This window comes from Benincasa hispida, chromosome 10 (assembly GCF_027475165.1).
Source record: "Benincasa hispida cultivar pf3 chromosome 10, pf3_genome.v1.1, whole genome shotgun sequence".
Classification (NCBI taxonomy): domain Eukaryota; kingdom Viridiplantae; phylum Streptophyta; class Magnoliopsida; order Cucurbitales; family Cucurbitaceae; genus Benincasa; species Benincasa hispida.
This window is the reverse complement of record NC_143487.1, coordinates 13,677,141-13,749,229: the sequence shown is the minus strand read 5'-3', so window position 1 is coordinate 13,749,229 and position 72,089 is coordinate 13,677,141. Positions and strand designations below refer to the sequence as shown.

The following is a 72,089-nucleotide window of genomic DNA, read 5'->3' as shown; positions in this document are numbered from 1 at the left end:
GATGTCCGCATGACACACGTGTGCAAGCCAAAATGAAGGCAAGGCACTTGGATCAGCACAAGGTCAGAAAAAAAAAATAATGTCAAGAAGTATGCAAGGATCAAAAAAATAATTTGACACCCCGGTGGAAAAGTTTTCTTTTTGAAATAAATCATGCGATGTCCCGAAATTTAGTAAAGTCCTTTTGAAGGTTACACTTGCGGTCCTTAGGTCTTAGAAATATTTTAAGAGGAGACTTGAATAAGAATTAAGGAAAGTTTGGCGTATAGGATTTGAATGAAGTATCTTTGAGAAATCTAGGAAAAGAGATTTGCGGTCGACTTTCTAAAGGAAATCTTTAGCTTATTCTTGAGGATAAACATTGTTTAAATTTGAGGGTGTGATAATGGGCAGAAATGCACGTTATTACAGTGCTAAGTTCTTAAACAATGTTGGCTTGCATTGATAAAATACGTTAGATTGCGTCCAAAAAGCATTAAGTTCATAACATTCCGGTCGCATACATTCATCGCATAGAAACAGTTAACTTTTGTGTTTTTATGTAGAAAATACGTTGACACAAGGCGAAAAGCACGATCACAAGAAATCAACGGTCGAGCGCAGCATTACTGCAAGGCTTTGCGATGATTTTTGTTCGCAAACATCTGCTCAAGAAGGATTGCCGCACAGAGCCAGCACAACTTGGTGGACGCATCTGTGTGAAAGACATAATTAATCACGATGGGACAAAAAGTTGATGACGAACGAATCCGAATTAAGTTGACAAGCCGAAAACGATAACAAAGTACACTCAGCTTTTCAGTGACAAATATTCGGCGAATCAGTCAGAGAATTAAAGCCATCCCATCTGTGCAATCATAAAAGATAAACCACCTTTCACCCTGAAGTTCTATAAATACCAAAGGCATCCTTCAGAAAAGAGGTTCACAAGTTCAACCAGTTCAGTAGTTCATAGCTTTAGCCATGTCCATAGTTTTCCTTTTTATTTTAAGGCAGAGCAAGAGAAGAGAAGAGACGTTGGAAGATCGCTCAGGGAAACTCGAGAGATAACCCAGAGGCGTAGAAAGCAGAGAGTGGACCAACTCTCGCGAGAGCGAGACTATCTTTTGAACATGAGTAGAAAAGACAGTGTAAAAGCCATCGAAGAAAGAGATTGCTACCAGGCTCTTTATTCTCTTCTTGTATTGTTATTTTTACTTCAACTTTATATTTATACAATGGAAGTTCTTATTCTACATCTGTTCACTCTCTTAGCATGAATGAGTAGCTAAACTTATCGAATGGGTTGAGAAGAACTAAGCTAACATGACCTACGGTCTCCATCGCATGCATTATCTTGTATTATGTTGTGCCTAACACCCCTTTAGAGCTACCCGAGAGATAGTCTAAAGAAAGAACCTGAGACTTGAGAGAGCTAGGTTATAATATAGAGTCGAGAGAGCAAGAATAGATCTGCATAAACAAAAGATAAGGTTTGTTTTTCAACCTGCATCGCATGCACCCTATGATATTATGTGGTCGCCTTATTTGTGTGTATGTCATTTTGTCATCGCATAAATAAGAATAGAGGTTTATGTATAGGTCCTATAGACTTATCGCATATATTGCATGTGTTCTAGCATTAGAAGTCATAGCATTCGCATCGAGAGATGCTTTACTATTGTATGTGTGTTTCATGATTGCATAGCATGAACGCATCCTAGGAAGTGTTAGCCGAAACCCTTCTCAACCCATTCACCGCATACTCATCGCATCTTTTGTTTTATCAACTCTTTTCGAAACTCCGCCGCATTTGTTTATTTTTATTACCGCAACAACATTTCCAACAACTACTTGATTTATTTGGTTACCGCAAAGTCTTCTAAGAAATTACTACCTCATATATTTTTTCCAAGTCCTTGAGTTCGACCCTGGACTTACCAGGAAACTCAGTGGGATTTACACTTGGATTTCACTGAGAAAACTTGAGTGTTCAACACATTTCATCACCGCATTTCATTCCATATTTTCACCTCATAAAATAATGCATCATCGGCTTTATGGAACGGTCATAAGTGTTGTGACTTGTCATAGATGGTCTAATCCTGATTATTCGTGTAGGGGAGATGTGAGCGGGGGCATCCTATACAAAGAGTTTGTATAAGACCTGGCCACGAAGTGTTAATATCTCGTTATATAACGCCGTTCATGATAGAGACTTCACTTCACTAGGATGATCATAGGTAACATGACCTCAATCCTGAGTCAGTTGGGATCTCCTACCATTAAAGGTGGTCCTTTAATTTGTATGGGTGTGAGTGGCCAGGTCGTCGATTCAAATCTACTATTTTGGGGATTCGTCTGATTTGGGAGTTGGGAACTCAGCTACACAAAATGGAAATACATAGGATGAAAGCATATAATGTATATATAAACCTAACTACCTAGAAAAAGGAAATACATAAGATGAAAGCATAGTAAAAAGAGGTGGAGGCGGTCATGCGGCCATGGGCAACACACCCTGGATAAGCATAACCGTGACATTCTCCCCCACTCAATTGGTTGATGTCCCCATCAATCGACTTTACTCGAACTTAGCATATTGTTGAGCAGCTGCCTTTGAGGCCTTCCATGCGCTCCCAACAAACTTCTCTATTTTGAAGGCTTCTCCACTTCTCCAGGACCTCTTCCCAGCTTGGTCCTAGTCCTTCCGCTCTGTCGCTCCTTTTCACAAGTCTCTCATTGGCTTCTTCTCCTGCCATTCTCTTCGTTATGGCCTGCGGACGGGTCACCACCTTACATCTCTCCTCGGCATGGTTGGGATGATAGGGTTTCAGTCTACTTAAGTGGATGACAGGATGAATCTCCATCCACGATGATAACTGCACCTGATAAGAGGTTTTCCCAACTCTTTTGATGATTTCCACCGGTCCTCTAAATTTGCTCACGAGGCGATGTTCTCTTTGCCCTTGACTTCGAAACTGTCCTAGGCATAAATTTACTCAATCCCAGTCTCCTGGTAGGAACTCTCTGTGTCTAGGCTTCCTTCTTCTCCTTCTTCTCCTCTTTGGAGTCGAGGACTTGTGTAAACTATCCGGCTCAACAACACGACACTGCTTCAAGATACACAGAATCTCTTGGGGGGCCTTCTCTTCGACGATTTCGACTAACTAGTGGGTAAAGTCCTTCTTCAACTAGAGGGCCGAGATCTTCCTTATCCCCTTTGGCCGTCTGATTTCAGTATGCACAATGGTGGGCATAGACCCAGTGATCACTAAACACTTGGTGAGGGGTATCAGTAATACCTTGTGCTCAAACAAGAACTCCATTCCCAATACCACATCAAAGTCATCCATCTTAACGATCACGAAATCGGCAGGGCCACTCCAGTCCCCCAACTTTACGACTGTCCTCTTTGTCATTTGATAACTTGTAAAAAATACAAGTTATTGTGGCTCAAAAGTTGGAATAATTATGGTCTTTAATGATAAAATCTCATCATTTTTAGAGAAAACGCATGGAATTACTCGAACACTATCAAACTCATACAAAAAAATGTTTATTGCTAAAATGCTGCAGCACTAACGCATGATATTGCAGGATCTCAACAAAGTCTAACGCATGATTAAGAAAAGTGTCGCAAGCAAAGTCTAATGCATGGGGCATGCGTCGGAGGGATTCAACGCAAGGAAGATTCATTGATTCAGGCTGTTTGTATCAAATCACCACTTGCAAGTATAGGCATCTACAGCAGGCGACGTCTGGAAAGCATCTAAGTGTCAGGCGGCCGACTAGGGTATGGAATTTAATGCTGCCCATCATCAAGTTGAAGAAGACCGTCGCCTATAAATACAAGAAATCCCACAAGTTTAAAGAAGCTTAATCTTAGATCTTTTAGCACTGCATTCTGAAATTTTAAGACCGTAGAGCTGTGCTGTGGTGACGAGAAGAACAAGAGGGAAGAGAACCACCACCATCGCCAACAAGAAGCGAAGGAAACTGAGCTCGAGAGAGACATTTCTTCCAATTCTTCCACAAGTGGTTGTACACGAACTAGAATTGAGCCAAAGAGGACAAGAGATTGTACTCTGAGGCTTGACTCCTTTCATTTCATCTTACTCATCGTTTTCATCTTCTCAATTGATTAAGTTTTGGTTTTGCAAAGACATTCAGTTTCTTTATAAATTCACATATTTGATCTATCATACTTCGCCACTGTTTATTTCTTGTTTATATTGGATGCATGTATAACTTCATGTAAAATTCCATTTCGAACACTTAAGCTAACTAAATCAATTGGTGAAAGCAGCTTTAGCTTAAATTATTTGAGAGAATAAATAGGCCAGCATCAAGTTAGAAACGCTTAGTGCATCTAAAGATAGACGCATTGGTGTTTTATTGCATCCACTGATTGACGCATACGTCCTAGATATGGATATTGTATGATATTCGCATTGAGAAGTGTCGAATAGAGTCTAACGCATAAACGGAGATAAACAAGTCATCTCATTTGCATCATATTCTTGTTCGTGTACATCTAACTTAGATCGACGCATATCACTTGCATCAAACTCCATTTTCCACACGACCCCTCATCTTCTACTTTACCCTTTTGCATCTTCTTGCACACACACACAACAGCTTAGTGTAAATAACTCATTTCTACATACGCTTAGGATATTTCTACAACAGTTACAACGCAAGGCATGCGTTAGCTTTAATCTGAATCCCTGAGTTCGACCCTAGACTTACCAGGAACCTGAGTTGGATTTATACTTGGATCCGAGTCAGAAAAACTTGAATGTCTATAGAGGAATGTCATGCATCCTGTTGCACATCACTAATGCATCAACGCGTCACTAACGCATCGACGCATCATTCACATTTGCACTCATTTTTCCAATTACTTTATACAATACACTCCTAAGCTCAAATAACGAAATCAACGAACACCATTCCCGTAATCGACAGTTCACAGCTTTCATTTTACCTGCATCTCCTTCCCAACGGAGATTAAGTCGTCTGGCTTCTGTTTCGGATATAAAATTATGGGTGGCCCCAGAATCGACCATGGTACTTTGGGCCGATTTATGGTTGACCCAATCATCAACATACATCAGTTCTCCTCCATGGAATCCCTTTTCTTCTCCTACATCCTTTTGGAGGGCAGATAAATATCTCAGGGCCTCAACCCGTGGGGTTCTATCTTCCTCTACTTGCACATTCTCGTCTTCTACCTGAATAGCTTTGCCTTTCCAGTCTGAAGCTAATAAGGCTTGGAAAGCATTAAAGGCGACTCGTTCTGGACATTCACTTGCCTTATATGGACCTTTGCATATATAACAGGATAAAGGTCGATAAAAAATTTTCTAATTCTACCACCACCACGTATTTTTAGTCGTCTGCTTAAGAGATCTACTATCCCCATGTTATCTTTATCTCCCCCCCCCCCCCTGTTTCTCGATGGGCTCGAACTGTTTCTCTTTCTCCCCCTATTAGGGGATCTCGAGTGTTGCCTTATCTCTTGATATTCATTAATCAAGTCAAATAATTGTTCGGCCGTTGCATATGCGACTGGGAGATCTGGTATTCTTTGCTCATACAGTTTTGTTTTTACCCACGGTTTCAGACCTTCCATAAAATAAAAAACTTTGTCTTTTTCGAACAAGTTTCTTATGTCAAATTGTTTCACGTAGTCCCTAATAGTATTAGTATGTTTCAATTCCCGTAGGTTGCATCTTGCCAAAATCTCAACATTTTCGGGGAAGAACTGAGAACAAACTTTGTTTTAGTCTCTCCCACGTGTCGATGGTACACAATCCCTCTTGGACATCCATGAAATGGGACCTCCACCATAACTTGGGATCCTCTGCTAGGTGCATTATCGCTCAGGTGATCTTCGATTCTTCAGTCGCCGTGTTCGTAGCTCTAAAGTACTGTTCGATGTCAAAGATAAAATTTTCTAGCGCCTTTGCATCACGAGACCTATAAAAGGGCTTAGGCTCGAATACTTTTACCCTGTTGAATTAGGCTGCATCCTCAACTGGGGCTTGATTTCCCACTACTCTCATGGTGAGGTTAATTTTTGCACCAATATCTGCAATCTCTGCCCGGATGACATCGATGGTGGCTCGAAGGTCCTCGAATATTTTGATCACCATTTGAATGATCGCTCTCTGCGAGCTGTCTAGTTCTTTGACAAGCTCTTCTATCGGGGCAACAGATCTTGACAAACCATCCCCATGCTCGAGAGGCCTATCCATTGTGGTTTTTGCCTTTAGAGTCTCAACCCTTGTCAATAATTCCCTGACGGGCATCTCGTCTAAGCGGCCAGCCACCACATCAATTTCATCAGCTTTATCGGCGACTTCCTGTAACCAAGTCTCTAGGAACCGAACCTGATCAGGGACTTCTATTAAGTAGAGAATTTTCTCTTCAATCTCTACCAATCGGTTAACATGGAACTTGCCCAACTGCTTCATAGCAGACATAATCACAGCTGCTCAACTCTATGAGCCGACTTGGCTCTGTTACCAACTGTTACAATCACACTTTTCGAAACTTCACTAAGCGATTGTGCGACACTTGTTCCCGCTCACGAACAAGTCAGCCAATTCGAATACGAACAGCCAATGGCACACCGGGTGCCTCTCGCAACCTCCACCCCTGTTTTAGAGAAAACGATTTTAGAAAACAGGTTTGGAGAAAAGGTTTTTGCAAATAGTTTGATTGTAAGAATAGAGAAGAGAAAGATTGTAGTAGGCTAGAAAGCAATAAGCAATAACAACAGCTTTATAACATACTACTCCGGGTATGGGGAAGTGATCGTTAGTCTTATCCCCATATAGTGCATTATGAACAAAAACACATCCACTATCCTTGCATATGGAAATGGGCGAGCAGTCACTGACTAAGAAAAGTACATATAAACCTAACTACTTAGCAAAAGGAAATACATAGGATGAAAGCATAGTAAAAAGAAGTGGAGGCGGTCATGTGGCCAGGGGCAACACACCTTGAACAAGCATGACCGTGACACCTGGCAGTTAACAGATGGTGGATCTCGTGGCTAAAGAGTTTACTCAGCTATTCACGTACCATTGAAGCTTCAAGCCACAGGTCCATAAGGTCCCCTAGGTAGCTTGGATAAAGTTGAGAATTAATTTTTGGGTCAGCTTGAAATGTTCAAATTGACAAGAGGGAGTTCGATTATATATGATATAATTAAACTGATTAATTATATAAGATATAATTGACTAAATGTATGAGATACATTATTTTGGAAGAAATTAGATATAAATATGATGTATATCAAGTCGAGAAGAAATTACAATAGTAGATATATGATATCAAACTATAGGATAAAAATATAATATGATTATATTCATTTATTAATAAATTGGTTAATTATGTGATAATTGACCGAAAACTTCTCCTCAATCGTGCATTAGTGGGAAATTCAGTATTTGGTTATTGTAACTGAAGAATAAAATGAAAATTTGTTTCATTTTGCAAGGAGTTCAAAAATCGTAAAAGGTGTGAAAATGTTTTGATTGCTTAGCTGAGAGCTTATACGATAGAGCCTTATCACTTAAAGAACCGCACACCTCGCGTCTAAATGATTATACGCTTTTCTCTAAATGATCGCTTAGCTTTTCTAAACGATCACCTAGCGTGCCGTGTTTTCTAAACGATCATTTACCTATTACTAGAAAATCGCTTAATAAAACCTACACGATCATGTAGCTTTCTCTAAACAATAAACATCCGCTATATGATAGCCTTCTCCCACTTGCTTATCGTTCTACATGATCAGCCCATTCTTCCTTCCTCTACCAAATTCAACAAAGACCACTCTTTGGATTCTAACTCTGACAATACCAAGGGCTCTAAGTGGTGGTGTCGTCCCCGCTTCTGCATCCTCATGCTTGTTTGTTTGTAGCCATTCGTGTAGACGATCATGCTGCCATAGCCGACTGTTTTGCTGGGCGATAAAGAATGTAGAGGTTTCTTCCGTTGCATTGAGTTTGAAGTGAAGAGAGTCTTCAACTAGTATGTGAACTCAATCCCTTATATTTTATTTATCAAAGCATGTCATTAATTAGTGTCAAATTGCATACCTATTTGCTAGAATGTATGTGTGGTATTTCAGTCACAATGAAATCGGAAAGATCTGAACGCGCTCATGGATGCTCTTCGTTAAGAGTTCTTTCAATTGGTATCAGAGCCAGGTTCTGATATTATAAATTCATTGTTGCAACGAATTGTATATACATTCTTGGTGGTCTGCATATCTACTCTGTTTAATTGTTAAATTGTTGTGGATGTGCAGATTAATGGAACTTTCTGGGATGTTAGGCTCAGTTTGATTTAATTCTTTTGCATTTTCGGTTGATTGTAAAGGCCCCTGCATTTTTGGGCATTATTAATGTTATCAAGTCTGTAATTCAAAGTTAGTTTGAGTCTTGAGTTGTTCGTGAAGAAGATCAGAGTAAGGGTTGTTGTTCTTCGAGGAAGAAGACGATCAAGGGTTGATCGGGTCGTGTAAACGATGCTTGTGCATAGTTTAACGAGCGTGCACTAGATGATCGTTCAACTCAACAAGCTTCATCGCTTAGTAACTGACTAAACAATCGGTTAGCAACACACGGTAAATCATTTACCTTTCGCCACGTTAAGCGATCGCCTAGACGATCAGACTTCGTAGCCTCGTTGTTGTCTAAGCAATCGTTTAGCTTTTGTGCCTATCGTCTAGTGTGCGTTGAGCGATCATTTACCTTCGGCGTTTACTAAACAATGGAGTTCTTCTGGCGGTTCAAGACCCGGTTTACCTATGAACCGGTTTGCTCAATGGAAAATTAATAGATAGGGTTATTTCATTCCGGTTTTTTTGTAAAGGCTCATCCCGGTCCATTGATTCTTAGTTTATTACATGTGATGTATGGTTTTTATATGTCATATGGTATGCACATATAGTAAATCCCACCTTAGGTTATGCACGGTCATGGATCATCTCTTTATTGTAAGTGTTATAATTTAGAGAAGCATGATTTAATTATGTAAGAGCATGCTTATGCATCATATAATTTAAAAGTTATATTTATGCATTCATTAAAAGTATTGACATGCATCATCTTTATATTATAATTGTTATAGTATAAGGGTGAATAGAAAGCATGTTTGCTTAGTTATTACGCGTATATAAAAGTTAGTATTGTAATGACCGGACATTGCATGAAGCATGAGACTTAGGTTACTTTATAAGTGTTATAAACACCTAGTTGTGCACGATGTATTTTAGTTGTTTCTTTTTAAAAGTTAAAGAGAAATTAGAACTAAAAGTAATAAGGAAGACATGCATGCCCACTTAGGTTTAATTCATGTTTTAAAATGTTTAAAACTTGGATCACATAGACCTAAGATCACGGTTCTTATATGATTAGTAACCCTAAGGCTTTAATCTTTTAATCAGTTTAATAGGATTAAATTGACTAAAAAGGTTAAAGTGTAGCAAATCTATCTATAAGGGACCTTTTGTCTAAAGCGGGTTCTATCTAAGCTGGGGTATTTAAGTTGATGGAAACGTAACACCCTGTTGGGTTTTATGTCCTAAAACTTGTGGTTTGTAAACATTAGAACTTATTCTGAGGATTCAATAAAGTTTTTGTTGAATATATTGTTTTTTAGAAATCTAATAAACCTAAGTCCCTTGACTATTATATGTGTACTTGAACTTTATGTGAAGACATATAAGTAGATCAGGTTCGAGTAAATAGTCAAAATGATCTATAGTATATGAATAAGGTTAGGTACCTTATTCTGGTAACACTATTGGATGCGGCCTACTCTGTGGTTGTTACAAAGAGTTGTAAAGTGCTACATATGAAGCGATCCTAATTTGTGCATGTTGAGATATGAAGAGTGGTGGTGTCCTGTGCAAATGAGTTTTGTGCAAGATCGGACCACGAAACCTATCACTCTTACTTGATAACATTATTTACTGTTTAAGACTGACTATTTCAAAGCGATGACCTAGGTAACTTAACCTTAATCCTGAGCTAACTATGAACTTCTGTTTGTTCGGGATTATCCTTTGATCTGCAAACGGTGAGAGTAGACCAATTGCCTCTGCTCAATAAGCTTACCAATTTGGGGATAAGACCAGATGAATAGCTAGAAACATAGGGTGCATGAGGGAATTCACTCCTACCCGATTAGGGTTAGTAGAGAGGTTGTTCCTTTTAAATGTTAATTCTGGGTCTTGAATAAAAGGCATCACCCTCTCATTGGCCTGAGAGGAATTCGATTTGTTGATTGGATCACAAATCAATTGTTCATAGGGGATTAGTGGAATTTAAGGAACAAGAGGTAATTTTGGGGGTAAAACAGAGATTCGACCTACCCTTATTACGAGTAATCTGTGAAGGGTTAACTTACTAATCATTGTTATATCGAGCAGACAAAATATATCTATAGTGAGAGGGGTTCAGTTGTGGGCTTTAGTGGAATCACCCATTAGTTAACGAATGGGGGTTAGATCGGTCTAATGAGTTTAGTCGATTAATCTTGGATCGTTGGAGCCCATGATCGGTAGGCCCGCGAGGTCCTCCTACTAGCTCGTAAATGGATAAGCTCTAGAAAGCGTGAAATATATAATATTTTCAGTTTTAAATATGATTTAAATATTTGATATTAAATTAATTAGAATTATTTAAATTGTTTAAATAATTATTTATTAATTTTATTAAAGAAAATTAATTTATGAAATTAATTTTGTAAAATATATAATATTTTCAGTTTTATTAAATAAAATTGATTTTTTGAATCAATTTTGATAAAATTGAAAAAGATAAGAAAAACAAAGTTGGAAAAATTGATTTTCCATTTACTTCATGAACTAGCTCACCAACAACCCATTTTAACTCTTCATTAACTCTAAGCATGAGGTGCATCTCATGCAGCAAACTTCTTTGCATGAATGTTTGCAATATATAGAAGATTTTGGAGTGTTTTGAAGATAGAGCAACCGAACAAAAATTTTGAGAAAAATTTTACAGAAGAAGGGTGTTCTTCTACATGGTTGCTGTTGTGAGCTTCTCCAAATTCCCTTAATTCCAACTTATTTTGAGTCTCATTACTCAATCTTGAGCTCCAAGAGAATAGTAGGGAAGTTCTTGGGGTGGTCTACAACAAGATCCTGTGGAGATTTGCAGCTGAATCGAAGCTTAGAGGAAGTTCTTCAAAGGTATGTCATGAAACCCATTTTTTTTCTATTGAAGCATGTTTTCTTTTCTGCCAAAATTAATGAATTTGAGTGCTTATGGATCTTGGTTTCTTCCGCTGCACATTGGTACCTTCCAACACACCCCTACCTGGGAACTTACCTGGAAAGGTGAATTAGATAGATTTGATGCATGCATGCAAGTTAAGGACAGTCCATTAAAGTGTTTAATTGAGACTACTTGAACTTGTTCATAATTCATAGACAAAAGTTGTTTATGAACGGACTTTAAAAAGATGACTTAGACTAAAATCAGGAGTCGGATTGTCTAAGTTAATGAACCCTTAGGTAAAACATTCAGTGGGAGGTACTTGGGGCATATGATGCTTCACTTAAACCTTTCACATTTCTCCTAAATAGTCCACACTGTGAGATCTACCCTCGGCCTCGAGACACCTTTGGCGTGTCCCCTTAACGGATGGTGTTTGGGTAGGTCAATATGAAGGTAGATGGAGAGAGTGTTCATGGTAAGTGGGAGCGAAAGTGTGACAACATATTTCTCGGTCTCCCTCGTTGGATTGAATAAAGTTACTGCACATCGCCTTGAGGCACCCTGGGAGTGTCCCCCTAAAGGATGGCAGTTTTGCGCATTTCTTTATTTGATCTCCTGTAAGAGGATAAGGTTACTTAGTCTCTTGTCCTAATCTGCTTCTTCCCTACGGTGGGCTCATTAGGGCGATACCCTGGTACCGAAAGCGAGAGGTCACACTTACGCGGAATTGTTAAAGGTTAACAGTTCTTGACCAAATAAATGGTGGCTATTAGGTTCAATTACAAGAGTTGGTTCTGCCTAATGGTTGAGAATGTCTCATCCCAGTGAAAGGCCATCTGATCACCTTACTGGTGACATTTGTCCTGCCTCACTGGGGCATCATTTCAAAATAAAAGTCTTTCACTTAGAGTACTTGAAACTATTTTCCAAAACTAATTGGTTAAAACGTGGTTTAGCAAAATCTAATAAAGTTTTGTTCGTATTTTCGACAACAATCTTTTCAAAATGGCCACAACCATGTTAGTTTTGCTTAGCGCCAAAAAATTAACTGGCGATAACTTTTCGACATGGAAACACATGATCACGACGATTCTTATCATCGAGGATCTCATATTCGCCCTTACGGAGGTCTATCCTCCTATTCCAGCTCCAAATGTCGCTTGAAATGTTCAGGAGGCATACGAGCGACGGAAACGGGTGAATGAGAAGGCTCGAGCCTACATCTTAGCAAACTTTTCTAACGTCTTGGCCAAGAAACATGAGCCCATGGTCTTAGTGCGTGAGATCATGGAGTCCCTGCGGAAGATGTTTGGACAACCGTCTGAACAGCTTATGCAGGAGGCTCTTAAGTATATATTCAACTCCAAAATGGAAGAAGGCACTTCTGTTCGTGAACATGTGTTTAATATGATGGTCCACTTCAATGTGGCGGAGTTGAATGGGTCTACCATCGATGAGGATAGCCAGGTTAGCATAATCATGCATTCTTTACCGGAGAGCTTCCTGCACTTTCTTAATAATGTGATTCTTAACAAAGTAAAATATAACCTTACAACTCTCCTTAACGAGTTGCAGACCTACCAATCTTTACTGAAAAGTAAGGAGAGGAAGAAGGGTGAGGCAAATGTTGCTTCATCCTCCAAGATGTTTCATAGGGGTTCAACCTCAGGAACGAAGTCTGCACCTTCTACTTCTAACTCTACAAAGGAGAAGAAGAAGAAGGGTGGTAAGGGAAAAGGGAAGGCACTTGCTAACCCACCGCCTGTCGCCCCAAGAAGGCGTCCACCACCGATTGAAAAAGGAAAATGTTTCTACTGCAACTAGAATGGACACTGGAAGAGGAGCTGTTCTCGCTGGCTGAAGGAAATGAAGGCCGCCAAGGCTAAGGCCAAGGTAGATAAAGGTAAATATGATTTACTTATACTTGAAATTTGTTTAGTGGAGAATGATGATTCTGCCTAGATAATTGATTCAGGCACTACTAATCATGTTTGTTCTTCTTTTCAGAGGATTAGATCCTAGCTACAGCTAGAGATTGGTGAGATGACGATGCGAGTAGGCACCAAGCACGTCGTCTCAACTATGGCAGTGGGAGGGCTTTAGTTAGCTTTACATAATAGGTTTCTAGTTTTAAATGATGTATATATTGTTCCCGAACTTAAGAGGAACCTCATTTCTGTAAAGTGCTTGTTACAATGTAAATACATTGTTAGTTTTAATGTGGATAAAGCGTTTATTCATAAAGAAGGTGTTACTATTTGTACAGCATATTTGGAAAGTAATTTATATGTGCTAAGGTTGTTAGCTATTAATTCCCTCCATAACACAGAATTGTTTAAAACTGTCGTAACTCAAACAAAAAGTCGACGTATTTCTCCAAAATAAAATGCCCATCTTTGGCATCTTTGCTTAGGGCACATCAATCTCAATAGGATTAAGAGATTGGTGAAGAATGGACTTCTAAGTGAGTTAGAAGAAAATTCTTTACCGGTGTGGGAGTCTTGCCTTGAGGGTAAGTGACTAAATGACCTTTTACTAGAAAAGGTTATTGAACCAAAGAGCCTCTTGAGTTAGTACATTCTGACCTTTGTGGTCACATGAATGTGCGAGCCCAAGGTGGCTATGAGTATTTTATCAGTTTTACTGATGATTACTCTAGGGATGGGTATGTTTATCTTATGCAACAGAAGTCTGAATCCTTTGAAAAGTTCAAAGAGTTCAAGGCTGAAGTTGAAAACGCATTGGATAGATGGATTAAAACACTTTGATTGGATCGAGGTGGAGAGATTTTGGACTCGGGATTCCAGGACTATTTGATAGAACATGGAATCGTTTTCCAACTCCCAGCGCTGGGTACACTTCAGCAGAATGGTGTAGCAGAGAGGAGAAATAGAACCTTGTTGGACATGGTTTGTTCGATGATGAGTTACGCTTCCTTACCAGACTCATTTTAGGATTTTGCAGTGGAGACTGCGGTATACATACTCAACTGTGTTCCCTCCAAGATTATTGTGAGAACACCTCTAGAGTTGTAGAACGGGCGTAAAGCTAGTTTACATCATTTCTGCATTTGAGGTTGCCCTGCATACGTGCTTGAGGCAAATCTCAAGAAGTTAGAACCACAGTCGAGGTTATGCCTCTTTGTAGGCTACCCCAAAGGTACACGAGGGGGTTATTTTTATCTTCCATTAGAAAATAGGGTGTTTGTTTTAATGAACGCTACTTTCTTGAGGAGGATCATATAAGGGAGCACAATCCACAAAATAAAGTCGTGTTGCGTGAGCTTTCCAATGAAATTACTGAAACTTCAACAGGAGTTGTTGAAGAGCCTGCTACATCAGCAAGAGTTATTGATGAGAGTTCATCTAATAGGTCGGTTCCACCTCATTAGTTGAGGGAACCTTGACATAGTGGGAGGGTTGCGAACCCGCCCGTTTGTTATCTGGGTTTCACGAAAATCCTTGCTATGGTAGCAGATGGCGACGTTGAGAATCTGTTGTCTTATCAGAAGGCAATGGAGGATGTTGAACGAGATGAATGGGTCAAGGTCATGGATCTCAAGATGGAGTCGATGTACTTCAACTCAGTATTGGATCTTGTAGATCAGCCTGATGGGGTAATACTTATAGGTTGTAAATGGATTTATAAGCGCAAACAAGATGTTAATGGGAAGGTACAGACCTTCAAGGCTCGACTTGTGGTAAAGGGTTATACCCAGGTAGAGGGAGTCGACTATGAGGAGACTTTCTCGCCTGTTACCATGCTAAAGTCGATCCGCATCCTCTTGTCTATTGCAGCTTATTATAATTATGAGATCTGGAAAATGGACGTCAAGACGGCCTTTCTGAATGGCAATCTTGAGGAGACCATTTATATGGTGCAACCCGAGGGATTCATAGCCCAAGGTCAAAAGCAAAAGGTTTGCAAGCTGAATCGGTCCATTTACGGGCTGAAATAGGCGTCTTGATCATGGAACATATGGTTTGATACTGCAATTAAGTCATATGGCTTTGACCAGAACGTTGATGAATCTTGTGTCTACAAGAAGATCATCAACTCTTCAGTAGTCTTCTTAGTGTTATACGTAGACGATATACTACTTATTGGGAATGATGTAGGTCTACTAACTGCAGTTAAGAACTGGCTAGTGACCTAATTCCAAATGAAAGATTTGGGAGAGACTCAGTTTGTTTTGGGTATACAGATCAGGCATCATACATTAACAAGATGTTGCTCAAGTACTCGATGTAGGTCTCCAAGAGGGGCCTACTGCCTTTCAGGCATGGAGTCACTTTGTCTAAGGACATGTGTTTTAAGACGCCTCAAGAGGTTGAGAAGATGAGATGGGTCCCATATGCATCTGCCGTTGGCAGTTTGATGTATGTGATGCTTTGTATTCGTCCAGACATCTGCTACGCTGTGGGCATAGTCAGTAGGTATCAGTCTAACCTAGGCCAGGGTCACTGGACTGCCGTGAAGAACATCCTTAAGTATCTTTGGAGAACGAGGGACTACATGCTCATGTATGGATCTAGGGATTTGATCCTTACTGGATACACAGATTTTGATTTTCAGACTAATAAGGACTCTCGCAAGTCCACACCAGGGTCAGTCTTTACTCTTAATGGAGGATTTGTAGTATGGTGAAGCACTAAGCAGGGGTGCATCGCCGACTCCACTATGGAGGCAGAGTACATAATGGCTTGCAAATCTGCTAAAGAGGTCGTCTAGCTCAGGAAGTTCTTGATAGAACTGAAAGTTGTTCCAGATATGTCTAGGCCCATTACCCTCTATTATGATAATAGTGAGGCAGTGGCGAACTCCAAGGAGCCTAGGAGTTACAGGCGCGGCAAACACATAGAGCGACAGTATCATCTGATCTGCGAGATAGTGGATCGAGGGGATGTCATCGTCACGAAGATTGCTTCGGAGCACAATGTTGTTGACCTATATACGAAGGCTCTCAAGGCTACAGTGTTTGAGGATCACATTCAGAGCATGGGTCTACAGGATTGCCCACAGTTGGACTGGGGCAAGTGGGAGATTTTCTTGTATTGGGCTTTTATGCCCTAGTTTATTGTTTTGTACACCCCACTTCGCTTTAGGACAAGTGGGAGATTATTGGGGTTGATGCCCTAAAGTCTCGTGTCCTATAGTTTGTAAACAGTTTGTATGAATGCTTCTTTTGTATAATATATGATATTTACTTCACATCTTGATCTTGCTCAATTTTATGTTTTATTTGCTTTACCACAAACCAATAAACATAAAATCTCTGGTTATCTATATGTAAATTAAGCATGTATGTGGTGACATACAAGTGGATCATGTTTTAAGTGATAACCAAAATGGTCTATAGTATATAGATATAGGAGGGAAACCTTATCCTGGTAACGCTACGGATGCGACCCACTTTGTGGAATGGTCACAAATGTTGTGAATTGTCACAAATGGTCTGATCCCGATCATTCGTGTAAGGGACATGCGAGCGGGGGCGTCCTATATAAAGAGTTTGTATAAGATCGGACCACGAATTGTTGACGTCTCGTTATTTAACACCGTTCATGACAGAGACTTCACTTCACTAGGATGACTATTGTATAAGTACTTGAACTTTATGTGGAGATATAAGAGTTGATCAAGTTCAAGTAAATAGTTAAAATGATCTATGGTACATGAATGAGGTTGGGTACCTTATTCTGGTAACACCATTGGATGCGGCCTACTCTGTAGTTGTTACAAAGAGTTGTAAAGTGTTACATACAATGTAATCCTAATTCGTACATATTATGACATGAGGAGTGGGGGTGTCCTATGCATTGAGTTTGCATAAGATCAGGACCAAGAAATAAGTCACTCTTACTTTATAAAGTTGTTTACTGTTTAAGATTGACTATTTCACCTAGATGACCTAGGTAACTCAATCTTAATCCTGAGCTAACTATGAACTTCTATTTATTCGGGTTTGCCCTTAGATTTGCATAGGTGAAGGTTGGCTCAACAGCGCCGACTCAATAAGACTCTCATTTCAAGGGTAAGACCGGATAGATAGTTGGAGACATAGAGTGCAAGACGGAGTTCACGTCTACCCGATTTAGGGATAGGAGAAAGGTTGATCTCTCAAGTACTGAATCCAAGTCTTGAATAGGGGGCTCCACCCTCTCATTGGGCTAAAACCAACTGTTCATTAGAGGATCAGTAGAGACTTGAGGAATAAGACGTAATCTCGGGGGTAAAACAGATATTTGACCCAGCCGTTATTACGAACAACCTGTGAAGGGTCGACTTGCTGATTATGGTTAAATCATGTGGACATAATATATCTAAAGTGAGGGAAGTGCAACTATGGGCTTTAGTGAAGTGACCCATTAGTTAACGAATGAGGATTAATCTAGTCTAATGAGTTTAGCCAATTAATCTTGGATCGTTGGAGCCCATGATCTGTAGGTTCGCAAGGTCCCCCTACTAGCTCGTAACGGACTAGCTCTAGAATAGCGTGATAAGTTAATTTGAATCGTTCAAATTAGAATTAAGGGAATTAGTAATTATATGAAATATAATTACATATTTAATTTGAGAACTAAACGAAATAGGAGAATTTATATATTTAAATATGATTTAAATATATAAAGATGGATATGAGTTAAAATTAATTTAATATTTGATATTAAATTAATTAAGTTTTATTTAATAATTAATTTATGAAATTAATTAATTTTTTATTTTTTAAAATAAAAATAGATTTTATAAAATCAAATTTTGATTTTTGAGATAAAATTGAAAAGAAAAAAACAAAACATACAAAATGGAAAAACAAGATTTTCCATTATTTATCTCCTTAGTTGCTCACTCAAAATGCATCCTCTTTACCTTGTCTTCTCCAAGCATGAGCTGCAACTCGTGCAAGTCTCTCCTTTGCATGTTGATCTGCAATATAATGAAGAGATTGGAGTGAAAATCAAGCATGTAATCTATAGAGAATTTGAGAGAAAATTCGGTTTGAAGAAAGAGTTCTTCAACTAGATTTTTGCAGTGAGCATTTCTCCTTCATCCCTTAATTCAAGCTTGTTTTGAATCCCACAACTCAATCTAGAGCACCAAGAGAATAGTGGGGAAGATCTTGAGGTGGTCTACAACAAGATTTGGAGAAGATAGCAATTGAGAAAGAGCTTTGAAGAAGTTCTACAAGAGGTATGTCTTGAAACTCACTTGTTTTCTACAAGAGCATACTTTATATTTTGCCAAAATTAGTGAATTTGAGTGCTTAGATGATCCTTGTGCTTCCGTTGTTGCTGATAAAATCCTACATATATATATTACAAAATTGATGTTATATCAACAATTACTTATTTTTTTACCTTTCATCTCAACTTTTTCATGCTTTAATATATTTTTAAGATATATATCTTTCATGACCTTGAATGTTATAATGTTTAAGTTGAAGGTTAGACTTGTAATATTTAAAATTTAGTAATTATGAGATTAATTTTTTACTTTTATGTATATTTTTGCACATAAAATATTATTGTCTTTATTAATTTTTATTTGAAAAGAATGCATTGGAATGACCTATTTGACTAAAAGTTTTCATTAAGGTTGAGCATAAATAGTTTAAAGTTGTTAAAAAATAATAAATAATAAAAATAAAAGAAATGGGGAATTTTTTCCCACGGGAACCCGATGCTAATTAAACTTATGTACTAAATTCGTAGTTTAACTGACACATCAAATGAAGTTTAAATCAAGAGTAACTAACTCGTATTTTTTTTCCAACTTCATCTTTTTTGAGATTCATCTACTCACGTATGTGTCTAAATTTCAAAAAAGGTATTTGTTGAAGGAGAAATTGTGGACCAATCACAAATTGTCACGTCATTCACTAAATTAATGACGAAATTCCAAGAAATTGAATTTGGGACCAATTAAATGTTGACATGTGTCCCAAATTGAATTGTCAAAATTAATTTGGCCCAATTTGATATTGTAATTTCGGTTAAAGTCCCATTGAGCCTAAAAATAGACTTAATTTGCCCAATACCGATCCAAGTCTAACTAATTGGGTCCAAAGGCCAAACCCAAGAATCAACTAATCTCAAGTCCAAGCCCACAAAACTCACTAAATAACTCTATAAATAGAAGAGCTCCCTTCATTTATGAGGTCAACAATTCTACATAGAGCCTAGAGAGAATTCTTATAAGTCTTTAACTCCATGAAACAAGTTAAAACTTTTTTTTCAATTTTTTTAATAAAAAACTTAAAGATAAAAAATCCTTCCCGAAAGAAAATGTAATAAGGCATGCATTGAGAAGTTGAATCACCATGAACTGGATACTGAAAAATAACAAAGAGAGATTAGAATTAATTAAAACATGTTAATTATATATAATCAAGATTATGAAAAAAATCAAATTAATTAAGAAATAAATGAATATATATATCATATACATTTTTAAATCGCATGAAAAGCCACATTTGACACGGTAAAGGCATATAGAAAATTCAAGATGATCGTTATCTTCAATTCTTGGACAGCCACTTTCCACCAAATTAACACTAAAATTTCAACAAGAAAACAAATAAATAAAATTCAAAATTAGCCTGAAAAAAGCAATAAAAGATTAATTAGTTTAAATAGGAAGAATTAATATGGTCTTACGCAGAAGAGAAGTACATTCCATTCTTACGAGGATGAGGAGGATTCTGGAAAAAAAAAATGGCGGCCATTGTTAGGGTTTAAAAGAAATTAAATATATATGATATGAAGAAAAGTAAGAGATGATGGGGGACTGTGTGCACGCATGCGTGCATGTGTGCGAGATTAAAAAAAGAGTGAAAATTTGAAAAAAAAAAATATTCAGTAACGTTGAGTGGCGGTTGAACGACTACAACATATGATAGAAAAGAAGTAGAGGATGAAGATTGAAAAATGAAGTTTGAGGAATGAAAGAGAGTATGAATCATGATTTAGATAGTGAGTAAGAAGAGAAAAATGAAGAATTAATTACGTTTTAGTTTTTTCTTTTAACTTTCATGTTTTTATCATTTTAATTTATTTTGTTTTGAATTTGTCGATTTAAGTGGACTTTTATATTTGAGAGTGATTTTAAAACGGTTAAAATCACTTTGGTCATTTTCAAAATCACCGTGAAATATGTTTAATCCTTCAAAATTAATTTTGATGATATGAAAATTGTATTTAAAAATGTAAAATTGAAAATTAAATTAATTTTGAGAAATTAAAAGTGTACTTTTTAGTGATTTTAAAAATAAAAAAAGTGATTTTGATGATTTTAAAATCAATCCGAAACAAGCACTAAAATGGGTTGTGGGTTGGACTTTATAGGTGGTTGGACTTAAATTTGGAAAAAAAAAAAATGACCCAACGTATCCCTTCATGTATCGAGAAGCAGATACGCATATCTAGAAATTTAAAAAATCAAATACTTCAAATCACATATCAAACATATATCTCTCACATATCTAGACGTATTCGTATCTAATACGTATGTAATATCGATTGTCTGCACAATTAAAAATATATGTGCTTCCTAAGTGGCAGAGGATTAAGTTTGTACTGAAGCATTCTTAAGAAGAAATAATCTTCCCAATTCTATTAGGATTATTTTTCAAATCTGATTACTGTTTCCATCACGTTTAATATATATATATATATATATAAATACTTATTTAAAACAAAATTAACTTAGAAGGTTTTTTTATAATGAAATATTATATTTTAACATTGAATATAGTTACAGTTGGTTTGGCGTGAGTAACATGGAACAAGAATTTGAAACAAAAGAGTCAATGAAAACAATAATTATATTTTCTATTTTATATATATGTTTGGTAATAAATTCATAAGTAAAATTTAAATATTCAAATAATTATTCAAAATGTGTTTGACAATATATAGAGACGGGCATTCTAACAATATGAGAATTCTCTGATTAAATGGAGAGTGGGAGAAAACTTTCCATTTGGCTAAATAAAGGATTTCTCCATCCCCACCCTGTTAGTCTTTTTAAAAAAAATAATAATAATTTTATGTTATGATATTACTATTGTTATACATATATATCATATTTAGATTTTAAACTTTATTTTCAAATGATGAAGATAATGAATATATTTAAATTGAATATTTAAATTTAGATTATATATATGAATAATTTGATTGGTAGTTGTTTGCTATACAAAATTAGACTATTTAGTTTTATACATGTAAAGTCCTGAATTTGTTTTACTAGTTAATTAAGTTCTAAGTTCTCTTAATTATGAGTTAAAGATGTGTATTAACATCAATGTAATAAGTAAATTAAGTATGTATGGTGAATGATGCATCTGAAATGTAAGAGAAGGAAAATTTTCTAAATATTATGATTATATGTGTTCAGGTTGTGACATGGTCGACGCGTAGAGAGTTGGAGAAATATACTAATGGTAAGCAGGAAAAGGGCAGGAAAATATGTTAAGTATGGAACACTAGATTCTTGGGTGAAGAAGGAACAAGTTAACACCTAGAGAGAGTAAAGAGTTCCATGCGTTAGAACTAGAAGGCGCAATATGGCCAACTAGATTGAATGATGTGACCAGAGGTCCAAGAAGGGGACATTATAGCTAAGTATAACAAGTGGTATGGAGGGTTTATGCGACCAACCTTGTATGTCATTGTTGGGGGCTAAGCTAACGAAGGATGCGGCAAACAATCATGCGTTGAAGGGAGATGTTTTGGATGGATGCAAGATTGTGCGATCAAGTTTAAGCTTAGGAATTCAACTTAAGTAATAAGTAAGTAAGCCAGGTGGCAGCCTAGCAGACATTAATAAAGGGATAAGCTTGCCAGGTGGCAATTAATTAAGCAAATTCTTCATGCAAATCAAGTATAACTAGGCTTAACCAAGAAGGAGATTGTTTTGCCAAAATTTTCTTATGCCTAAGCGAGGGAGTGTTTCCATCTGAAGATTTTGAAAGTTGAAGAACTCTGGGCCATCTAAAGGAGAATCTAAGGGATTTCTGATTGATTCTGGAGGAAATAATGCTCAAATTCTAAGGTAAGCAAAAGTTAAGATGTTTATGAGCATTTTCTTTGAAATGAGTTTAGTTAAATGAAGGTTGGAATTAAAGTTATGGAATCTGGAAGTTTGAATTTGGAATGGTGTTGCAGATGAATAAGCAGGCAGCTGTATATGAAGAACAAGCAAGCAACTGACTCAGTGATGTTATGCGTTAATGTATACAACATAGTCAATCCACAATGAAGGCAATCTGAGTACATCGGATAGTGGATGTATGTCGAGACTGAGAAGTGTTTCAACGCTTCACCAAGCATCTTGAGAAAAGATTCCTAATTATCCCCTAAGTTATCAGGTAAGATGGCCAAGGATAGTCGATGCGTTAAGGATAGTTTTAATGCATCAAACTTAGCTATGATGCAATGACTATTGGTTTGCGGTAAAGATAAGCTATGTGTGATGCTCAAAAGGGAGCTAAGTATACTGACCAAAGAACCTTTCTTTTCAGGGCAAACGCAAATAGCAGAGGCGTACAACCCCTTGGATGAGTAGCTTAAGACAGTGAATGATAAGTTTTTAACAAGTGTTTTCTAACGCAAGTTTTATGAATAATTCCCAACGCATAGGCATTTCATATGAAGTTATTATATCATGATTTCCCCAACGCATGTCTTATAATGAATGTTGATCGCATGATCCATGTTTTTAAATGATGAAGTTATTTAAGAGTTTAGCATACATTTTCCATTAAGCCTATGCCATGTTTTATTGCATGATGAAATTGATTGAGTATATTCCATGTTTTATAAGGCACCATGCATTGACATGAAACTATGAGGTATGATTATTTCAAATACGCATATTTTGTATATATTCTTAATTGTTCAAATGTTTGTGCCTTGAACAAACCCTACTCCAATGTTGGTACCGAAAGTATGGTAAGGTACCCAAGTTACAATGGTGTTAAGGATCCTTAACACCAAAGGTATGGTAAGGAGGTCAGGACCTAATCCAGCTCTATGTGCACATATGACTATGTTATCGATGTTGATGAGATTGAGCAAAATGACTCTCTCTCAACTAAGGTTATTAGGGTTTGAGCAAAAGGCTCTCCCATAGGTTCAGACAGTGGAGTAGTGGAGTTTATCAGAATTATGCTAATGAGCTTTATTTTAGGGTTTCACATGATGTAATTCACAGTTTTAGTTTCTTTTTCAAAACCCTGAGTATGGTTTATTAAATGTTTTATTGATAGACATGTTTATGTTTTATTTAAGATTGTCAGTCTCTGGGCTTTCCAACTCACTTTTTAAAAATATTTTTCTTCCCAGGTAGTGGTCGACGTCTGAGGCCTAGCAATTCTACCGGTCAGTCGCTTCTCAAACCTTCAGAAAATTTGCAATTTAGGTGGCTTATAATGTTCTACTATTAATTTTATGTCCATGCCAAAATAGGGGGAAAGTGTGGAGTTTGTATTGTAAACTGATGAGAAGGCCCTATGGAGTAAAGGGAAGCGTGTGTAGGGGCGTAGCGATCATCAATCTGTACCAGAACCAAAACAAGGTCTTTCTGTGAAAGCTTGCCTAACCTAGGTTGAAAGGGGCGCGCTATAGAGTAAGGTTGCTGGGCAGGCATAATAAGACATCATAGCACCTAGAGATACAGGTACTAAGTGTGGTTTTTGAATTTGTTATGTATTGATATTTTCTAGTTAACAATAAATTATATGTTTAAAGTTGTTGCTGGAATTATGTGTTAAGTTCTAGAGAATTATAAACTGCTAAATAGATTTAGTAGGTGCTAAGAATACAGGTTTTTAGGAGTATCTTGGACAGTGGTTGCCATAAAAGATTTGGTAGTTGTTGTCTTCACATCTTTTCTCGAATTAAGAGGGTAATCTGGGAAGGGGTGTGACAAAACATGGTATGAAAAGTTGAACCTCTAATTATAGAAAGAATTAGAGTAGAAGTTTAGGGTGGGTGGATTCTTATCATTCCATGCCTTTGATGCCTCTTCCTTCCTACCCTCTGCGTTGGTCCTCGTCGAGTCCAGGTGGCTGGAAGTTAAATGTTAATGTGACTCAGTTGAAGGAGTGTGGTTTTAGTGGTCTTGGGTGGATTAATACGTGATCATGATGGAAGAGGGATCCTAAGTGGTTTTACTTTTATTAGGAAGAGGTGAGACATTAGCTTATTGGAACTGAAGACACTTTGGAATGTTTGATCATTGTGCAGACATAAATGGGTTGGAACCAATCGAACATAGTGGAGTCTAATACATTATAGGTGATTAACTTGTTGTATAGGAAGGATTCCTCTTTTATTGAGTTAAGCTTCCTTATTGAGGATATTCTGTATGTTAGGAACTTTGTTAATACCTTTATTTTCCGTCTCATCTCTAAAGAGGAGAAAAAATGTGTCCATGTCTTAACAGCTTTGGCTTCCTCTCATGGTGATTCTTTGATCTGGAAAGATGGTTTTTCAGATAGAATTCTTCCTCTCATTTATAATGAGATAATTAAAGAGTAGTTGGTATGTGGTGTTGTTTGTTGGTTAAAAAAAATTACTTAACCATTTAACTGTATTCATATTAATACATTTGAAATATGTTTAAAAAAAGTAGGGAATAAACAAGTAATTACACTAGTATTATATACATATATATATATATATATAAATTGTAAAAGGACACTAGTATTATTTTATTTGGTATTAGTACAAGAATATTCAAACATATGACAATGGCCGCCGTCGCCAATTTGCTGAGGTGGCCAGCGCATTGACAACCATTTCGATGTCAATAATGCTATTGACAAGGAATCTATTCTAGCTATTAAATTCTCAATACATTTATGTCGGCCACGAGATAGATTAGCAACTGCAAATCATTTTATTCGAATTTAAAATAAGTACACTCCACGATATAAATCATTTGAAAAATAAACCAATTCATTGATTTCTTATAAGATCAATTAAGATGGACTCTTAAATTTATTAAAGAAATTACGTATAGAGCAATTAAACATTATTATTCACAATATTCCATCCATTCATAATTTGACATGTTATTGAGTTATATTGTTTTACTCTTAAAAAGATCATATGGTTATTATTAACTTTGAGGTCAAATGTTCGATCTCTTCATCCAATATATTGTCAAAAAAAATCATATTTCCCCAAACAAATTTTCCAAAATATAAAACAGTCATAAATTTATTGAAACTTTTCTAGTATTATATTAGTTTAAGGGAGGAGGATTGTAGCGAAACAACTTTCCGTCTTGGCTTGGACCTGTTATCTATCATGATACCCAATTTTATTACCCAGAATGATTTGGTTTAATAAACGTTTATGATATATATTTTAAAAATATATATATATACTTCTTAAACTATGTTGATGCTATAGTATTAGAAATTAATAAAAGTAAATCTAGTTTAATGTTAATTAACATGATTAGTCACATAATCGAGCGTAATTAAATTGATATTCGAGTGTTCTGGTAACTATAAAGTACGTGGCTTGAATCATTCTATCTCCAATTGTACTTAAAGAAATTAACACCACCAATCATTTCCAGTAGAAATTTGATTTGTCACCTCACCCTTTTTAACTTAAATTTTTTTATAAAATAATAATAATTTAAAAAAAAATCCCCTAACCCTACTATTACACGTGGCATAAAAGGCTACAGGTTAAGACAGCTGTCAGTAGATAATTGGTGAAAATTGAGGGTCTGGTTCGTCATTTCATTTCCATCGGCTTAAGAAAGGAAATAAAGTCCGAAAAAAAAGCTCTCTTTACAGGTGATGAGCCGCTCAGAATTTTCTTCCCTTTTTTGGCTGAAATCGCTAAGCTGACCAGCGAATCACTGTCGATCTCTTTCTAAACTCCCACGCGCCACCGCACGCGCATACTGGAGACTGGGTTGTGGTTATTCTCCTGTTTTCTGTATTGGAATCGGTACATTTCTCTAGCATTTAGGATTTTTCTGCCTTTCTATCTTTTGTTCGTAAATATTGGAGTTTGTTGAGTTTGCGTGTCTTTTCTTCATTTGGGGTTGTTTTGATGATGGTTTAGGTTATTTCTGAGAGCGTTTTGTTTCCTGAATCGGTTTGATTGCAATTGTCATGGCTGCTCCACCTGCAAGAGCTCGGGCGGATTATGATTATCTCATAAAGCTTCTTTTAATCGGCGATAGCGGTGCGTAATTTTCTTTTCGGTTTCAAATATAGCCTCATTTTCTAATCTTTTTTTTTTTTTTTGAGGTTATCTCCATATCGTTTGTTGATTGGGAAAAACGCGGGAGGAAATCAATTGGGAATGTTTGTTTTTCTTGGATCTGGGATCTGTTTTTTTTAGTTTTTCGTTTGGATGATAATGTCGATTACGCTGAGATTGATTTGGTGATTGAGGACATTTGTTGCTGATTCGATGTATTTTACATTATGTAAATTTGAATATTTCTATTTCAAGATGTACGGCATTCTTTCTGTTCAATTGCTGATTCGGTTCACATTGTAATGCCACCTAATGCTAATGATGTTCTCTGTTTCTGTTCATTTTTGTTGCTTTTTTGTGTGCAGGTGTTGGTAAGAGTTGCCTTCTCTTACGTTTCTCTGATGGTTCCTTCACCACAAGTTTTATTACTACCATTGGGTGTGTGAACTTCAATTTTCTATATGAATGTAAATGCCCATGTCTTGTGGGATTATGAAAGTCGCATGGATTAATGTACTTAAAAAGATTTCTTCTGAACTAACTATATCATTTTTTCCCCTCCTGCAGTATTGATTTTAAAATCAGGACCATTGAACTTGATGGAAAACGGATCAAGCTTCAAATTTGGGATACAGCTGGTCAAGAGCGCTTCCGTACAATCACCACAGGTATTCTTTTCCATCCTTCATGATTATGGACTTGTCTGTTGCTAAGAGGTGAAACCGTGATAGATATCAACATTGTATTGAATGAAATTGACTAGTGGTTCGTCTTTAGGATCTCTTCCTAAATTGTAAATCTTTTGTGGATTCGGATTATTAATGGTGATGTTGGACAGGATAGGTTGCAGTTTCTTCTTTGCTGCATATGGAGATTAATTCTCTTTTCTTCATTTAACAAGATGTTCTCGGTGTTGTTTCATGTACTAGATAGAGTGTATCATAAGGATTAATGGTCATAATAAATATTTAGATTAGCAGAGTTTCTCAACTGTTCTGTTTGTTGTTTTCAGCTTACTACCGTGGAGCAATGGGCATATTGCTGGTCTATGATGTAACTGATGAATCATCTTTCAACAGTATGTACCATTTTTACCATTTCTTCTTCAGAATTTTCTTTTGGTGAATTACATTTAATCTTCGTATACAATTTGCATTGAATCCAACATATCCTTCATTCATTATGCTTTTTCCTATGAGGTGGATGGTCAACGACATTTCATAGCATCCATTTTCGTTATCATTTTATTTGGCCTACTCGTTTCTTATTCTTTTCTAACCATTTTCAGATATTAGAAATTGGATTCGCAATATCGAACAACATGCTTCTGATAATGTCAACAAGATATTGGTTGGAAACAAGGCCGACATGGATGAAAGCAAAAGAGTATGTTATATTCTACTGTAAGGAAATGAAAAGAAAGGCTTCAGCTCTAAATGGTTGTCCTACTCACCTCGCAGCTTGTGAATGAACTGTAGTCGATACATGCTTTGGACTTCTTATGTATAGTCGTTACATTATATTCAAGAAGAAAATAGTTACCAAACAGATTTTAGGGGACAAAAATGTTGAAAATTCTATCTTCCAAGCCTCAACTAAGATTACTTTATCTCTGAAGCCCTCCACGTTACCCCATCTTTTAATATCCTTCTCTTACAGGCTGTGCCTACATCCAAAGGACAGGCGCTTGCTGATGAGTATGGGATCAAATTCTTTGAAACTGTGAGTTGCTAGCTCTTCCACCTGTGTAATTTTTCCACAAGAGTGTAAAGTTGTAGGCTGAAAGATATTTGCATTACAGAGTGCAAAGACAAATCTTAATGTGGAAGAAGTTTTCTTCTCAATAGCAAGGGATATCAAGCAACGTCTCGCTGATACTGATTCAAAAGCCGAGGTATTGAATCGTTTTTCTGCTTTAATTTCACCCAAACAATAAGAATAACATAACCTATAACTTCTTGTTTTCCCATTATATATACCTATGCTACAACTTTCATAAATTCATGAACTTAAAAGTCTGGTGTTTGTTACGTTTTGCAGCCTTTGACGATCAAGATTAATCAACAGGACCAGGGAGCCAATGCTGGTCAGGCTGCGCAAAAATCAGCTTGCTGTGGTTCTTAAGATGATCAAAACCCTTTGAAGTAGTCATATATTGAAGTCATACTTTATTGATGGGAAAATCAAGTTATTTTGTAATTCTTTTGAACTTCATTTAGTGTGTAATAGATAGATAGGTACTTTCGTGTTTTTGAATTTCATTTGTGATCATGTCTATATTATTAAGAGATTTAATTTTTTTTTTCAACATTTTCTTTTTGGCTTTTTAGAAACGATGATGTCCCAATTATTTGTTTGCTTTAACTTATAAGATGGTTTGTATATAAAGCAACTATTTTTTTCTTTAGAATGGTAAAACTTATTTTGGTAATGTTACTATTTTTCACCGAAGTGGATGGTGCAAGAAAGCTGTGTCAAGCTTATTGTGTAAATTGAATATTTAAATATACTTATAAGGGATCATTAAAATATTGATATAGTTAAATTTACCTAAATAAACTTAAACCATCTGTTTAAGCAAATTTATAACATGGCATTTGATGGAAGTCTTTAATTCAACCTATTGTAATGTTTTTTACTCCCTAATTAATATTTGATTTGTTGGCCTACCTACAAATTTTCAAACCTACAAGTAAAGAGAAATGTAAACATATTGGTATAATATCAAAGTCTAACAAAATCTAGATTTAACGACTTTATTTAACAATTAAATGTTGTTTCCTTTTAATTGCAAGTAATGTTTTATTCTATGTTGCAATGAAGTTTTGACCTGTTTTTAATACACTTGCGATATCTATTACTGTGCAGCAATAAATTGTAGGCCTTTATCTTACAATCGAGCAAAATCTATTCAACTTTCAACAAATGAATGTGCAAAAAAATAGAAGCAACTTCAACAAAAAGGTTAAAATTTCCATGTGTTCAAATATCAACCCCCAATAATACATACACTCTACAGCTACACAATTTAACAGTTGACAGAAAGTTGAGTCAGGCTTTCATGTAATAAGAGATTTACAATGTGGGTGTTGTTTCCAACACAAAATGGTGACGAACGCTCCAAACAAGGTGCAAAATCCAAATCCTAACCCCCCATTGTTCAAGGTACTTGATACATGGTTTCCTTTTCTAATACGAAACTGAATTCTAACCACCATCCTGATGCATCTAGGCGAGTAGGACAGAAATACTTATTTTCAACTTCGAAATCGTACAGACCATGAATCAGTTAGCATGAAAAAATTTTATTCTCTTGAACACTATCCACCTAAGCTTGTCTTGCATTTATAGAACTCGCAATGAATTCTAGTCTACTAAAGGTTAAGTTCATCCTTGCCATATATGCGCTGAAGCTCGCGGGTAGCTGCTTGAAATGATTCTGAAAAAATTCAGTGGAAAATATATATTTTGAGTGAAGAGCACAGTTGCAGACTCTGCAGCAATCTTAACTCTCAAACACGGTGTTGGTGGTGTGTGTGTGTGGTGAGTTGAGTGTGATTGAGGGAGCAAGAGTTGTTTGTGGTTGTATTTCCAAAGCAAAAAAAAAAAACTAGCCTTTACCTTTCCAAATCTGAAAAGATTTCTGATTGATAGGTGCACCAAATATAGTTTGAATTGTATCAAACAACAAGCTCTCCGGAGTGCTTCTTAACTCTTGTACAATCTGGTAAATAGTCTTCCCATTCTCAAAGTATATATGATTATTTGGGTGTTTTGTTTTGCAGCCAGCATGCCGCTCGAACTCATACGCATTAAGCATCTTCCAAGGAAACACAGAAAGAGTAAGTTAGGTATGATCTGACTGAATTAATCTTTAACTGTAGCATGAGGGGCGAATTTTGGTGACTTACTTTGGAAAAGTTGCAAGATTGGCATCCACAAAGATAGCCAGATCCCCTAATTATTCCACGAAGCTCCTAATAAAATCAGTGAAGGGTATGAGCAAACCACATGGCAAGCACACTTTATTGTGCAAATGAAGCGAAGAAAAAAAAGTTACCTCTCTGGTTACAGAAACATACTTAACAGGAACACCATCGAGCATACCGGTCGATATTAAACTTCTAACATTTGAAGGAAAGCTGTTTGGAGCTTCTTTCCTCGTTTTGTATTCTGGTCTACTCTTCAGCGTCATATCAAGCTTTTGCTTAGCTATCTGAGAACTGCTTACAGGTACATCTAAACTTGATGATTCCAACTCTGTGACACCATCAGCTTCAGATGCTTGGAAGGAAGGTTCGTAGAATGTTGAGTCATGGTTACCAAGAGACCTGCCTAAGGATATAATATCTTGCTCATCAGGAAATCCATCAAATGAGATTATATTTGCATCTCTCTTACCATAATCATCACCAATGGAGACAACATTATCATCTACCTTCCCACTATGACCTAAAAACCTAATATGGTGATCCCCATCATTAGAGGTTTGGTTCATCAAACTGAAACTGTCATCCTCCTTAATATAGGCTGATCCCACAGATACAAGACCTGTTTCAATTTCTTTATAATAACTTTCTATGGTGAGTTGACCACCATCTTCCCTATTAGAATTACTTCTTAGACAAGGTTGTAGATCATGTATATTATCTTCAACCTGATTGACTTTCGCTTTTCTAATTCCTCCATATCTAGGAGAGGTTTCAGGGTCCTCCATACCATTAGAAATAGACAACCCAACAGATGCATCCTCTCCATAATGGTCTTCAACTTCAATACCTTTTCTCCTGAGGTCCAAATTATCCGAAATTACAGAAGATGCTTTAGTTAGATCAAAGTCAGCAGACCTTAATGATTCAGGCCCAAATAAGCGACCAATAAGTTGATGTGAAACAGACTGATAATTAGCAGTATGATGCTCCCACGGAAAAACGTTCATATTAGACAGTGCTCCAGTCATTTTACTGCTTGGAGCTTGAATGGCTTGCTTCTTGTTGGGGAAAACCTGTGCTTCACAACCATCTATAAACCAGTGATGTGCTCGCTTTGTGTCTAATAATGATGGGCTGTCAAAAGTTGAATTTGCATCATTTTCATGCCCAGGACCCTTTGTCATCCACAAACCTTTATTCTGGACAGAAAATCACAAATAATCAGAGCAAAGTGGATTCTCTGTCTTTTCCAAAATCATAGTCCGCCAAGAAATAATTATTCAGGGGAGAAATCAGTAAAGAATCAATGGGAAAAGATGATTTACTGTCACACTTTCGGTTTAATCTCTTTCTGAGTCTAAGACCACTCTTCCCAATGGTTTTTCAAAAGGATTCTTTATCCAAAAGGTCTTTTTTTTTTTTTTTTTTTTTGCAAGGTGGTACACAATGAGTTTGTGCTCCAGTAAGTTGTATACAGGAAAAATTGAGCTAGTCTCAAATCCTAAAAATATTGATTTCGTTTTGCAATCTTAAACACTCATGATTTGAGTGATGAAACAAGGAAGCCAATCAAATATTCAGGACATCAAAATCACTAAAGCCTACCATACAAAACCATAACACCGAATTAAACCCTAAAATATGCCCTAGTTTTAACTTTGAATATGGGTAAATCTAACTATATACAAATTAAAAGAGGGGAACTGTTTCAGTTCAAAAATTCAATCGGATTATTCCATGAGATGTTGCTCAAACACTTAGAACATAGCCATTACTCAAATCTAGTAATCTTTCAAGCTCAGACACGAACGGCTTTTAAGCAACAAACCTAGAAATTCATACTTCGAGAGTTTTAAAGCATACCATTCTGATTCTTCTTCTAATCCGAAGTAGTATTGTCTCATTCACTGAACACAGCATGTACCACGCGGAGAAGCATGAATCTTCATAGAAACTTTTCCAAAGACGGAGGTTCCTTGTTAAACGAACTATTACCCAAATTTCTTCGAGCCCACCATTTCACTGCACCAGAATTAATGAGAAAAGAACTGTACTTATACCACAAACCAAACTCATGGTTTTAATAAAAGAAGACATCATTATCATCTTGCACATAAGACGAATCAACGACGATCGTGGAAATTTTCGAGCAGGAGAAGACCTAGAAATGGACTCAGAAACACAAATTCTAACTTGTTTTTACCATTCAAGTGTACAGGAAAAACGTACCGTCTGTTGATAACTAGGTTGCGAAATAGTGGAGTTCCGGCGAGGCTGCTCCGGCGACGAATTTCGACGAAAATGATGGGTTTTATGAGGGAAGGACTGATAGGGTAATTGGGAAAAGTGCAGTGCTTGAGAGTGGAAACTATGTTTAATAAAATAATCTGCTTCCTATATGTATATATACCTTTAATGATTTTAAAAATACCTTTCGAAATTTGGATATCAATAAAAAGCAAAGAATATGTGACAGTGACCAGAAATAAATATTAAAAATTAAGCGTAACTATTTCGTCTTTTATTTTTTATTTTTTTAAATACAATGACCGAATTCTTTAATCAAATTTTAAAAATAAAAATAAGTTTTTTAAAACTATTTTTGTCGGTTTTTAAAATTTGACTTGTTTTTTAAATTATTAGTAAAAAGAAAATAAAAAAGAATAAATTTGGAGGTGGAAGTATTGTTTATAACCTTAATTTTTTTTAAAAAAAAAAAACCAAATAGTTACTAAACGTAGGGGTGATCATTCAAACTGCAAAAACCAAACCGTTTCTAAAAATCGAACCGAATCGAACTAAAAACTTAGTGAAACTGAAAAATTCGGTTCGATCTGGTTTGAAGATAATTTGAAACCGAACCGAACCGTTTTTAACTAATATATATATATTTGTTTATATATTTAAAACAAGAGTAAAACCGAATTTAACCGAACCGCTTTTAATTTAAAGAACAAAACCGAATTTAAAACCGAACTGAACTGTTTTTAATTAAAAAAGAATATAACATGGATTTTTTTAAAAATGTCAAAACTGAATTTGAAGCCGAACCGAACCGCATATTGAACCAATAAATTGGTTCTCGGTTTCACATTTTAAAAAAATCGGTTCGGTTTAGTTTGACCACCAAATCGAATCGAACCGAACCGTTTTCACCCTAACTAAACGAGATTTTCATTTTTCATTTTTCATTTTTTTAAAAAAAAAATAAACCTACAAACATCCATTCCATATTTAAATTCATTGTTCTCTTATTTTCTTTTTACTCATGTTTTCAAAAACCAAGTCAAACTTTAGGGAAAAAAATAATTTGGTTAAGAATACATGTAAGAAAATGTGGAGAAGAAAAAAAAACTAAAACTAAAATCAACGAAACGAAATGCTTATAAAAGGGCCTAAAATTTCATACAAGTTTTAAATATTCAAATTTTTTTTTAGATAAAATCAAATTTTAATTTGCTTAGTGTATCACTGTTCGTTAAATTTCATATGGGACCTTTTTAAATATAAAAAATATTTAAAAATATTTACACTTTATAATAAAAAGTTTTAAAAAGACAAAGTATTTTTAGGACTTTTTATTATAAGGTGTAAATATTTTTTGAATTTTTGTATTTATAAGAATTTCTCTTTCATTGTCATATGATTGAAGTTTGAAATTTGTCTAAATCATCAACGGACTTAAAAATTAATGGATGTAGATAAATGTAATACTATAACATCTAATAAAATCTAATAATTTTCACTTGGCTAGGTGTTGCAATATTTACCTTTGCACCAAACTTATTTTTTTACTAAATAATAAAAATTGAAAAATTATCAATATTTAGAAGGTGTTTGGGTATTAACGTGGTTGAGTTGAGTTAGGTTTATTTGATTTGGTTGATGTTAAATAACTTAACTCCACCAAGTTCAACCATGTTTACTATTGAAAGAGAAACTTCATCTTCCCTCTTACTCCCTCTCTCTCTCCAAGATGGTCAACTTTAGCAACTCCCAACCCTGAAGACATCCATAGTTGGCGACCAGACTTTGACACCTTACTCTGGAGACATACTTCGATAACCATCTCCGTAGAAAATCGCCTCCAATATTACATTTAACTTTAACTCCACAAGACTACCACCTATGAGTCTATGACGACCAATTTGTGGAGGACATTACGTCATTTGCCCAAGAGGCTTTATAAAATTGATGTCTTTTCAGGGGAAAAAAAAAAACTCATTTGAAAATTATATTTGGTCTAAAAATAATATCTTTTAACGAGTACCCATAGTTTTTATAATAAAAGAATAAATAAATATAAGATACGGAGGATTAGCAAGCAGTTTGAAAAGGATTTCGAGGACCAAGACGGACTACGGCGGCAGCTGCTTCTGAAAGAGGCAAAACTCCACCGTATGCTCAGCCTCCAGTTGCTGCAACAACACTTCTTGCCACCGCCTTTTTCTGCCCTAACTTCATTTTTTGAAGTCGATCACTCTTTTTTTCCGATCACTCCTTTTTTCAACCAGATTCATTCTTCACCATTGATTAGGCTAATTATTATTTTAATTCAATTATTTCCGAAATATTCATTAATTTCTTTAAAAAAATTATATTTGATTTTTTATTTTTTTACAGGCATTGTACACCAGTAAAAGCGGCAAGGAGGTTGGGATTTGAATGACCAAATTTTGTAGAATCACTGGATCCAACATGAATATTATTATTATGTAGGCTTATTATTATTTTTTTTAATAAAAATGTATACCTATCCTTAGGTAAAAAAGATAAATAATAATAAAAAGATTTGAATGAATAATATTGTTTTATTTATTTATTATTATTCAAAAGGAATGGATATTGAGTTAGAGCGGGTTCATACACGTGATTTTTTTTTAATCTTATTGTATAAGTAATAATTAGTTTAGAAAATCTTTAACTGAACATATTAATTTTTTTTATTTATTAGAATTGATTTTAACGTATAAAAAATTCCAATAATTGAGAAATTATAGAAAGTAGAGGTAAATTATCAGCGCCTAAAATGTTCTTAGATATTATTTAATATATCCAAATATGATGGTATCTTATAAAACTTTTATGGATTGAATTCACATGAACATAACTTTTATGAAATAAGAATTTTGTCATCGGTCTCGACCGTTCTTTAACGTGATTAACATTATTTTGGAGATGTCCTTCTTGTCCACTATCTAATGTCATATTTATTATTTGGTTAGATTACAAAATTTTCGATATCTAAATGGTTTGAAGACGATAGATTTTAAAATTTTGAATTTAATCTCCATATTAGCAACAAACATGATGGAGCCACGTAGGAACCAGAGACACATGCTTATATATAAAAATTCAACTTAAATAATAAGATTTAGTGGCAAGGGTTCAAATTCATCAGATTTTTTCATCTCTAATGGGTTTTTAAAGCCCAACTAATGTAAATCCTAATAAAAAGAAAGTTGGTCAAATAATGTGTTCTTTAAAATATAATGTGTTTTTTTAATAAATAAATAGTCAAACAATACTTTTTTTTTAACAATAGAACTGGACATATTATAAACTTTTTTCTTCTTTTCGAAATTCACTTTTCAATCTCAACTCAGAACATTCTATTAAAAAGGTTTCATTCATTTTTTTACATAATTTTTATATTTACATTACACTATATATATTTGTTTGTTTCCATGTTATTTTTGTTGGGATTCATGCCTAAATCTCGTAGGGTCTTATAATTTGTAAACATTGTTGGACAAACTCATTTTGTATTTAATAAAATATATGATATTTTATTCATTGTCTAAAAAATATACGATATTTTAGTTGCATTAACTACAAACCAATAAATTAACATCCAAGGTTATCTTTGTAACTTACACATGTATGTAAAGACATACGGGTGGATCATGTTTAAGTGATAACCTGAATGGTCTATAGTAGATGGATAAGGTTGGGTGTCTTATCCTTGTGACACTACAAGTATGGCCCGCTTTGTAGGTGTTACAATTGTTGTAAAGTGCTACAAATGATCTGATCGTAATCATTTATGTATAGATATGCGAGTGAGGATATTCTATACAAAGGAGTTTGTATAAGACCAGACCACAAAATGTTTAGCCCCATTATATAACGTTGTTCATAAAGGGACTAACATTTCACCAGGATGATCGTAGGTGACTTGACCTGAATCCTAAGTGAGTTGTGAACTCCTGCCTATGAGGGCGGTCCTTTGATTTGTATGAGTGAGAGAGTGGCCAGATCGCCGACTCAACAAGTCTACCATTTTGAGGATTCGTCTGATTAGGGAGCTAGGAACACAGCTACATAAGATGGAATTCACTCCTTCCTTGAGGCAAGGGTAAGTAGATAAATTGCTCCCTTAAGGGCTAATTCTGGGTCTTGAACAATGTGGCACCACATCCTCTCCTAACCCGAGAGGGGTTTAGTCATAGTTAGACTATGATCTATTGTTCATTAGAGTGATCAGTGGTACTTAAGGAGTTAGATATAACTACAGGGGCAAAGCAGTAATTTGGCATAGTTGTACTTACGAGCAATTTGTGAAAGATCATTGTACTGTTGATTGGTTATATCCAATGGACACAGAAATATATCTGTCGTGCAAAAAGTGCAGTTGTCGGTCTTTAATAGAGTGCCCGATAGTTAACGGATGGTGAATAATATAATTAAAGAGTTTAATTAATTATTCATGTACCGTTAGAGCTTCAAGCTACAGGTCCATGAGGTCCCCTTAGTAGCTCAATAGGATTGGTTGAGAATCAATTTTTGGATTAATTTAAATTGTTCAAATTAATAGAGGGATTGAATTATATATGATATAAATAAGTTGATTCAATTATATGTGATATAATTGTCATAATGTATTGATACATTATAGCTTAATGAAAGGAAATAAATATTTGAATAAGATTCAAATATAGTTTCTATGAATTGAATTCATAGTTGTTAAATTTAATATAAATAAGATCTATATTAAATGTCATATAAAAGAGAAAATAAACTATAGCTTATATTGTATGTGATACAATATTAAAACTATAGGTTATATGTTATTTATCATTTTTATAATTTAATATATATGATAAGTTAGTTATCATTTTTATATTATTATTATTATTATTTATAAGAAAGGGAGTTACAACTACCTTCCCCTTCTTTTCTCTCTACCCATGTAAGTGGCTGGTAGTTATATTTGGCATATAAAAAAGAAATCTTTCTTCTTCTTCTTGAAAAAGGATAATCGAGATTGAAAAAAAATGACATAAAAGTTTTGTGATTTTGAGTCTTTGAGAGAGTTCGCTAGCCTTCCTCATAAACATTAAGTTTTCCCTTAAAATTCAAAATAGCCAAATCCCACCACTCCTAGGTTCTCACCCTAAGAATACTAAGGTAACATTTGTGGTAGTGTTCGGTTTTGTTCGAGGTTAATCTTGAAGAAAGTCTTCAAGTTGTTCATGATCTGTTCGTGGGAAAACGTGAAGAAAGGTCTTCAAATGTAAGGTTTTTTGAAACCCTTGTTGGGATTGATATCATAAATCTCATAGAGTCCTGTAGTTTGTAAACACGTGTATGAACAAACTTTTGTGATGTAATGATATGAGATATTTTCTTCACTATTTTCTATAAAATATGAGATATTTTAGTTGCATTAACTACAAACCAATAAATTAAGACCCCTAGTTATCGTTGTAACTTAAGCACGTTTGTGGAGACATACAAGTGGATCATGCCTTAAGTGATAACCTAAATGGTCTGTAGTATATGGATAAATGAGTGAAATCTTATCCTGGTGACACTACGGATATGACCCGCTTTGTAGATATTACAAGTGTTATAAAATGCTACAGATGGTCTGATCCTGATCATTCATGTGGAGACATGCGAGCGGGGGTATCCTATATAAAGGAGTCTGTATAAGACTAGACCACGAAATGTTTAGTCTCGTTATATAACGTTGTTCATAACAGAGACTTTCATTTCACTATGATGACCATAGGTAACATGACCTTAATCCTGAGTGAGTTAAGAACTCCTACCTATGAGGGCGGTCCTTTGATTTGTATGGGTGTGAGTGGCCAGATTGCTGACTCAAACTTATCACTTTGGGGATTCGTCTGATTAGGGAGCTGAGAACTCAGCTACACAAAATGGAATTCACTCATTCCCTGAAGCAGGGGTAAGTAGATAGATTGCTCTCTTAAGGGCTGATTCTGAAACTTGAACAATGTGGCACTACACACTTTCTCATAGCCTGAGAAGTGTTCACTCATAGTAGGATTATGATGTATTGCTCATTAGAGGTGGTACTTAAGGAGTTAGATATAACTACAGGGGCAAAATGGTAAATTGATCCAGCTATACTGTTGATTGGTTATATCCAATGGATACAAAAATATATCAGTAGTGAGAAGAGTATAGATGTCGGTCTTTAGTGGAGTTCCTTGGTGGATATCGTGATTAAAGAGTTTAGTCAGTTATTCACGTACCATTGAAGTTTCAAGCTACAGATCTATAAGGTCCCCTTGGTAGCTCAATGAATTCAAGTTGAGAATCAGATTTTGGATTGGTTTGAAGTGTTCAAATTAATAAGAAAGAATTTGATTATACATGATATAATTAAATTGATTCAATTATATGTCATATTATTGATTTGATGTATTAGATATATTAATTGGAGGAATTAACATAAATATGAATTATATTAAATAAAGGAGAAAAGAACTGTAGTTTAAATATTACATATGATGTGATATTAAAACTATAGGTTATAAATATAATATGATAAATTAATTATTATATTTATTTACAATAAAAACAATTATGAAATAATTTTAGTCGGTTATTTTCTTTTCTTCATTAACCGTGCAAGTTGGAGGTTATTTTTAGTTTTAATAACTAAAGAATAAAATGAAAAGATTGTTCATTTTTTTTATGAATCGCATTATTGCATACCAATCAATCGAGTAAAAAGAGAGAGCTATACCATAGCTCTTTGAGAGAGTGAAAGACGAGCAAGTTAGCTACACGACTGCCTCGTTTACTAAACGATCGAGTACCTTTTGTTTATACGATAGACTTTCTATTTCTTCCACTTACTCGATCGTGTAAATTGATCGTATATATCCTCCTTTCCTCTATCAAATTTACACAGAGCCCACACCTCATAGATTCTCACTCCGAGAATACCGAGGTAGCCTTCTGGTGGTGTCTACGTACTGTTCGAGGAACAAGTGTTGTTTGTTCGTGATTGAGGAGATTGCTGAGGCGTGACGTTCGTGTTGGTGAACGATTATGCTATTACATCGAGGGAACAAGAAGAATAGTTCTTAGGGTAAGTTCCCTTGATCCTTAGTATTTTCCTTTTGAAGCATACTATAATTTAGAGTTTTTGCATAACTATTTTTGTTCGATTGTAAATGTGTATGTTCTGTCACAATGGGATTTAGAACGATTTCACTTCCGCTCACTGGTCTCTTTGATAAGAGTTCCTTCAACCCTTTCTTAAGCATGCTGTAATTTAAAATTAAATACATATCTTGTTACTTGTTTGCTGTAAAATTTTATATTCAATAAAAATAGAATTTGGTCGATCCGCTTTCGCTCAAGGTTCTCTCCCGTTAGAGTTTCTTTAATTGGTATCAAAGCCAGATTGTAGGTTTATGATTCCAAATTCCATTCTTTTATCAAATCGGTTTACAGTAATGGTGGGTTTTATAATATGCATTATGTATCATCCAATGAATGGTTGTGGATGTAATTTGTTGATGGATGTTTCGGGATCGAACGTTATGTTTAAGACTTTCTTTAATTTACAAATTTTGGTTTGTAAAGGCCTCTCGTTTTTGGGCATTAATCATGTAATTGAGTCTGTAATTTGTAAGTTTGAGTCCCTCGTGTTGTTCTCGGGAAGTTTCAAAGAAGAGTTCAGAGCATATTTTCGATGGAGAAGTCGAAGCAAATATTCAAAATCGTGTAGCTATATCGTGTAGCTCTTGCTACACGATCGTGTAGCTCTTGCTAAACGATTGTGTAGCTAATGTTACGCGGTCGTGTAGCATTTGCTCAAGATCGCATAGTTGTTTGCTACAAGATCGTGCAGTCTTTCCTACAATATCGCATAGTTGCTTGCTACGCAATTGTGCAGTCTTTCATACAAGACCACATAGCTGCTTGCTACGCGATCTGCAGTCTTTCCTACAAGATTGCATAATTCATTTGTTACACAATCACTACAAGGTGGTTCATTGAAGGGAGGTTCGGTTTGAGCGGTTCAAAGCCTGGTTCACCTATTTCGAACCGGTTGACTCAAATTTATGTAATAGATAGCCTTTCGTTTTTCCTTTTTAGAGGTCCTATCCTGGTCTATCAATTGTTAGTGTAAATAAATATGCGATGTATGTTTTATATTATATGTCATATAATTTTAAAACCCACCATAGGTTATGAAATTATATTCATGCATCATTTTATATTATAAGTGTTATAATATATGAATTTGCATGATTTAAATTACAAGAAGCATGCTCATGCATCATATAGTATAAATGCTATAGTATATGTATGCATGCATTATAGCATATCCATGCATCATTTATATTATGATTGTTATAATATATAGTTGAATGAATGTATAGAATGCATACTATAGCAAGATTCATTACTTAGTTATATAATTGTTATATATCATTAATGAATGAATATTGAATGAAGCATGACATTATCTTAGATTAATTTATAAATGTTATAATTAACTAAAGCATGTCCAGCATGAAATGATTGTTTTTAATTGTTTCATTTATTTATAATTGTTATAACTAAATTAAATTAGAATTAAAATCAACAATAAAGAGTTGCATGTAAACCTTAGGCTATAATCATTTTTAAAAAATTTTTAAAATATGATTGAGATAAACTTAAGATCACATTTCTAATGAGATTAAAAATCTAAGTTTAATCTTTTAATCGGTTTAAAATGGATCTACAAGAGGAAAAAGGGTGTTGATGGGAAGGTGCAAACCTTCAAGGCTAGACTGGTGGCAAAAGGTTATACCCAAGTAGAGGGAGACGACTATGAGGAGACTTTCTCGCCTTTTGCCATGCTGAAGTCTATCTAAATCCTCCCATCTATTGCCTCATATTATGACTATGATGAAGGAACTCTTATTCAAGAGTACCTACGAGCGGAAGCGGATCTTTCCAATTCATTGTGACAGAATTACCGCATACACATTCAAACATACTTTCATAATGCTAAAAGGATCAAGAAATCATACCAGATGAAGATTTCTCGAGTCTGAAGCCCAACCGTCTACCTCGAATAGTAACCACTCGAACAGAAGGAAACGGAGAAGACAACACCACTTAGAGCCTTCGGTATTCTTGGAGTGAGAATCCAAAGTGTGGGCTTTATTCGGATTTGGTAGAGGGAAGGAGGAAGAGCGACCGTACACAACGATCAAGCAAGTGGGAGATGCAGTCGTCTATCGCATAGACAATATGCTTGATCGTTTAGGTAAAGTATACGATCGTGTAATAAAAGTAAGCGATCGTCTATATGATCGTGTAGGAAAAGATAAACGATCGTGTAGGAAAAGGGTGAACGATCGTCCAAAACGATCACTTAGTAAATATCGGGAGCTAAACGATCGCTTAGAAAAAAGGTAAACGATCGTTTAGATAATAGCGCGCGACGGTGTAATCGGTATGCAATCGCTTAGCAATATCGTATATGTTAGCGATCGTGCAATCCTATCGTATAGGCACTAACTTTCTAAACGATGACACTATCTTTTTCACAATATCCGCGCACACAGAGATCAACACACCGTCTGCTATTTATAATGCACGCATACGTTATTTAGAACGAAAAGGCGCCTTCCCATTTCCTTTATAACCATCCAATGAATGTGATCTTATCACATTCATAACTTATAAGTTAATATCAAATATTAATTATAATATTTTTCCTCTACTAGATATAAATCATATTTATATCCAATTTCCTTCAAATTAATGTATTTCGTACATAAATCATATTTAATTAACTCGTTCAACTATATCATATATAATGGAACTCCCTCTTGTCAATTTGAACATTTCAAATTGACCCAAAAACTGACTCTCAACTTGTATCTAAGCTACCAAGGGGACCTTATGAACCTATGGCTCAAAGCTCCAACGGTACGTGAATAGCTGATTAAACTCTTTAATAACGATATCCACCATCCATTAACCGTCAGGCATTCCACTAAAGATAGACAGTTGAACTTTTCTTGCCATAGATATATTTCTATGTCCATTGGATATAACTAATCATCAGTACGATGACCCTTCATAGATGCTTGTAATTACAGCAGGCTAATTTACCGTTTTGCCCTTGTAATTACATCTTCCTCTTTAAGTACCACTAATCCCTTTAATGAACAATACAACATAGTTCTACTATGTGTGAGTACCTCTCAGGCCATAAGAAGATGTGTGGTGCCACATCGTTCAAGCCTTAGAATCAACCCTTAAGGGAGTTATCTATCTACTTACCCCTACCTCGGGGAAGGAGTGAATTTCATCTTGTGAAGCTGAGTTCCCAGCTCCCAAGTCAGACGAATCTCCAAAATAGTAGGTTTAAGTTGGTGTTTTGGCCACTCGCATCCATGCAAATCAAAGGATCGCCCTCAATTGCAGATGTTCCCAACTTACTTAGGATTGAGGTCATGTTACCTATGGTCATCCTAGTGAAATGAAGTTTCAGTTATGAACGGTGTTATATAACGAGACGTTAACACTTCGCGGTCAGGTCTTATACAAAGTATTTGTACTAGGACGCCCCCGTTCGCATGTCCCCTACACGAATTATCAGGATCAGACCATTTGTGACAAGTCACAACATTTGTGGCCATTCCACAAAGCGAGCCGCATCCATAGCGTTACCAGGATAAGGTTTCCCTACTATATCCATATACTACAGACCATTTTTGTTATCACTCAAAACATGATCCACTTGTATGCCACCACATACATGTTTGAGTCATATACAGATAACCAGAGATTTTATATTTATTGGTTTGTGGTAAAATCTAAATGTGCAAAGTCAAGTAGTGAAGTAAATATCATTTATATTATACATCACAAGTGTTCGTACAAAGTTGTTTACAAACTACTGGACACAAGACTTTAGGGCACAAACCCCAACATATGAGATATGACAAATGGATGTCAAGACTGCTTTTCTGAATGGCAATCTTGAAGAGACCATTTACGTGGTACAACCCGAGGGATTCATAGTCCAAGGTCAAGAGCAAAAGGTTTGCAAGCTGAATCGGTCTATTTATGGACTAAAACAGGCATCTGGATCTTGGAATATAAGGTTTGATACTGCGATCAAATCTTATGGCTTTAATCAGAACATTGATAAGTCTTATGTCTACAAGAAGATCATTAACAGTTCAATAGTTTTCCTAGTGTTATATGTAGATGATATCCTACTCATTAAGAATGACATAGGCTTACTGACTACAGTTAAGAACTAGATAGTGACCCAATTCTAAATGACAGATTTGGGAGAGGCTCAATTTGTTCTTGGTATTCAGATCTTGGGATTGAAAGAACAAAATGCTAGCACTGTCTCAGACATCGTATATTGACAAGATGTTGATCAAATATTCGATGCAGAACTCTAAGAGGGGCCTTTTGCCTTTCAGGCATGGAATTACTTTGTCTAAGGAACAGTGTCCTAAGACACCTCAAGAGGTTGAGGAAATGAGACGAGTCCCCTATGCATCTGCCATGGATAGTTTGATGTATGCAATGTTATGTGCTAGACCTGACATTTGCTATGCAATAGGGATAGTTAGTAGATATCAGTCTAATCTAGGATATGATCACTGGACAACCGTCAAGAACGTCCTCAAGTATCTATGGAGAACGAGGGACTACATGCTTGTGTATGGTTCTAAGGATTTGATCTTTACAGGATACACAGACTCTAATTTTCAGACTGATAGGGATTCTCGGAAATTCACTTCAGGATTAGTGTTCATTCTTAACAGAGGAGATGTAGTATGACGAAGCACCAAGCAGGGTGCATCACGGACTTTACCATGGAAGCCGAGTATGTAGCGACTTGTGAAGCTGCTAAGAAGATCGTTTGGCTCAGGAAATTCCTGACTAATCTGGAAGTTGTTCTAGACACATCAAAGCCCATCACACTTTATTGTGATAAAAGTGGTGTTGTGGCGAATTCTCGTGAGCCTCAGAGTCATAAACGCGGCAAGCACATTGAGTGGAAATACCATCTCATCCGAGAGATTTTCCATCGAGGAGATGTGATTTTCACGAAGATAACTTCAGAGCACAACATTGTTGGTCTGTTTATGAAAACCCTTACGGCTACAGTGTTTGAGGGTCACCTACAAAGTATGGGTCTATGGGACAAACCACGGTTGGACTAGGGCAAACGGGAGATTTTATAATGGGCATGTTGTGCCCTAGTTTGATGTTTTGTGTACTTGTAATTTGATTATTTTGTACACTCCACTAACTTTAGGACAAGTGGGAGATTGTTAAGGTTGATGCCCTAAATCTCGTAGGGTTCTATAGTTTGTAAACCTTGTATGAACAAGCATTTCTATGATTAATAATATATGATATTTTATTCACTTTGTCTATGAAATATACGATATTTAACCACAAACTAATAAAATAGCATCCAAAGTTATCGTTATAACTTAAACATGTATGTGGAGACATACAGGCGGATCATGTTTAAGTGATAACCTCAACAAGCCTACCATTTTGAGGATTCGTCTGATTGGGGAGTTGGGAACTCAGCTACACAAGATGGATTTCACTCCTTCCCCGAAGTAGAGGCAAGTAGATAAATTGCTCCCTTAAGGGCTAATTCCGGGTCTTGAACAAAGTGGTACCACACCCTCTCTTGCTAGAGAGTGGTTTAGTCATAGTGGAACTATGATCTATTATTCATTAGATGGATCAGTAGTACTTAAGGATTTAGATATAACTACAGGGGAAAAACAGTAATTTGGCTTAGCTGTACTTACGAGCAATTTGTGAAGGATCATCGTACTGTTGATTGGTTATATCTAATGGACACAAAAATATATCTATAGTGCGAAGAGTGCAGTTGTCGATCTTTAGTGACGTGCCCGACAGCTAACGGATGGTGGATAATGTGATTAAAGAGTTTAATTAGTTATTCACGTACCGTTGGAGCTTCAAGCTACAGGTCCATAAGGTTTTCTTGGTAGCTCAAAGGATTTAGTTGAGAATCAATTTTTTGGTTAATTTGAAATGTTCAAATTAATAAGAGGGAATTTAATTATATTTGATTCAATTATATATGATATAATTGATCTAATGTAATTGATACATTATCTTTAATTGGATGAACAAATATTTGAATATGATTCAAATATATTTTCTATGAATAAGATTCATAATTGTTAAATTTAATATAAATATGATTTATACTAAATGCCATAAAATAGAGGAAAAGAACTATGGTTTATATATTGTATATGATACAATATTAAAACTATAGGTTATAAATATAATATGATAAGTTGGTTATCATATTTATTTATATTATTAATTATTTGATAATTAATTCCCTTTTTCTCTCTAACCACCCTTAGTGAGAAGTTAATTAGTTTTGTTGTAAAATGGGATATATGAAATATGATTTTATTATTCCAAGGACAAAAGTTACACGATAGAGATCTACTACATGATTTGGTTGAGAGCCTATGCGATAGACTCGATTCACTAAACGATCAAGAGACTTATTTATGCGATAGACTGTTGTCTTCCTCGATCGTCTTCCTCCTCCAACTCCAAAACATGCTCTAACCAAAATAGCCAGAGTCCACCACTTCTAGGTTCTCACATCAAGAATACCAAGGTAACTAAGTGGTAGTATCCTCTTTTGGTTCGAGAGTTGCGTTGCTGTTTGCTGCTATTTGGAGTGTTCGTGCTGTTCGAAGCATTCATGGAAGTACGAGGGATTTACTTGAAGAAAAGTTCTTCAAAGATATAATCTCTTAAACCTTGTTTCTTATTTATAAAGCATGTTGTAAGTTAGTTAAAGTACATAATCTCTGTATTTACTGTAAATGTTTGCATTCAATCGAAATGGGATTTGGATGATCCGCTTCCACTCAAATATTCTCTGTTAAAAGAGATCCTTCAGGAGATGAATAGGTCAAGCATCGATGAAGCCAGTCAGGTTAGCATCATACTAGAATCTTTACCTGAAAGTTTCATGCATTTTCGTAGCAATCCGTTTACAAAGACCCTCATGGCTACGGTGTTTAAGGGTCACCTGCAGGGTATGGGTCTATGGGACAGGCCGCGTCTAAACTAGGGCAAGTGGAAGATTTGTACTGGGCGTGTGTTATGCCCTAGTTTTGTACTTTGTATTTTGATTATATTGTACACCCCACCACTTTAGGTCAAGTGAGAGATTGTTGAGGTCGATGCTCTAAATCTCGTAGGGTCCTATAGTTTGTAAAAATTTCCGAACAAACTCATTATGTATTTAATAAAATATATGATATTTTATTCATTGTCTATAAAATATATGATATTTTAGTTGCATTAACCATAAACCAATAAATTAAAATCCAAGATTATCTTCGTAACTTACACATGTATGTAGAGACATATAAGTAGATCATGTTTAAGTGATAACCTAAATGGTCTGTAGTAAATGGATGAGGTTGGGTATCTTATCCTGGTGATACTACGAATATGGTTCGCTTTGTAGGTGTTACAATTGTTGTAAAATGCTATAAATGATCTGATCTTGATCATTCATGTATAGACATACGAGGGAATATATTCTATATAAAGAAGTTTGTATAAGACCGTACCACGAAATGTTTAGTCTCATTATATAACGCCATTCATAATAGAGACTTACATTTCACTAGAATGACGATAGGTAACATGACTTGAATCCTGAGTGAGTTGTAAACTTCCTGCCTATGAGGACAGTCCTTTGATTTGTATGGGTAAGAGTGGCCAGATCACCAACTCAACAAGCCTACCATTTTGGGACTTCATCTGATTGAAGAGCTGGGAACATAGCTACACAAGATAGAATTTACTCTTTCTCCGAGGCAAGGATAAGTAGATAAATTGCTTTCTTAAGGGTTGATTCCAGGTCTTGAACAATATGGTACCATACCTTCTCCTGACCCGAGAGGGGTTTAGTCATAGTTGAACTATGATCTATTGTGCATTATAGGGATTAGTGGTACTTAAGGAGTTAGATGTAACTACAAGGGAAAACGGTAATTTGGCCTAGTTGTACTTACGAGAAATTTGTAAAGGGTCATCGTACTGTTGATTGGTTATATCCAATAGACACAAAAATATATCTGAAGTGCGAAGAGTGCAGCTGTCGGTCTTTAGTGGAGTGGCCGACAGTTAACGGGATGGTGAATAATGTAATTAAAGAGTTTAATTAATTATTCATGTACCATCGGAGCTTCAAGCTGCAGGTCCGTGAGGTCCCCTTGGTAACTCAATATGATTAGTTGAGAATCAGTTTTTGGATTAATTTGAATTGTTCAAATTAATAGAGGGATTTAATTATATATGGTATAATTAAGTTGATTCAATTACATGTGATATAATTATCATAATATATTTGATACATTATAGCTTAATGGGAGGAAATAAATATTTGAATGGGATTCAAATATAGTTTCTATGAATTGGATTCATAGTTGTTAAATTTAATATAAATAAGATTTGTATTAAATGCCATATAAAAGAGAAAAGAAACTGTAGCTTATATTGTATGTGATACAATATTAAAACTATATTTTATATGCTATATTTGATATAACATATAATTTAATATATATATATATATGATAAGTTAGTTACCATATATTTATATTATTATTATTTTAATAATAAGGAAGGGAGTTAACTCTCATTCTCTTCTTTTCTCTCCACCCACGTAAGTGGGTGGTGGTTATATTTGGCATGTAGAAAAGAAATCTTTCTTCTTCTTCTTGAAAAAGGATAATCGAAATTGAGAACAAACGGCAGAATAGTTCTATGATTTTGAGTCTTTGAGAGAGTTCTCTAGCCTTCCTTCTAAACATTAAGTTTTCCCTCAAAAACCAAAATAGCCAGAGCCCACCACTCCTGGGTTTTCACCCTGAGAATACAAAGGTAACATTTGTGGTAGTGTTCGGTTTTGTTCAAGATTAATCTTGAAGAAAGTCTTCAAGTTATTCATGATCTGTTCGAGGGAAAACGTGAAGAAAGGTCTTCAAATGTGAGGTTTCTTGAAACCCTTTTTTAAGCATACTGTAATTTAGAATTAAATGCATATCTTGCTACTTGTTTGCTATAAAATTTTATATTCAATAAAAATAGAATTTGGTCAATCTGTTTCCACTCAAGGTTCTCTCCCGTTAGAGTTCCTTCAAGATTTACATTCACATTACTCGTATAGGTTTTTAAAATTAATTTTAAAGTTCAAGCTAGAGGATTATTTGTTGTCACTCCTTCCTGATCCGACTCACCTGCCTTTGAAGCTAGACTACCTTTCTCGAAATAGAATAGAGGAATCCCCCCGATTTGAATATACGAGCTTGACAAGTTTTAAAATATTCTTAGAATTTAAGTTTTGATGCATTAATATCTATATAATATAATGTATTGTTCTTATTATCAATACTTTTGTAGAGTTAATTCACAATTAATATGGAGAGATATTATAAAAGAAAAACAACGATAGAGGCATCGTCTTAAAAAAGAAAAATGTTTTGAATTCTGATCAATCTTATACAAAAATAAATCTAGAAGAACTACCTGTAGATCTTGGTCTAAGATATCATGAATGCAATGAATTTAGTCAATATTTGTAAAGAAATACTGTAGAAAATTTGAGAATTTGATAATTCGTCGTTAATGATCTTGCCCTTAGTGAGGGACGGATCATTTAACCTTGGGGTCGGATCATCTTACCCTTAGTGAGGGTTGGATCATCTAACCTTTTCAAATCAACTCACCCTTAAAGAAGGTTGGATCATCTTACTCTTAGTGAGGGTCGGGTCATCCTCCCTTAGGGAGAATCAGATCATCTTACCCTTAGTGGGGAACGGATCATCTAACCCTGAGGATCGGATCATCTTGCCTTTAATCATGGTTGGGTTATCCTCCTCTGGAGAGGTTTGGAGCATCTTACCTAGTGAAGGCTAGATCATTTGACCCTATTGAATTGTCTCACCCTTAAAGAAGGTATAAGCGTGATAAAGCATCGATGGATCTTCGGTCGTAAGCATGGTAAAGCATCGATGGAACTTCAGATATCAACTTAATGAAGCATCGACGGGGCTTCGGACATTAACTTGGTTAAGTATCGACGAATACTTCGCACTTGGGCTTGACGAAGAATCGACGGATCCTCCACATTTGAACTTGACAAAGCATCGACGAATCCTCCACATTTGATTTTGACGAAGCATCAATGAATCCTCTGTATTTGAGCTTGACGAAGCATCGATGAATCTTCTGCATTTGAGCTTGATGAAGCATCGATGAATCCGCTGCATTTGAGCTTGATGAAGCATCGACGAATCCTACGCATTTAAGATTGACAAAGCATCAGGGAATCCTTCGCATTTAAGCTTGACAAAGCATCGATGAATCCTCTGCATTTAAGCTTGACGAAGTATCGACAAATCTTACGCATTTGAGATTGACGAAGCATCAGTGAATCCTTCGCATTTAAGCTTGACGAAGCATCGACGAACCCTCCACATTTGAGCTTGACGAAGCATCGATGAATCCTCCACATTTTAGCTTAACAAAGCATCGACAAATCCTCTGCATTTGAGCTTAACGAAGCATTAACGAATCCTCTGTATTTGAGTTTGACGAAGCTCGACGAATCCTTCGCATTTAAGCTTAACGAAGCATTAATGAATCCTCCACATTTGAGCTTGATGAAGCATTGACGGATTCTCTGCACTTAAGCTTAATGAAGCATCGGTGAATCCTTCGCATTTGACCTTGACAAAGCATCAATGAATCCTCCACATTCTATTGGCTTTGATCTGCAACCTAAAGATTCCGTCGATTTCAAACTCAATGCGTTAGCGGCTTTAATCTCCGTATTTTATTGGCTTCAATCTAGTAGTTGTGATGAAGCAAAGGAAATTGAACCTGGTATTGCATATAAGGCAAAGTTCGGTAGACCGGACGCGGAGCATGAAGCAAAGCAAGGTAGACCGGACTTAATTGGTAGTGGAGGGAGTTAGGCAGTTCGGACTTAATCTCGCAAATGAGGCGAAGCCAGGAAGACCGCACTTGATCTCACAGATGAAAAAGAGCAATGCAGACCATACTTGACCTTACATATGAAGTGGACTTAATCTTACAAATAGCAAAATATTATATATCTATGATAGATAGAGTGTATATCCAGACACATAGTCTAACACTATCTATAACAATCTATTATTATAATATTTTATTATTAATTATAAATATTTTTAGTAATTTTATCATTTAAAATAATTTTCAATAGAAGTATTTTCTAACACTTTTATCTACGCTAAAATGAAACTATAGATTTCATGTGAATATGAAACCGAGCAAAATTGTATAACCATATTGCAAGAGAAAAAAATGAAGTCTGATTTAAAACAAACAAACAAAAAAAATGAAGTCTCTGTGTATAGTCATCATCATTATCGTAGAGAAATTAAATATTTTATACAAAAAAAATTAGAAAAATTATGTCAAGCAACCGACCGGCGGAGCCATCAACTGCAAGCGAACGAGATCATTCTCCAACGGCGTGAGATTCAAATCCAATCCAACGCCTCCTCCAACACCGGCATCGCAATCGGAGTCATCGGACACGGGCTGAGCAATCGCCGAACGATCATCAACAGGCGGGGGAGAAGAATTCCGATGCCGTCGCATGTGACCGCCAAGAGCCTGTCCAACAGGAAACTCAACTCCACAAATAGAGCACTCATGAACCTTTGTCTTAATCTGATTATTATGAAAAACATCACCGGACGACGGCGACAATTTCGGCTTCCGATGCGAAGCTCTGTGGCCACCGAGAGCTTGAAACGAGGAAAATTCACGATTACAAGTTTTGCAGGCAAAAACTCGGGGGCGAAACTCCGGCACGGAGGAAGAAATCGAGAAATCGGCCATTTGTAATGGGTGAATTGAAGATTCAAGTCTGAATCGCTTCATGATCAGATGGAAGAATGAAATTGAATGGAGAGTGGATATGGAAACTGGAGAAAATTTGCGTATATATATATAGATAAAGACAATGTCGGCAAAATGTCTTTGGGATTAAGAAATTTGAAGGTGTGGACTGAGGATGCGGCGGAGAGAGGATTAAGGTGAGCGCGTAAGATGAAGAAGCAGAATTAGGCCGGAAAGTGCTGCGACGGTTCTCATTCTGATTCTGTTGACAGCAATTTTCATTTTTTATTAAATTGTTTTTTTTTTTTGGACTTTTCTTACTCAAAGCGCGTCGCTACCAAAAAAAAAGGAAACACCCCAAGTACACTAAACCTATGATATATTAAAAAATAACTATGAAATGTTTCTATCTTTGGCAACTACCACCTTTCTGAAATTTCGTTAAAATTTCATTGAAATAATTTTTCTCTACTCATCTCAACCTAGATTGACAATCGAGATTTGAATTAAAAAAATGAATTTCTTCATAATTGTTTTAGACTTTTTTGTTGAAATATCGAGCACTATTAACACAAGATGCTACTGATTTTACCCAATCGTATACCATATATTATATCTTTATTAAATTCGGTTATCTTTATCAAATTGTATATCAAATTTTTGTAATTTTTCGAATATGTTGTGAACCTTTCGTTCCACACTTACCTTAATTTCTAAATTTCCAAATGATTTATCAATTATGTTTTAAAATGTTGGAAAAGATCAAATTTTACAAGGAAAAAGTAAGATTTGAGAAATATATTGAATCTTAGATTTCACCAAAAAAAAAGCATACTCGATGTAATTTGTGTCACATTTCATAGAGAAACGCCTAAAAACAATCTATAAAATTAAAAAAGAAAAAAGTTAATTTTTTTAATCGAAATCTCTGTATAAATAGTTTGATCAAATTACAAATTTGTTTTTTTTTTTTTTGAAGATTTAAATGTATGGTTTTTATTAAGGGTATAAAATGGTTGGAGTTTCTGATTTACAAGTCCACCAGGCCACTCAGTTCACTAGAGAATACTTAAAAAAGATAATTTGAATGGTTCAAATTAATTTGAGAAAACTATATTTGTGATTAATATATAATTAATTATGGATATGATCTATAATTAAATTGGAGAGTAATATTTGAATAAGATTTAAATTAATTCAAGTAAATTAAATTTAAAAAGAATTAATTAATAAAGAGTTTTTGCACATGATAATTAAATATACACATTGAATTGGGATTAATTATTGTACAAATTAAAATTAAATAAATGTTATTTAATTGAATTAATTAATTAAATAAATATCATTTAATTAAATTGGCTAATTAATTAAATAAATGTTACTTGATTAACTATAGAAAAAATAATATATTGGGAAAGAGTTTGATCATTCTCTATATAAAGACCTCCCCATGGCCTTTTATAAATGCACTGAATACACAATCTTCATTGCAGAGAAACTTTGATAATACATAACTCCCTAGTGTTATTGTGCAAAATTTTCTCTGAGTCTCTCTACTCTCCAAAACCTTATTCTCCTCTCTCTCTTCGAGAATAACGAAGTAACTCCCGTTGTAGTGTTCAAGATCGTTCAAGGAGTTCTTTGTGATCAAGATCATTAGGAGATCCATTCGTTAGAACCTTGGAGAGGATTGTTCGTGACACTTGGGAATCTACAAAGGTAAGAATCGTTCTATCCCTTTCTCCAATAGCATGCTAATTTATGTGTTTATTCATTTAGTTTAGTATAACGATTTTGTTTATTGTGAAAAGCGAATCGCGAGATGCAAGGCGAGAAACGCTTCCATTGCGGGATCCGATACCTTATTGGTATCAGAGCCAATTCCTTGCATCTTCGTTCTTCGTAGTTTTCAAAACAAAATCATTTAAAGGTGGGTTTCATATCCTGTATTATAAATGTTTGAATGTTGGTTTGCAAGATTGGATGTTTTCGATTTTGGCCCTAGATTACTTTTAAATTTGATTAAATTGTAAGGATCCGTTGTATTTTTGGGCAATTTAGTTTATGCTTCGAGTCTGTAAGTCCATGTCGATCGATAGAACAACGGATGCTGAAGAGATCGAGATCAAACGGAGGTGTTCGGCACAAGTTCGGATTCGAAAACAAGGAGGAAAGCAGCAATCTGCTGCTTAGTGTTGCAACGCTACAAGGCAGAGGCGAAGCACTACAGTCACAACCTTGCAACATTGCCCAATGTTTGCCTACAGTGTTGCAACGCTACGAGGATTGACGGAGTGATGCGACGCGCACGGGACGTCTCAACGGCTGGTTCTTTAACCTAAATTTCCTTTGTAATTTTATTTTTATATTAATTAATTAAATTAATCAATAGTTATATTAATTTGATCGATTAATTTTTGCATTATGGTGCCAAAATCAGTTCAATTTTTGCTATTTTATTTAATTATGCATTGGACGTATGTTTTATTTATTTTTTTAATTCATATTACATATTGTATGTCATATAGATTAAAAAATAACCCACCTTAGGATAAACATATATATGCATCATGATTGAATATAAAAAGTTATATTTTATAGATGCATGATTGAATTAACATGCTCATGCAACATAATATAAGAGTTATGTTAGTGATGTATGATTAACCTACGCATGTCCATGCATCATACTATACATTAAAATTGTTCTAATAAATAGTGGAATGATGTGTGTGAATGCTTGATGTATTTATAAATCTAATATTTCATTAATTTATAAAGAGTTATAGTATTAATGAGATTGATTAAAATCTATAATCTAGATTGCATGCAAACATAGGTCAATTTTTTTTAATTGTTTAAAATTGATCTCTATTATTTATGGGATTAGGAATAGGTTATTTTTTTAAATTTGTTTTAACAAGATTAAAATTAATTTTAATAAAAGATTAAATTTATAAAATAATTGTTCATAAGGGACCTTTGTCTGAGGAAGGTTCCATTTATGAGGGGTATTTAAGCTATTGGAAACAAAACACCTCTACCTAGGAATCGACTTGGAAGGTGAATTGGACAAATGTTTTATAAGAATGCAATAAATTATTGATTTTATTAAAAGAGTTTGATAAAGAAAATTAAAATATTTTTGAATTATTCAATATAAGTATTATATTGAGCAAATTTAAAGGACTTAGAAAAAATTCATTAGTCGGGGTTTTAACTAAGTATAATATAATCCTATTAAAATATTAGAATACTTTAGTGGAAGGAAGTTGGTATATATGATATATCAAATTTTAGTTCTCACATCCCTAAGAGTTCACACCGTGAGATTCATGCTCGACTTCATGTTGCCCTAAGAGCAACCTCCCTTCGGAGAGTGTTTGCATGGGTCAATGACAAAATGAATGGGGAAAGTATTCATAGTAAGTGGGAGAGGGACGCGTGTCAACGTATCCCACGATCTCCTCCATTAGGTTGCACCGTGAGATTCCTATGGTCTACTTGCGTGTCGTTCTAGAGCGATCATCTTTCGGAGGGCCTCATCATAGGGGTCGGAACAATGTAAACTTCAGCAATGGATAGGGTTTTTTAGTGTTGCGTAAACAACAATTAAATAATACAAAAAGGAATGTAGAGATAGAGAAGATCGACACACAGATATACGTGGTTCACTAACAGTGTGTTAGCTACGTCCACGGGCAGAGGGAGAACAATATTATTTGAGAGAATGTCTTTCAGAAAATTACATCAAAACGGCGTCTCTAGGGTTAGAGAATTTATATAGCGCACTACTCTAAACCCTAGGGTCAAAATCGTAAATAACTACAAATAAATAAATATGTTGAATACGAAATCTGAATAGGTTTCAAGGTGTTGCCATCGAACCCCCACCAGGGCGCGCCGCCCCTAGACCCTGGCTCGCTAACCGGGTAGTGAGACCCCCGTACTTGGTTGTTCGAAGCGCCAACAAACAGATTCAAGAAATTTCAACAAATCTCCACCTTGACTTGAATTCTCTCCCAGATAACAGATGTACCAAATGCAACATAAATCAATATCGCCAAACGTACCTAGACTTCTCCCTCATGCCTCAAAGTGTCCCACAAAGGGGACCACTAACAATTCAAAACATTCAGCAAGTCCAAACAATATTGGAACTTGCCTTGTGGAACCGGTTTGGTGAACATATCAGTAGGGTTATCAGCAGTACTAATTTTCATCACTTTAACTTTCTGCTCACCTCTTAAGAAGTGATATCTTACATCTATGTGCTTAGTTCTTTCATGATGAACTTGATCCTTAGCTGGCCATATTGCACTCAAACTATCACAATATACAATAGCTTGGTCATGATGCAAACCAAGATCACCAACTAACTCTCTCAACCATATTCCCTCTTTAGCAGCTTCTGTCAAAGCTATGTACTCTGCTTCAGTAGTAAACAAAGTAATTATAGGCTGTAAGATTGTCTTCCAACTAACAATAGGACCACCTAGAGTGAACACATAACCAGTCATAGACCTCCTACAGTCAACATCTCCAGCATAGTCAGAATCAGAATAACCAGTCATCAAACACTCTGTGTAATTTCCATAAACAAGGCCAACATCAGATGTACCTCTAAGGTAACAAAAAATCTTTTTAATGGCTTGCCAATGCTCCTTCCCAGGTTGACCCATGAACCTGCTGACACTAACAGCATGGGCAAGATCAGGCCTAGTACAGACCATAGCATACATCAAACTTCCCACTGCACTAGTATAAGGAACTCGAGATATGTACTCCTTCTCAGCTTCAGACTATGGTGAAAGCACAGATGAAAAACGAGCATTTACAACACTAGGAGTATCTATAGGCTTAGTTGATGACATACCAAACCTGGACAATATTTTCTGAATATATCCTTTCTAGGATAAAAAGAGCTTATTCTTATCTTTGTCCCTATAAATCTCCATACCCAGAATTTTCTGAGCAGCACCCAAATCCTTAATATCAAACTCAGCACTGAGAAGATTTTTCAATTTCAGAATATCAGACTTGGACTTTGCAGCTATGAGCATATCATCTACATATAAAAGTAGATAAATCATCGAACCATCATCAGGTTTGTTGTGATATACACAACAATCATACGAACTCCTGTTATAACCAAGTTCAATCATAGAGCTGTCAAATTGTTTGTACCACTGCCTTGAAGACTACTTTAACCCATACAAAGATTTCTTCAACTTGCAAACATAATCTTCTTTACCTGGATACTGGAACCCATCTAGTTGGGTCATACAAATCTCTTCCTCCAACTCTCCATGTAAGAAAGCTGTCTTCACATCTAGTTGTTCAAGTTCCAAATTTTGATGTGCTACCATAGCTAGTAACTGATAGAAGTATGTTTGATTACTGGTGAGAAGATCTCAGTATAATCAACTCCTTCTCTTTGTGTGAACCCTCTAGCAACAACTCGAGCTTTATATTTAATGCCCTCTGAAGGTGATATTCCCTTCTTTTTCTTGAAGACCCATTTACAAGTGACAATTTTTCTCTCCTTAGATCGTCTAACTAATTCCTAAGTTTGATTTTTGTCAAGAGATTCCATCTCATCCCCCATAGCAGCAAGCCATTTAGCAGACTCACCACATGACACAACTTCTATATAGGTGGATGGCTCATGAGGATCCACCTCTTCAGCAACCTGCAACGCAAAAGTAACCATATCTTCAAAACCATACCTCATAGAAGGTCCAACACTAACTCTTCTAGCTCTATCACGAGCTATGCTCGGTTGATCTACTCATGATCTAGAATTCTCATGTAAATCAACATCTGACGTTCTAGGCACATTAATTTTTGGTTACACATTAGTTTCTGTAGTAACGTGTTGATCGTCTCCACCTTGATGTTGTAATTCATTCACAACTAAAGTGAATTGCATCTCCACCTGTTTATCAACACTACTACTTTCTCCCACATCAGTAGATGTCACAAAAGACTTTACAGTTGAGTTAAGCATTGAATTTTCATCAAATATCACAGTCCTAGTAAGTATGACTCTATTCTCAGAAGGTGACCAGACTCTATATCCCTTAACTCCATCCCCAAAACCCACAAATATCCCCTTTTTAGCTCTCGGTTCTAATTTACCCTCATTAACATGATACTAGACAGTACAACCAAAAACTTTTAATAAAGAATAATCTGCAGGCTTACTAGACCACACCTCGTAAGGTGTTTTACAATCAATAGCTGTGTAAGGTCCACGATTGATCAAATAACATGATGTATATACTACTTCTGCCCAAAACTTTCTAACCAACCCTGCATTAGAGAGCATGCATCTTGCTCTCTCCAATAATGTCTGATTCATACGTTCTGCAACCCCATTTTGTTGTGGAGTATTCCTAACAGTGTGATGCGAACAATCCCCTCAGCTTTACAGAATTCATTATATTCAGATCCATAGAATGACAGTTCGCAGCCTTTTGATCTTCTCCCCAGTTTGATTTTCAATCAATATCTTCCACTGCTTGAAATTCTTGAAGGCTTCACTTTTATGTTTCATCATAAAAACCCAAGTCATTCTTGAGTAATCATCAATTATCGACAAAAAAAATACCCATTGCCTCCAATAGATTCAAATTTGGAAGGTCCCCAACAGTCTGAATGAATATAATCAAGTGTCCCTTTTGTACGATGAACACCTCTTGGAGACTTGCTACGATGGAGCTTCTCAAATACATAATATTCACAAAATTCAAAATCCTGCACCTTGTGCCCACAAAGAAGATCTCTTTTTAACCGAATTTGCATCCTTTTTTCACTCATATGACCAAGTCTCATATGCCATAACTTAGTCAAATCATCCTTGTGAACGACCGACGATGCAACAATAGCATAACCTGTTATCATGGAACCTAATAGAAAATACAGTGTTCCATGCTTTATGCCTTTCAGAACTACCTCAGAACCCTTATAGACATACATCACTCCACCTTTACATTCAAAATTATGTCAGAACAATAACATATTAGTATTGTACACTATTTTTCTTTTAAATTCGGAATCTGCCAGCAAAAGATTCAAAAAAAATATTTCGATTGTGATTTAAACAAGCACGAAAATCAAAGCTTATTATAGTTGTAAGAAAGATTGAGACTCACTGCCTAACCCTTGCTATTGAATACACTAAAGGATATCAAACTCTTCTTCATTAGTGGAACATGCCTAACCTCTTTTAAAGTGTAGAAGGCACCATTATGTGTTCGTATCTTGACTGAGCCGATTCCAACTATCTTGCACACAGCACCATTAGCCATGCTAATATTCCCTCCATCTATTTGTTGATAGGTTGAGAACCATTCTCTATTTGGGCACATATGATAAGATGTCACAGAATTAAGAACCCACACATAGGGTTGGAAAAAAAATCCGCGGAGACCAGCCCCGTTCGGGTCGGGGATTCCTCGGTTTATCCAGGGATGGGGGTCAAACCGGGGAATTTATTTGGGGATGGGGCGGGGACGGGGATGGGGACAGTATCCCCTCTCTGACCCCGACCCCGAATTTACACACACACACACACACACATATATATATATATTTATTTATTTATTTATAAAGTTATTATAAATATATATAAAAAGATCCAAAATGAAAAAGCCCAAAAGCCCACAATTAAAAAAAATAGCCCAAAAATATTTTTCTGTCCTCTTTCCTTTTTCTAAAATATTAAATATTTACTTTTGGGTTTTGGCTTTCTTTTTACTACTGCTACGATAAGGACAACCCCCTAAAAATCAAAATCCCTAATTCCTCCTAAATCTAAAATCAAGTAACAACAGCCGGTAGCCCCGCCCCAACCTCCCTCTATGTTTGCTTCGTCCGCTCTCGGCTCCACCAGCATCCACTTCCAACCGAGTGTCCCGTCTAAGTCTAGCTGATTAACACTTCGAGTTCGAGCACCGTCCAGCCAGCTGACTCGCCGAAACACAAACACTCTCGTCCAACTGATTAACGTTAACCACCAGCGTCCCTCTAGCTGAGCTTATTGCTCCCGTCCGACATCCAGTTGATAAACATTCAACGTCGAGCCTACTAACTCGCTGAAACACTTATGTGTTTTCTCAACTCAACCTCAACCATTTCAGGTAAACATTCAACGTCGTCCGTGTTGTTCTTTTTATATATTTTGACTGTTCTAACTTCTATTTTTCTTTTGAAAAAAAAAAAAAACAGATTTTTGCTATTTCGAGAGGCGAGATCTATCCGTTCAACTTTCAAGACTTTAAAGTTCAAGTCGGTGTCGGTAAAAATTTCCTTTCGTTTTGTTTGGTCGTTTGATATTTTTGAAAATTATGCTTGAAATTAGTGAATAATATGTTTGAGAAATATGTTTATGTATGTTTGATATTTGAATGTTTTGAATTTTAGGTTTGAATATGTTTGAAAAATATGTTCGTGTATATTTGATATTTGAATGTTTTGAATTTTAGGCTTAATATGTTTGGAAAATATGTTTGTGTATGTTTGAAATTTGAATGCTTTCAATTTTGAGGTTGAACTGTTGAATGCTTTGAATATGTTTGAATGCTTTGAAAATGAAGTCCAAGTCTGAAGAGGGGTTTTTAAATTAAATGTTTGAATGCTTTGAATAGGTTGAAAACAATGTCTTCATCACCTTCTACAAATAAAGATTCTTCAAATCCAATTCCAAGTCCAATACCAGATCCAACCCTAGATTCAATCCAAAATTCAACCCCAAATTTAACTCCATGCTTATCAAATGATGATAATTTGAATGTTGATAATTGTATTATTCTTGATGAGGATATTGAAAAAGGAACTTTAAAGAGGAGATTGACATCGGTTGTTTGGAACCATTTTAAGAAACAAAAAATAGATGAAGTAGATAAGGCGATTTGTAATTACTGCAAACGAAAATTAGGGGGTGAAAGTAAAAATGGAACCAAACATTTGCATGATCATATTAAGATATGTCTATATAAAGGACAAAAGGGCATACAATAATCCCTATTGAATCCTAATAGAGAGAGAAACAATACATTGAGTTTATATAACTTCGATCGGGAAACTGCCAAAAAAACATTAGCTAGGATGATAATAAGACATGAATATCCTCTCTCAATGGTTGAACATGAAGATTTTAGGGAATTTTGTAATGTCATCCAACCATTATTTAACATGGTGTCAAGAAACAAAATAAAGGAGATTTTGAAACTTTATGAGACTGAAAAGTTGAAAATCATGGCATTGTTGAATGAGATCAAAGGAAAGATTGCCCTGACAACGGACATGTGGACTTCCAACCACCAAACAAAAGGTTATATGGCTGTCACTGCTCATTTTGTTGATGATAGTTGGGTTTTGCAAAACAAAATAATCAGGTTTATATATATCCCTTCTCCACACACTTCTGAGATGCTTCATGAAGAAATAATGGAATGTCTGTTAGATTGAAATATTGATCGAAAATTGTCATCAGTAACTGTAGATAATTGTAGTACCAATGACTCTATGATTAATATGCTTGTTGATGGTTTGTGTGGAAACTTAATATTGGATGAGAGTTTCTTTCATATGCAGTATTGTGCTCATATTCTGAAATTGATTTGTGAAAGATGGGTTGGCAGTAATAGGAGATGGGATCGAAAGAGTACATAATAGTGTGTCTTTTTGGGTGCATACACAACAAAAGAAAAAGAAATTTGAGGAAACTGGTCGACAGTTGAATGTTTATGATGGTCAGATGTTGAGTCTTGATTGTTGTACTAGGTGGAATTCCATCTATTTTATGTTAGCCACTGCATTAAAGTACAAAGCTGTTTTTTATCTATTAAAATAACGAAAACCAAATTACTAGTGTTTGCCTTTGGATCAAGATTGGGTATTAGCAAAAGAAATATGTGAGAAACTGAAAATATTTCATCACATAACTGAAATATTTTCTGGATCCAAATATTCTATTGCTAATCTTCTTTTCCCAAAAATTAATAAATTGAAATTGGCTATTTCTAAGTGGACTAATTCTGGCATTCAAGAGATCAGAGACATGGCTTCAAATATGATGTTAAAGTTTGATAAGTATTGGAAGATAATTCATGGGGTAATGTCCATAGTTGCAGTTTTAGATCCACGTTACAAATTAAAATTGATTGAGTTTTACTTCCCTAGAATTTATGGAGATGATTTTTTTCTTGAAGTGGAAAGGATTAAAAAAATTTGTTCAGATTTGGAAATAGAATATTAGTTGAAGTATGAAGGTGAAAGTGATGATTATCATGCTAGAAATTTGGATGGAACCACACAGAATATCGAATTTGATGATTTTAATGATTATGACTTGTTTGTATTAAATTCCAATAATATGAATCAGAAGCAATAGTTTGATGCATATGTGGATGAACCTGTCTTACCTCGAACATCTGATTTTGAAATTTTGAGTTGGTGGAAATTGAATGGTGTCAAGTATCCAATTTTACAAGAAATTACAAGAGACATATTAGACATCCTGTTATCTAGTGTTGCATCAGAGTCTGCTTTTAGTACCTGTGGTATGATTGTAAGCCCACATTGTAATAAACTTCATCCAAAGATGATAGAGGCTTTGATGTGCGCTCAAAATTGGATTGCAACTGAAGTTTTGACAGGTTAGTTTGTTTATTTTGTTTTACATCTTTCTATCATTTAATATATTAATAAATATTTTCATTTATTACAAATATTTGACAATGTAAGGTACAAGCACGGGAAAAGAAATGGTTACACATTTAGCAACTGTTTTGGAAGATGTAGACGATTCTGATGAAAATGGCGTGGTGACTAAGATAAGGATTAACATTATTTCGTGGTCTATTTTTTTTGTGACATTATTTTTTTATTACATTTTAAATGTAGGAATGAATACAATTAAGGATGGGATGATGCCAAGAAAGGTGAAAGATTTGATTGTGAAGTTATTGAAGAGAAAAGGACGAGTTTTATTGAATTTTAAGTTGTATACTTATTTGAATGTATAAGACGTTTGCCTTTAATTGACTTTCTTATTCAAACTTTATTGAATTTTAAGTTGTAAAATTATTTAATGGATTTGTTAACTTTTAAATTGTCAATTAAAATAGTCTTTTTTTTTTTCATTTGTTCTACATTAGTCAAATTTCAAATAAAATCACTTGAAAACGAGGAATTCGATAAACCTTTTTAATAGATTTTTCGTGGACTAATCAAATTTTAACTAAAAAAAATGAAAAATCCCCACAAAGAATCCCCACAGAGAATCCCCGTGAGAAATGGGGAATGGGGCCCTGCGGGGACCCCGTTTCCCCGACGGGGAATCCCCGCCCCCGTCCCCGCCTTCAAAAGGTGAGGATGAGGGCGGGGATAGGGGACATTTTCCCCTATGGGGCCGGGGATGGGGGACGCCCCCTCGCCCCGTCTCGGCCTCGTTGCCAACCCTACCCACACATCATCAAAATGTGACTGTTCATTCACAACTAAAGCTAGATCTCCTTCAGAATCGATCTCGACTTCTTCAGAATCAATCTCAACTTGTGCAACAGAGGTGGATGTTTCCCTTTTGTCACTCTTTTCCTTATTTTCCTGATTCCTTTTTATCTTAGAATATTCAGTTTTTGAATGACCATTTTCTTTACAGTAGTTATAAATATCATCTAATCTAGAACCCTTTGACTTTGAAGACCTTTTATTCTGGTCTGCTTACCAGAATTCCTATGTCTTTTTCTTCCTGTAACAGCTAACCCAGATGCCTGACTTTTTGTAACTAAATTTCCTGCATTCTGAGGTCCTCTCTCATAAGCAACGTGGACTTTGTATCTTCTAAGGCCTGAGTTTCTTTCCCTCCAATATATGAGTCAACGAAAGTCTCATAAGACGGCGGCAAAGATGTCAACGGAGTTAGGGCAGCATCCTCATCATCAACCTTAACCTCTACATTACGCAAATCTAATAAAATTTTATTTAATTGATTGAGATGGTCTCATAGAGACGTACCTTCCTGCATACGTAGATGATACAAACGTTTTTTCAGAAATAACTTATAGGTTAAAGATTTCGTCATGTAAAGACTTTCCAACTTCAACCGAAGACCAGCGGAAGTTTCTTCATCTGTGACCTCGATGATGACGTCATCAACCAAACATAGTATGATCGTCGAATGAGCCTGCTTCTCAAGAGTCTGCCACTCTTCGTCATCCACGGCAGCCTTCTTTGACTTACCCGTCAGCGGCGCCCACAACCCCTGCTGCTTTAGCAAGGATTGCATCTTGATCTGCCATAAACCAAAACTATTCCTCCCGGTAAATTTGTCAATCTTTACGTTCACGCCAGACATCTTCAATTGTCGAACAAATGTAGAATTTCGAAAAAACCCTAACAAGACTCTGATACCAGTTTGTTGTGAAATGACAATTAAAGAACACAAAAAGGAATATAGAGATAGAGAAGATTGACACACAGATATACGTGGTTCACTAATAGTGTGTTAGCTATGGTATCAACAGGGTTAATCTTAAATAGTTGTCTTTTCCTTCGGTAACCTGTTTAATCGTACCTCTGGGATCCGAAAATGAAAGGATTACATTTATGGGATGAATTAAGTTAGTTAATGAATCCTTGATCGAAATAATGGTACCTAAAAACTACAGGAATAAGAGTTATTCTGGTATTAGTAATTGGCTGAAATTGTCTTAATTTAGATGAGGAGTGGATGATCACCTTTCGGTGGCTATTGCTCTAAGCCTCTGAAGTATCATTGCAAAAGCTGAAATCAATAGTTTCATTAGGGTTCTTTGATTAAATATGTTTTTGCTAAATTGATTGGATAATTAAGTAATGGGTTATGATAAAGATAACCTAATAAGGTCAATTGATTGTTATATATTTCAGCATGTCTTTCACAATCACATTTTTGCTTAAAAATGAGAAATTAACTGGTGAAAACTAAGGGATGTGAAAATCTAACTTGAATACGATTTCTGGTTATTGATGATCTGCAGTTTGTCTTGACGGAGGAATGTCCTCCAGTTTCTACTCGAAATGTATCTTGAGTGTTGAAGGATGCTTATGACTGTTTGACGAAGCCCAATGACAAGGCTCAAGTCTACATCTTGGAAAGTCTATCTGACGTTCTTACCAAGAAGTATGAGGCCTTAATGACTACATGTCAGATCGTGAAGTCCCTCTAGGAGATGTTTGGACAACCGTCCACTCAGACCTGACACGAGGCCCCCAAGTACATTTACAATGTCTGCATGAAAGAGAGCCAATCAGTGAGAGAACATGTTCTCGACTTGATGATCTATTTCAATGTCGCCGAAATGAATGGTGTGATCATAGACGAGCAGAGTCAGGTGTCATTTATTTTGGAATCTCTTCCAATGAGTTTTCTTCAATTCTGTAGGAATGCGATAATGAACAAAATATAGTACAATCTGACTACCCTTTTGAACGAGTTGTAGATTTTTCAGTCTCTTGTGAAAGATAAAGGATTAATAGAAGGAAAGGCAAAGACAAGGGTAAAGCTTAGGCTGGCAAGGGCAAATACTTCTACTGTAATGTGGATAGTCATTGGAAACACAATTGCCCCAAGTACCTTGTTGTAAGAAGAAAGAGAAGGAAGGTAAAATATGATTTATTAGTCCTGAAAACTTGTTTAGTGGCAAATGACCATGATGTCTGTATTCATGAGCCACTAATCATGTTTGTTCTTTTTTACAAGGAATTAGTTCCCTTTAGTAGCTAGAAAAGTGTGAAATGACGCTCAAGATTGGAACGGGAGTCATTTCAGCTAACTTGCTGATATTGGTCTATATTCATAGATACAAAAAACATATATGAGAAAAGTGCAGTTGTGGGTCTTTAGTGGAGTGTACCCACAGTTAACGAATATTGATTAGCTTGGTTAATGAGTTTGACCAATTAATCTCATATTGTTGGAGCTTTTGATCTACAAGTCCACCAAGTCCCCTCATTAGCTCACTAGAGGATACTTAAAAGGGATAATTTGAATTGTTCAAATTAATTTGAGGAAGTTATATATGTGATTAATATATAATTAATTATGGATATGATCTGTAATTAAATTGGAGAGTAATATTTCAATAAGATTCAAATTAATTCAGTGAATTAGATTCACAAAGAATTAATTAATAGAGATATGTATATGATAATTAAATATATACATTAAATTGGATTTAATTATTGTGCAAATTAAAATTAAATAAGTGTTATTTAATTGAATAATTAATTAAATAAATGTTAATTAATTATATAAAAAGAAAATATATTGGAAAAGACTTGGTCCTTAGACCTTCCCATGGCCATTTGTGAATGCACTTAGTACACAATTCTCATTGTTGAGAAATTATGACAATACATGACTTTTCTACCAAGCTAACTCTTGTAGTAGAGCTAACTCTCGTAGTAGTATTTGAGATTGCTCAAGGAGTTGTTCGTGATCAAGACCGTTTGAGATCAATTCGTTGGAACCTTGGAGAGGATTGTTCATGACACTTGAAGAATCTACAAGTGAATGTACAAAGATAGCAATCTCTTTAACTCTTTTTCCAATAGCGTGTTTATTCATTTAGTTTAATATAACGATTTTGTTTATTGTAAAAATTGAATTGTAGAATGTAAGGCATTCTCACAAGAGATGCTTCGAGATTCGATCCCTTCACCATGAACCATCATACACAAATCTATGGGATTTCTCCGTTGTCGCGCTGTGGCACCATAGATCCAACCTCGTGTGGGTGTTGTTTGTTGATTAAAAATTATTTAATAATAAAAAAAAAGGCATTTATCTCCTTAGATCATGGGTTTGAGATTCTCTCTTTCTCTCTCATTCTATTTCAAACTTTTCCTCTTTGAAAAAATATTATCTCACTCTTTCCAATAACCACGCTTCCTATTTTTTCTCCAATCTCATAAACATGTTTTGCAATCTGCCCCATTTTCCAACGCTTCTTTATTCTCTCTCCTTTTCACCAAATTAAAATCAAATCCAACGGGTGAGTCTCTTCCAATCGGTTCGGTTAAGTCATTCTGGTTCTATTCGACCGGTTGATTCAAGTTAGGCCAATTTGGTTCCCTTTTTAGATCTTTCAAAATCTTTGTTCTAATCTCTGGTTTTCTGTCTCCAATCCAAACGTTCTTTCTGGATTTTAGCCTAGATCTGTTGATTTTATTTGAAAGATTTATTTCACAAATTGTTTCCTACTCAAAACGTCTTTTAATGTTCAAGGACGTTCATTCCTCTTTTCAGGATGTTCATATATATATATTCAGTAATATATAAATTTAACGGTTTTTAAACTTTCAAAATGTTTAATAAATTTCCAAACTTTTAAATTTTCTATCTAATAAGTCTTTAAACTTCAAAAAAATATCTAATAAATTCTTGAACATTTACTTGTATTCAATAGATCAAGCCTTATTTTATTATCATTTTGTTTTTGCTTCTGTTTTTCAAACATAAGCTTTTATCGGTGTATTATTATTGCTTTAATACCGGCTTGCTAAACGAGTTTTGTTTGAAAAAACAAGTGGTTTTTGAAGGGTTTTTTTTTTTTAAAAAAAAAAAAATTTGCTTAGAATTTCAATATGTTTTAAAGGAAGCGGAGATTTTATCAAAAAAAATTGAGTAGAAACAAGCATAATTTTTAAAAACAAGATATCAAAAATAAAATGGTTATGAAAAAGTGCCTAAATTTTTTCAATTTTGTATTTAATAGGTCTTTAGCCTATTCAACATATTTTGTTTTAACTCACATATTTACCAAACATAGAATTGAAATTTAAGAATTTTATTAGACACAAAATTTGAGTTTATACTTAATAGATCAATTATCGATTATTTTTTTAAAAAATCAAATATATTATGCATCTATTAGATATAGATTTGAAAATTTAACTACATATAAACATAAAAACTTAAGTTTAAGAGCTTATAAGATACAAAATTAAAAATTTATTGATCAAATAAATACAAACCAAAAAGTTGAAGGACTAATTTGTAATCTAATTAAAAAGTTTTTTTTTCCTTTTTTTTTTTTTTTGGTTGAAACCTTCAACCTTGTTATGTAACTTACTAAGTACGCTGGACTTATATAGAGTGGAAATTGGTTGACCAGTTGACACGTTCTTTTGCAAGGGACTTTGGAAATTTACTTGAATATTCATGATTCGTGTAAAATACAACAATCCCAAAAAGCTCTTATATGCTAATTAAATTACATGTTAAATTATCATGTTACTTTCTAAATTTTCAAGTCGTGTAGTTTTTAGATTTTAAATTATTTCAATAAAAGATATCGAAAAAAATCTTTCCTAACGCTAATTGCACCGTTGGCGCGATCGTCAGAAAAGCCTCATCTCGATATGCAAAAAAAAAAAAAAGAAAAAAAAAAAACTCATTTATCAATAAACCCAAATTTTGCCAACGCTAATCAAACTAACTAGCGATCATACTTAACCTACATAAGGTCCACATCTCTAGTAGAATATTAAGTAATTTAAGTTAAATTGAAAACTTTATCAAAAAGAGAAATGTCTAAGGAACAATATATAGTCCCACTTGCAAAGCATAAATGGTTTACCTATAACATGTCATAGTCTATTAGATATGTCTCAATCAAGAGGCTTAAATATCTCAAAATTGAAAGAAGGTCCGACTAGTATCCAATTATAAAATAATATAATTAATTGGCTTCTTAATTATTGTGTATATCTTATATATGATCAAATGAGAGATGACATCAAAAAAATAGATGGTCATCAATGACTATTGAAAGAGCACTTGCACAAGTCAATGTCATCATACATAATATGGTCATTTTTCTAAAATACTTGCAAGTGTATGTGCGCACTTTGTTTTATTACAAAAGAGAAATGCAAATATAAGAAGATTTAAACTACTTTAACAATAGTAGTAATTATCAACCTAAATATTAATTAATTATGGTCTTAGTCCACTATCAATCAACTCATATGTTAATGTATCAAAATTAGTATGATTCAACTGATATCAAATATGTACGATGACTTTGATGTCAAATGTTCACTACTTTTTTTTATAAATAAATGAATATATATATATTTCATTTATTTATAAAAAACTAACAACAAATATTTTTGTGAATTGAACATTAACTTTATTTCTTTTTTTTTCTTTCTTTTACCTCTATCTTCTTTGTTTTTATTACATATATCTATTTAAAAAATTGTATGCTTTTTACTAGTAGAAATATTACTCTCGGATGAAAGAAAACTCATACATGGATGAGATTTGAACATAATTCCCTTTTTTTCTTCTTTCTTTTATCTCTAATTTTTTTAAGTTGCATGTTTTTTACCAATTTGAATATAACTCTCGAACAAGGTTTAAAGTATTAATATCGATATCTTAATTTTACAAAAATTTCGATCAAAAACCGATTTCGATAGATATTTTTGGAAAAGTTATAAAAAAATATAAATTAGTAAATAAATATTTTATTATTTTTAAATATAACATGTCTGTTATTTATATTATTTACATTATTGATATTTTGTTATTTATTTTTTTAATATTTTTAGAATTTTTTAACAATATAACAGAAATATCGATTCTCTCTTTATATCTATGTTAAATCCATAAAAATATGAAAATATCGACATTACGACGAAAATTCAATCCTACCATAAGCTTATATGTCTTCTTAGAGAACATGTATCTAAATCTTTCCCTCGTGATAAGTAATACTAAAAAAAAAAAAAACAAATAATCCACTTTTTGCATTTGATGGTATCAAACGTGTATTTAATGCTTCTATAAAAAATAATAATAATAAAAGTTGTTTTTCCGACCATATATATATTTTCCCCCCAAAAAAAAAAAAGAAAGAAAAACAATGTGAAAAGCATAAAATATGAATGACCCATCCAACGTGAGCTTCTCGTCAATTTACAAGAAAAGAAAATATTTTTATTAATTTATCACTGGGCGGGACCCACATTAGTTGATCCAATCTGTACTTTGGCCAGCTAAGTCAAAATGTTATGTTTAAGGTCTTCAATTCAGAGTCGGTCAATTTTAATATTTTATTTAATAATTAAATGGGACCTTTTTTTTTCTTTTTTTTTTTACCTAAAAACGAAAATTATACTTTTTTTGTTTCTCTCCTAAACAAATTGTATAGTCAAGGAGAATGTTGATGAGAAACTTTTGGGCTAATTAGATAGAAATTGTACTTTAAAAAAATAGAAAAAGTGGTTGTTCTAAAAGATGAGAAAGAATATAAAGATGTCTCAAAATGTTATTAAAATCCAGTCAATATTATTGAATTTTAGTACATTTGTGAAATATTAGTTATATATAAGGTTAAGTTTAGGATTGCTATAGTTTTTAAAATAATTGTTGACAACTGTGCTTTTACAAAAATAAAAAATAAAATAGTGTTTGGCAAATTTTAGCTTAAATTTGAAAAAATAGGCTAAAGTGTTTGGTAAGTAAATACAAAAATATCTTATTATATAATAACTAAAATAAACTTATAATAAATTTTTTTTAAAAAAATTGTAAATTAAAATACTAAATAATTGTTCAGTATGATAAATTTTATTTGTTATAAATTAATTTTAAATATTAAAAAAATAGCTTTATTTAAAAAAGTCAATACGATATATTTTTTTAAAAAAAATTGATGCATTTAACTTATGAAAAATAGAAAATAGATTTGATTAGGTGAGAAATAGATAAATAATTAAAATAATCTTATTTTTAAATTATAAATTTGAAAACTAAATATATTTTTAGAGAATCTAGAAATAGTAGGATACCGTAGATGTCAAATTAATGTGTTTTTAAGGGTGATTTTAATAGATTTAATTTAAATCTATTTTATCAAACACAAAAAATGGTTAAGATTTTTTTCAAATGTCTTTTTGATACAGCTAATGTAATGCCAAACGTAGCTATAGACTAATTCTCTAAATTTTTCTATATTTTTAGGCATTTAGTTTTGAGTAAGTTGATTTCTATTTTGCCTCTAAATTTCATAATATTATAATTTTCCCATTGTTATTTGAAAGTTTAGACAACTATCTCATTAGATTTTTATTTAGGATATATATGGAAAGTCCAAAAAAATTTAACATTTTATTTTAAAACTTAGGGATAAACAGGTATTAGATTCAAAACATAGGAACTATAAATGTATTTTTTTTTTCTATTAAGAAATAACCTTCGATAACCTCGATACTACGAAAAGTATTTTAAAGGGAAATTGAGAAAAGAGGTTAAAGAATGTTTTATTTTTTTATTAAAAAAAAAATGAAAAAAAGATGAGTGTGTCTCTGGCACTCTATAAAAGACACAAAAGAACATGGTTTCACTAATTTTTTTTTTTTTTTTTTTTTTTCAAAACAACCACTTTCTTCTTCTTCTTCTTCTTTAAGTGTATTTTCTATCCAATTAATTCAAACTTTTCTCAATCATAAATTCCTACATCATACTATCAACCTTGTAGTCTGATGTTCGATTTTTCCATTCCACACTTTAATTACAATATCTTTATAAAAAGAAAAAAAAATCTTACATCATCCCTCACATGATGAAAGAATTAAAATAATTAAATTTGAGATCGGTTACAAATTGATATGTCTCAAATTAAGATGAAAAACAAATGTTGAACGCTATTCATTTGAGCTGACTCGGTTAAATTGGTTAAATATAATTTGGGATTTTTACCTAAAAAACTTATCTTTGGCTATATATTTTCATAAATATCTTTAAATTTGAGTTTTTTTAAAAAAATATCTTTTAATATTATTTTTGAACAGTTTTACCATTTTTATATTTATTTATATTCTCTTTACATATTATTTTTCCTATTTTGAAACTAGTTTAATGATGAAGAGAGAAAATACATTTGGAGAGAAAGTGCATTTAATATGGTTTTCTTCTTTATCAATTGGAGAGAGAAAATTGAATGAGAAATTTTGAACCAATCACGAACTGTCACGTCATTTACTAAATTAATGACAAGATTTCAAATAATTGAATTTTGGATTAATTAGAAGTTGCCATGTGTCCTAAATTGAAGTTGAAAATAAATTTCGATGCTACGTGGTTTCATCATGACCGTTGAATCATATAAGATTAATTTGACCCAATTTGATATTATTATTTGGATTAAAGTCCAACTAAACAAAAAAAAAGGGTTAAATTTGACCTAAATGTCAAATCAAGCCAAAATCCAACTAATTGGGCCCAAACGCTAGACACATGGATCAACCACGCCAAGCCCACGAAGCCCATCTATGAACTCTATAAATAGAAAAACTCTCCTCATTTGGAGAAGTCAACAATTCGACACTGCAAAGAGTTTAGTGGGAATTCTCTACAATCGAAAGACTCCTTG

At 34.7% G+C, this 72,089-nt stretch overlaps 4 protein-coding genes and 1 long non-coding RNA gene across 6 annotated transcripts; 1 reads left to right on the top strand and 4 right to left on the bottom strand.

The window, feature by feature from the left end:
* The first annotated feature begins 25,997 nt into the window (after positions 1–25,997).
* On the top strand, positions 25,998–28,895 carry LOC120087816 (Ras-related small GTP-binding family protein). 2 transcript variants are annotated; one of them, XM_039044726.2, is made up of 9 exons: positions 25,998–26,230; positions 26,348–26,470; positions 26,854–26,926; positions 27,056–27,156; positions 27,501–27,566; positions 27,777–27,874; positions 28,148–28,210; positions 28,290–28,382; positions 28,529–28,895. In XM_039044726.2, exons 2-9 carry the CDS (start codon positions 26,398–26,400, stop codon positions 28,610–28,612), a joined length of 651 nt encoding a protein of 216 aa, XP_038900654.1. In that variant the 5' UTR covers positions 25,998–26,230; positions 26,348–26,397; the 3' UTR covers positions 28,613–28,895. The 2 variants fall into 2 exon arrangements, with proteins under 2 accessions (XP_038900654.1, XP_090162070.1); XM_090305944.1 differs by having other exon boundaries at positions 26,063–26,230; positions 27,777–27,891.
* A 545-nt stretch (positions 28,896–29,440) lies between these two features.
* Positions 29,441–32,873, bottom strand: LOC120089449 (DNA-binding protein). Its single transcript, XM_039046924.2, has 6 exons — positions 32,650–32,873; positions 32,284–32,442; positions 30,549–31,619; positions 30,400–30,465; positions 30,110–30,308; positions 29,441–29,927 (listed from the first exon to the last, which is right to left on the bottom strand). The coding sequence occupies exons 2-6, from the start codon at positions 32,338–32,340 to the stop codon at positions 29,863–29,865; spliced, it is 1,458 nt and encodes a 485-aa protein (XP_038902852.2). The 5' UTR covers positions 32,341–32,442; positions 32,650–32,873; the 3' UTR covers positions 29,441–29,862.
* A 16,353-nt stretch (positions 32,874–49,226) lies between these two features.
* Positions 49,227–50,833, bottom strand: LOC150033121 (uncharacterized). The gene is made up of 3 exons (XR_016524162.1): positions 50,647–50,833; positions 50,170–50,544; positions 49,227–50,060 (listed from the first exon to the last, which is right to left on the bottom strand). It is a non-coding gene; the product is annotated as an uncharacterized LOC150033121 (long non-coding RNA).
* Positions 50,834–51,096: 263 nt separating this feature from the next.
* On the bottom strand, positions 51,097–52,106 carry LOC120088704 (zinc finger protein ZAT11-like). The gene has a single exon (XM_039046127.2). It carries the CDS (start codon positions 51,694–51,696, stop codon positions 51,220–51,222), a length of 477 nt encoding a protein of 158 aa, XP_038902055.2. The 5' UTR covers positions 51,697–52,106; the 3' UTR covers positions 51,097–51,219.
* Positions 52,107–55,740: 3,634 nt separating this feature from the next.
* On the bottom strand, positions 55,741–57,023 carry LOC150033120 (secreted RxLR effector protein 161-like). Its single transcript, XM_090306287.1, has 5 exons — positions 56,909–57,023; positions 56,615–56,722; positions 56,531–56,535; positions 56,018–56,456; positions 55,741–55,772 (listed from the first exon to the last, which is right to left on the bottom strand). Exons 1-5 carry the CDS (start codon positions 57,021–57,023, stop codon positions 55,741–55,743), a joined length of 699 nt encoding a protein of 232 aa, XP_090162413.1.
* Positions 57,024–72,089: the final 15,066 nt, after the last annotated feature.

What these genes read in the sequence shown, in the direction of transcription:
- LOC120087816 (XM_039044726.2), top strand. Translation starts at nt 26,398, where the DNA reads ATGGCTGCTCCACCTGCAAGAGCTCGGGCGGATTATGATTATCTCATA. An exon ending in CTTCCGTACAATCACCACAG is followed by an intron (nt 27,157 to 27,500) that starts GTATTCTTTTCC and finishes TGTTGTTTTCAG; the next exon opens with CTTACTACCGTGGAGCAATG. An exon ending in GGATCAAATTCTTTGAAACT is followed by an intron (nt 28,211 to 28,289) that starts GTGAGTTGCTAG and finishes TTTGCATTACAG; the next exon opens with AGTGCAAAGACAAATCTTAA.
- LOC120089449 (XM_039046924.2), bottom strand. Translation starts at nt 32,340, where the DNA reads ATGCTGTGTTCAGTGAATGAGACAATACTACTTCGGATTAGAAGAAGA. An exon ending in TTAGAAGAAGAATCAGAATG is followed by an intron (nt 31,620 to 32,283) that starts GTATGCTTTAAA and finishes TTTTCTGTCCAG; the next exon opens with AATAAAGGTTTGTGGATGAC. An exon ending in AATCTTGCAACTTTTCCAAA is followed by an intron (nt 30,309 to 30,399) that starts GTAAGTCACCAA and finishes TTTCCTTGGAAG; the next exon opens with ATGCTTAATGCGTATGAGTT.
- LOC120088704 (XM_039046127.2), bottom strand. Translation starts at nt 51,696, where the DNA reads ATGAAGCGATTCAGACTTGAATCTTCAATTCACCCATTACAAATGGCC.
- LOC150033120 (XM_090306287.1), bottom strand. Translation starts at nt 57,023, where the DNA reads ATGGTAGCACATCAAAATTTGGAACTTGAACAACTAGATGTGAAGACA. An exon ending in AGATGGGTTCCAGTATCCAG is followed by an intron (nt 56,723 to 56,908) that starts GTAAAGAAGATT and finishes TTTTATATGTAG; the next exon opens with ATGATATGCTCATAGCTGCA. An exon ending in AGAGTTAGTTGGTGATCTTG is followed by an intron (nt 55,773 to 56,017) that starts GTTTGCATCATG and finishes TTGAATTGTTAG; the next exon opens with TGGTCCCCTTTGTGGGACAC.